At 37.1% G+C, this 53,614-nt stretch overlaps 2 protein-coding genes across 2 annotated transcripts; both read right to left on the reverse strand.

Annotated features, from left to right (window-relative positions):
• Window positions 1-13,332: 13,332 nt before the first annotated feature.
• On the reverse strand, window positions 13,333-14,085 carry LOC131958115 (relaxin receptor 2-like). The gene has a single exon (XM_059322990.1). The coding sequence runs from the start codon at window positions 14,083-14,085 to the stop codon at window positions 13,333-13,335; it is 753 nt and encodes a 250-aa protein (XP_059178973.1).
• Window positions 14,086-36,804: 22,719 nt separating this feature from the next.
• LOC131958116 (muscarinic acetylcholine receptor M5-like) lies at window positions 36,805-38,385 on the reverse strand. Its single transcript, XM_059322991.1, has one exon. The coding sequence runs from the start codon at window positions 38,326-38,328 to the stop codon at window positions 36,805-36,807; it is 1,524 nt and encodes a 507-aa protein (XP_059178974.1). The 5' UTR covers window positions 38,329-38,385.
• Between the last annotated feature and the right edge of the window lie 15,229 nt (window positions 38,386-53,614).

The following is a 53,614-nucleotide window of genomic DNA, read 5'->3' on the forward strand; positions in this document are numbered from 1 at the left end:
GCTAGAGCTTATTAGCTAATTATTTCTAGAATTATGGCGCTGTATGGCCAAATAAAAGAATTTGATGCGAATGATGAAATCATTCAAGATTATCTAGAGAGGTTAAGCTTTTACCTAGAAGCAAACAACGTGACGATAGAAGCCAAAAAGAGAGCTGTTTTGTTAACAGTCATAGGGCCTCAACAATTTAGGCTACTAAAAGACTTATGCACACCAGCTAGTCTAACTACCAAGAGCTTTAACGAGCTGAGCAAATTGCTAACAGACCACCATGCGCCTACCCCATCAAAGTTTTTATGTCGAGCTAGATTTGACAGTAGGACTCGTCAACCAAACGAGTCAATATCAGAATATGTTGCTGCTTTACGTCATTTAAGTAGATTTTGTGAATTCGGCGATACGCTGTCTGACAGACTATGTGAAAAGTTTGTGACAGGTGTAAACAGCCCTGATATTCAAAGAAAGTTGCTGCTCGAGTCAGATCTAAAATTGGAAAAAGCAATACAACTTGCAAATTCATACCAGCAGTCATCAGATGCGGCGAAATCTCTTACGCCTTCAGGGATCCATGCAGTAAACAGCAGGTTAGTCAATAAACATCAACCCCAACAGAGCATTCCAACTTATGCTAAACACCCTGCTCGTTCAAATCCTAGATCTAAATCTAGTAATAATTATCAAATATGTCATCGATGCAGGGGTCCCCATGCATCTCATCGGTGCAAGTTCAAGTCTGCAACTTGTTATAAGTGCAGTAAGCAAGGTCACATTGCCAAGGCCTGCTTCGCAAAGTCTTCGTCTGTTGCTAAATCTAGCCAGTCAAGACAGTACCGCAACCAAAGGCAGCACTATGTTAACTCTCACCAAGACTACCTAACCCAACCAATGAACCACTCTACCTGTGAAAATGCTCAAATTGATTTGCAGCCGGATTTCAACCTGTTCTCTGTGAAATCAATAAGTCATGCTCCCATCAATGTACAAGTTAATATCAACGGTAAGAGCATCAGCTTCCAACTTGACACTGGAGCATCTCTAACAGTCATAACAAAGAAAGATTTTGACGCTGTCACAGGAGAATCAGTGCCTCTACAGCCATGTCACAAGTGTCTAACAACATACACTGGTGACAATGTTCCGGTAATAGGAGAGTGTATTGTTCATGTAAGTTATAATGGTCAAAGTGTTAAACTTCCTCTTCTTGTGGTTGAAGGAAATGGACCGCCATTACTAGGTAGGAACTGGTTAAGTGATCTTAAGTTAAATTGGGAGAGTATTTGTTCATTGAAGAATGTAAAAGAATCTAGTCTTACTTCACTAGATAAAGTTATATCTGAAAATAAATGTGTTTTTGGTAATTCAGGATTACTAAATGATAGAACAGTGAAGATAAGCATTAAAGACACAAATCCAAGATACTGCAAAGCTAGAGTTCCACCTTATGCAATGAGGAATAAAATTGAAAATGAGCTAAGCAGATTAGAATCTAATGGCATTATAAAGAAGGTAGACTATTCCGATTGGGCGACGCCCATTGTGCCAGTGTTAAAGAAGGATGGTTCTATAAGAATTTGTGGAGACTACAAAACTACACTGAATAAGCAAATAGAGCTAAATAGGTACCCTATACCTAACATTGAGGAAATTTCTTTGAATTTGGCAGGAGGAGACAAATTCACTGAATTAGACTTTAGTCATGCTTACACTCAACTAGAACTGCATCCAGATTCAAAAGTCTATACGACAATAAACACATATAAAGGACTCTACCAATATGAAAGACTATGTTTTGGCATATCATCTAGCCCTGGAATTTTCCAAGCTGTCATGGACAGTATTTTTAAGGACATTCCAAATGTTTGTGTTTACTTTGACAATGTGTACATAACTGGTAAGAATGACACTGAACATCTTAAAACACTTGATAAAGTATTAAAAATTGTTGGTGAAAAAGGTTTAAAGATAAACAAAGATAAATGTCAATTCATGCTGACAGAAATTAGTTTTCTTGGTTATATATTGAGCAAACAAGGCATCAGACCTCAACCTGAGAAAACAAAAGCCATTAAAGAAGCACCCAAACCTGAAAATACCCAACAACTAAGAGCTTTTTTGGGCTTGATAAATTACTATGCAAAGTTCATAGGAAATCTGTCTGGTAAACTATCACCACTGTACAAGCTGCTACAGAAAAATGCAACTTGGCACTGGGGTAAACAACAAGAAGCTGCTTTTAATACAGCAAAAGAGGCTTTGTCTTCTGACACCTTACTAACTCACTATGACCCAGGGAAAAGACTTATATTAACATGTGATGCTTCACCAGATGGTGTAGGAGCAGTCTTGTCCCACATGGATGAGAAGGGTGACAGACCCATTGCTTTTGCCAGTAGATCTTTGAACCAGGCTGAGAAAAATTATTCTCAGTTAGATAGGGAAGGCTTAGGCATCATTTTTGGTGTTAAGAAATTTCATAAGTTTCTGTTTGGTAGGAAGTTCACCATCTTTACAGATCATAAACCATTGCTAGGTTTATTTGGAGAAAACAAAACCCTACCTGAGCATGCCTCACCAAGAATTCAAAGATGGGCTATCACACTAACTGCATACAATTATGAATTGAAATACAAACCTGGATCTGAGAATAGTGCAGATAGTCTTAGTAGATTACCTTTAAAAAAACCAAAGCCTGAGCTATGTACCAGAAGATGTATTTGTTCTCTTCACTATCATGGATAACTCCAATATAAATGTGAATGATATTAAAAGAGAAACACAAAAAGATGAGTGCTTAATAAAAGTATATGAGTACTGTAAGAATGGTTGGCCTAAAGAGTCAGTGAATGATGACTTAAAGCCATATTAAATAAGAAATAAAAACCCTTTGTGAAGATAATATAAAAGATGGAGAAGATGCAGTCCATTATCAGTTAGAGTTGCCTAAACAAAGTACTTGTAACTTAATAAATGATTATGGTGATATGGCAATTTCAAATACATTAGTAAGAAGGAATGTGATCATCAAACAACTTTGCTAACATCATTAGCACTTACAGAAACTAAAAGGGTAACATCAAAAGAAAAGAGCAAAGATTTTTGCCATTGAATACACCCACTTCAAATACTGGATCACAGTTGCAAAGTGATATTGTCCAGGATATTACTTTTAAACAGTATGTTTGATTACGAAAAAGCACTATCAGATTACCTGAGGAAATTGATCAATCAAAGAAATCTATGTCAGTCAAGGATCTGAATAATAGCATAATACTTTCAGATGCCAATTAAAAAAATTAAATCATGACAAACATTCATTGAAAGAGAATTTGGTGTTAATGAGAATGTGGATCTAAGAAATTATGGGAGAAAGGAAAAATGGATACCAGGTCAAATTGTTCAAGGTACAGGACCTGTGTCTTATAAAGTTAAAAATAACTTGTGCAGATAATAAGTGTGAATCTGTCAATCCCACCAAGTCTGATCAGTTCACACCAACTCAGTTTGTTCCACAACCAAGTTCTGTTGATATGAGTGAACCAAGTTGTCTGGAGTCAGAAAATGTAAATTCTGGAGTTAATGATTTAAATCCTAGACCTCCTGAGATAGAGAATCCAGATGGTCAGAATCTTGAGTCACCAAATCAGAAGCCACTGAGAAGGTCAAGCAGGACAATCAAAGTCCCAAATAAGTTAGACCTATGATTCTAAAGGTCAAAAGGACTTTGACATTATTGTTTTGTATTTTGATTATGTTGTGGCATATTGTGCATTGTTTGTAAGGATGTAATCTACCATAGTGTTCATGTTACAATATAATTGGTGATTTTAGGATACTATCAATTGTTCTATTGAGAGATGTGTTATTGTGTTCTAAGGGTAAAGGGATGTAATAGATTGAGTTAATTGTGAGGTCAAGGGAACTCACTCTCTGTATTAGTATTATATTTATATTGTTATCTTGAGTGATGTCCCTTACATGTTGTTATCTATAAATAGTTCTCTCTCGCCACTTCTTCCTCTCTCTCTTTGCATGATGGCGTCTGTACATAATAAAGACTGTTAACAACCAACGCGGCTTCTCGTCAGTCATTACAATCCACTTCAATCAGAATTGGTAAATCTTTGGCAGAATGCTTATCAGGGATCCCAGAGCCTGTAGATTTACCACCTGCTGAAGTATTCATTTCCTCATCCATACTCTTGATCATATATCTAGAGGAAAAGAAATCAACATTAATACTACTGTAAAAGTAGAATTTATTGTTTTAATAGAGGCAAGTGTGTAAGGGATAAGGAAAAATATGCTTAAAATAATTTCTTTTCTTGAGTGGTAATTTATTATTGGTTATTAGCTTGATGTGCAAAAAAAAACCCCACTGGCTTTCTTCAACAGCCTTTAACATATTTATACATCTTTTATTTTTAAAAGACAATCATTAATTTGCAATAAACTCTACGATTAAGGAACAAGTGAACATTTATAAAGGCGACGCCGGCCCCCACGCCCTTATAGGCTTTCCGGTCTCGCCATATTTTTTAATTATAAAATGGCGTTATTGTGGTGAATCAAACACCATTTTTTCGGTCAAAATACCACTAGAAAACGTACCTCAAATTAGATGAAATCATTATTAACTTATAATATACATAATGTAATTTTTGAGAATACAAAGCGATAGCTTGATAAACTCACCTTTCTATCAAAAGTTGTCGTTGAAACACGCACAAAATTAGACCACGTTTCGCAATATTATAACTTTGAGAAGGAAGAGAGAAAAGTAATGCAGTTAGCAGTTTAAAATCACACATTATTTCATTAAATTGGTGAAAAGTTGGCCCGACTACGAAATTGAATCGATTACTTTAAAATCCCTATATTTTCTCACTATGTATTTCAATAAGGAAGATAATCGACGAAATTTTACAATAGCGAAATTCCCCGGTTGCCGTTCTTTAAAGCAAGATGGCGGCGATGCCGACATCGCTACTAAATATGACCAAGAAGTACAAAAGACACTTAGATACGACGGCGCTCACGTGATATTTGAGTTATAATATATATTTTTTTTTCATTTAGGCGTGCGTCTGGCGCCTAGACTAAATTCAAACTAATTAAAGATCTACATCAGTGAGGTCACGGTACATGTAAGTCTAGATATCAGAGCAGGTGAACCAAGGCCAAACTCATGAATTGTCAGTCACTCATGTATACATAGAGGTGCAAAATAGTAGCCTACACAAATCTATATAAATTGGACAGTGACTAAAGCAATTAAACTTTTATTTGTGAGGTTGCCAACACTACCTGTTTTTTACTATTTGTGTAAACCTCACTGCAGCTAACACGTTCATTATCTTTATATTTTAGGCTCCCAATTCATTACTGTTTTTTTTTCTAAGTTGTAATGTTAGCTAACAAAACAAAAGTAATGGGGAAACAAATGACGTCTGTCGGTCTATTTGTCCTTTACAATATTAATTTTAACATACACATTTTTAATGTGGATAATGAATTTCTCCATTTGTTTTTTTTTTTTGCTACAGCTATGCCTCCGAAACGGAAATCTATTGTTCGATCTACATCAGAAACAAGAAAGAAAAGGGCAATACGAGCTTTAGAAACAGACGAACAGCGAGAAACAAGATTGGAATCCAATCGGGTAGGCACTGCTCAAGCCCGCTCAAATGAAACAGAAGAGCAACGTGAATCACGATTAGAATCCAATCGGGTAGGTACTGCTCAAGCCCGCTCAAATGAAACAGGAGATCAACGGAGAGAAAGACTGGGAACGTATCGAGAACGCAATTTTCAAACCAGACGGACACTGCATACAGATCTGAACCTTTCTGCATTCAGTTATGATCCTGATTATGAATACAGTCTTCATCGAGGTGTCGCTATCGGAAAAATGGACAAATTGTGCGAATTTTGCCATGCGTTGAAATTTAAGAATGAAACGCCTGGAATGTGCTGCGCAAGAGGAAACGTGAAACTACCAGAGTTGCATTTACCACCCGAACCGTTATCAACTTTGGTAACAGGTGAAACAAGGCAGTCGAAATATTTCTTGTAAAACAGATGACGTCATTCGTTACAATTAAATGCCAAACTTCAAAATTCAAGGTTAAATATATCATCGGGTTGGATCACTTTTACCACTGGCAGATGCAGATCACAAATTTCTCCAAATTTACTTTATGGGAAGCCCTGCTGAGCAAGTTAAAAAGCGTTGTCAATTCAATACCAGTACTTACCAAGAAATAATAGCTGCTCTACAAGCTATGTTTGATCAACACAACGAACTGGTTCGACTATTCAGGACGGCGCTTGGCCAAATGCCAGCTGATGAATATGCTGTTGTAATTAGAGCTGACAAAACACCAGTCGCCAGCATGAAAGACAATATAATGCACCAACTTTAAATGAAGTCGCGATTGTCATAGCCATCGAAGAGTTCAACTCGCGTGGTATTATTTTTTCATCGCAGAAATGGTAATGATCAGCGAGTATGTGAAACGCATCGGTCTTATGATGCTTTACAATACCCCATAATATTTTGGCAAGGGGAAGATGGGTATCATTTCAATATCAAAATGATAAATCCAGAAACAAATGAGGAGATAAATAAAAAGGTTAGTGCTATGAAGTACTATGTTTATCGACTGATGATTCGTGAAAATCAAGAGAATCACATTTTAAAAAGTCGGCAACTGTTCCATCAGTACATTGTCGACATGTACGCTAAAATTGAGAGCGAACGACTTCTGTTTATTCGACTGAATCAAGCCAAACTGCGCTCAGAAGAGTAAATCCATCGGCGTGACGCAATTACTATCGATGCCAATCCCAATGATATTGGGAAAATGGTCATTTTGCCAGCTACATTCACAGGAAGCCCACGGCACTTACACGAGTACGCGGAGGATGAGATGACCTATGTTTGCAACTACGGCCGTCCAGATCTATTCATCACGTTTACGTGCAATCCCAAGTGGGATGAAATAAAAGAACTTCTTTTATCTGGACAGTCACCTGCGGATCGTCATGACGTCATCGCACGTGTCTTCAAACAAAAATTAAAATCTGTGATGGATTTCATCGTCAAGCATCATGTTTTTGGGGAGACACGCTGCTGGATGTATTCAATTGAATGGCAGAAAACAGGCTTGCCTCATTCGCATATTTTGGTTTGGTTGTGTAACAAAATTACACCCGACAAAATTGACGAAATAATATCAGCAGAGATTCCCGATATCAACATCGATCCCGGTTTGTTTGAAGTTGTTTCAAGCAACATGATCCATGGTCCATGTGGCGCGATCAACAACACTTCTCAGTGCATGAAGGATGGTAAGTGCACAAAACGATATCCAAGAGACTTACACGCCGAGACTATCACCGGAAATGATGGCTATCCAAAATACCGTCGACGAGCAACTGAGGATGGTGGCAACGTCATCGTTCTAAAATTGCACAACAATGACATTGATATTGATAATCGTTGGATTGTTCCATATTCACCGTTACTATCAAAGACGTTCAAAGCTCACATCAATGTAGAGTATTGCAATTCAGTGAAATATATCAAGTATATTTGCAAATATGTAAACAAAGGAAGTGATATGGCCGTTTTCGGAGTGGGAAATCCGTCTGCACCAATCGATGAAATTGAATGATATCAATTGGGACGCTACATTAGTAGCAACGAAGCTGTTTGGCGAATTTTATTATTTCCCATTCATGAACGCCATCCACCTGTTGTTCATTTGGCTGTGCATGTTAAAGATAGACAAAGTGTTTACATTTTCAATAAAAATGTAAATTTAATGGCACCATAACTTTCTTAATATGTTTCTTTAATTTTTTTAAACTTTAAGATCGCAGCAACGCAATCAATAACTTCTGGTTCATTAATAAAAAAAAATAAAACTAGCTCATAATATAAAGATAAAATTGAAAATGTTCAGATGAAAATAAATTAATAGATTTAAATTATTAGTATTTAATTAAACACATGCACAACACATCTCATAAAATTAATTCGTTTTTTCTTTTAGACGGATAAGTAGGGCTGTTGGTCCAAAATAGAAGCGTATGAAAACTGGATGTCTACAATTTATAAAATAAAATACTTAAAAAAAACTTTTTAAAAAAACACGTTTTTCTTGTGGACTAAAAAGTAGAAAATAACTATTTACATACATTTGATGACAAAAAACGTGGGTACGTTCACCATCAAATTTCCCGACCCATCTGCCCGACCCACGTTTTTTGTCATCAAATGTATGTAAATAGTTATTTTCTACTTTTTAGTCCACAAGAAAAACGTGTTTTTTTAAAAAGTTTTTTTTAAGTATTTTATTTTCTCCTTTTTAGTCCGTTGCTACACATGAAAAACGTGGTTTTTAAAAAAGTGTTTATAAATACACGGACTAAAAATCTTGAGCGACCAGGATTCGAACCTGGGTTGTCGCGGCCACAACGCGAAATACTAACCACTATACGATCACGGCCAGCGCGCTCACATCGATTGGGGCCGAAGTAACTGTGTCAATAGGCCTCACGTCTTGTCGGTATCTTTAGAAATCATGTCCTCATTTTTATGGTCCTTGGGGCGTAATTAAATTAAGCTAATTACGGTCACTAATTGCTAGTTTTTATGATTGCATCTGAAATTGTTAGGCGAAAGTAGAAGGCATGCCAAATTTCAGGTCTCTAGAGCAATCAGAAGTGGGCTAATTTTCGATGTCAATTTTAACAACAAACATCCAAACAAACAAACAAACGCGAAGCTGAGTTAAGAAAAACGTTTTAAAATTCATAGATGTTTTTTTATGTGTGTCATGGAATGTAGACCCCTCATATCATACGTAGCGTTTCTGACAAACCTTACCAGAGGTAGAGATCATTCGCTGCTAATCGATTTACTGTAATAACGTGTACGTGTGCGTGTGCGCGTGCCAAAGTGTTGCATGCTCCGTGACCTTTCAAGCAAAGATATACTGATACAGAATGATAAAGATGATGGTAAATTACAAGACTACGTATACTATATTACAATTCTTTCCAACTGTATGTCGTCTGGTAAATCTCGATCCTCCAGCTGGTGAAGCAAGATCTACTTCATTGTGATTATTCAGTGATCATTTTCATGACTTAGTCCAATACCCAAGTATTGCTTGCAAAAATATTCAAAATATTTTAAGCATTAATAGCTTCAGACATTTTAATTGTTTACATGAAAATAAGTAATTTTGTTTTAATGTTAAGTTTAAAAACAAATGCCATTAAAAAAAATCAAGTTGAATTACTATTTTGTTGCAATGTTTTGCTTATTCGTTTTAGTATATCTCACAATTACTATGTGTAAAATTAATGAAACAAAAAAACCATATACAATCAATTTTTTAAAAAAATGTTCAAATTGACTTAAATCACTCTAATATTTGTCTGACATCAGCAGTCCATATTATCTGGACAGAGAACAAATTGTTTCTTGTGACTGATTGATTATGACGTATTTCCTATAGATCTATTTAAATTAGATAATCTCTTCTATGTTGTGTCAATCCCCCAGTCCCGTACACCTCGCACCACTGGCGTCACAAGGTCGTGTGTCACTCTTCACCCCAACCTCTAACAATATTGTCCATTAGAAACTGATCAAAATTGAGTTACAAGATTTGCCACAAACAAAAACAAACAAACAAAAAAACAAACAAAAAAACAAACAAACAAACAAACAAACAAACAAACAAACAAACAAACAAACAAACAAACAAACAAACAAACAAACAAACAAACAAACAAACAAACAAACAAACAAACAAACAAACAAACAAACAAACAAACAAACAAACAGAAAAACAAATAGACATTGCAAACTAAATAAATGCTTTTAAAAATTGTAATGTTTGTAAAGATTTTAAAAAAATAATTCCAGGGAGGTTAAAATAAAAATTTTAATACATACGTTTTTCAGAATTGTGTCCCTTTAATAAATATTGTAATTTATTTGAATAGTGTTTTACAGTTTTAAATTATTTTGATAATCATTTAGAGATGACTCGTGTGTGTTTGTGCGAGCGAGTGTGTTTTGTTGTTGTTATTTAATTTACTTTGTTTTAATTTTTAAGACAATTTTCGGGATTAAATTTAGTTTTGGATAAAAGTTGAATTTCATGTGTAACGTGGATTGTCTAACTTGTAGGCACGGATAGAGTGTGTGAACGAGGCAGTGTGTGAAGCAATGTGTGTTGTCAACATCGTGTACCTACTGGTCAGATTTTCTTCTTGTCATGTGTTCTTGTGATTGGTAAAAACTATACTTCATTTAAACATTCTAGTTGTTGTGTGTATTTATTTATAATTGTTACACCTGGCCCAAACGAGCCAAAATACATAAGAAGCCGAGTGTAACACATGTTTTAATATTTTAAAACTATATTTTAATTTACCAATATATTTACGTCAATTTTAGAACGATAAACATAAATATTCCACCATTTTGTTCTTTGAAATATACATAAAAACATAAATTTTCCTTATATTTTACAGGACGATATGTTATATTATATTTCTTAGTCGTAATAAATCTTTTGCTACATACGCTACGATAAAGCTAGAGTTCAGTTTTTAACAAACGTTATGTAGACCCCAAAATAAAAACAAAATAGCATTCTTAATACTATTGGAATGTAATCAATGTATTATGTTGCTAAATGCAAATAAAAATATGATACTGCTAATGCATTTGTAGCATTCGATGATTGAAGAACCCTTATTTAAAAAAAATTGTTTCTTCTCATAGTGAAAATGGCCAGTATGATTAATTACCGACATAATTTAAGTTTATCTAAAATGAAATCAAACGCCTTATAGAAGAGATGAAATTTGATAATGCAATTTGATTCGTTTTATGTTGAGGACATGTAATTTACAAAACTCATACACACATGTTTAAACAAGTAAACAATTAACACCTTTTGAAAATAGTTGTTTTATTTAATGCTTAACATTTAACATTTAGCATATTTAACATTTAACACTGTGCTTAAAATACTTATATTTAGGGGCGTAGCGAGGGGTGGGGGCGGGGGGTGCGGATCGAACCGTGTGACACCATTTAGGATGGTGACACCAAGGCAAAAAATAGCAAAATATATAGAGAAAAACTTGAGGGGGAGGGGGTGCAAATCGAAATTTTGAGGGGGTGGGGGAGGGCGGTGCAAATCGAAAACTTGAGGGGGGGGGTGCAAATTGAAAGTTTGAAGGGGGGGGGGTGCAAATCGAAAACTTGAAAGTGACACCATTAAGTGCCGCACCGGGTGACACCCACTGCTTAGATTAAGTTTGATATAGTTACACATATAACATACCATATATTAACTAAAAAAAGAATTAGCTTTTAAGTATTGTAAAAAATTTAAAGAAGAACAAGATGATAAAAAATACTATTAAGCTTCTTGCAACTTTGTGCATACCCAATTGCGGCTTTGTGAATAAGGTATAAGGCGTATTTACTAGTAAGTGTCAAAATAACGTATATTATTCTAGAAACTGTTACAGATACATTCATTATTGTTTGTACTACCTACATTGGCGAAAATGTATGCAATGTTTTATAGGCAAAATCATTTCCGTGGAAACTCTTACAATATAATACGGTTTCTACAGAGTCAAGTTTTCATGAAATAAATTATTTTTAATTGGATGTTTGGACATGGACATTGTCAAAGTATGTTTATTGAGTAGAATAACATATGTTTAAGACAATGTAATAATGCACACATTAATTAATGCATATATAATATAAAATTCATACAAAAGGGAAACTTTTACCAAAAATAAATTGCGTTAGACCAACATGTAATATACATGCCTATTTTTCTGGTTTTTAAAAACAAATACTTCGAGATAGGAATTTAGTTCGTTCTTTCACAATTCTATTTACAACCAGCTGCTCTATATCAAAGCTATTTCTCCCAATGAAATGCCATTAATTTGTTCCAGAGCCCAGAAGACCACCCTGTTCTTTCTGTTACTTGTTTATTAATATCAAATTTGTATTTATAAATGAAAATTTTTGTATAAAAATATAAAAATAGAGAATGTAAAAAGAAAAGACTTTTTTTATCAGCATTATAAACTTTGGAAATTAGCCGACATAAGCTTACGAAATACATTGTCGTATCTGTAGGGGGCGTGGGGAAGGGAGGAGGGTATTCATTGTTAATACGAAACTAGAATGCGTGTGAGTATTTATATATTTTATATAACAATAAAACTTTACATCAAACATTCACAATGTTTATATTGATTTATTGAAGCAATCATTTCTAATATGAAAAAAAATGTTCCCAACATCACCAGACGGTCTTAAATTAGTATTTAACATCGACATTTAGATATTATAAAAAATTAAATAAATTAAACACACCGTTTGAAGTAAATTCATCAGAGACAACTAACACTCTATGCTGATGCAGCTTTAGTTTTTTTAACTGGGAAGGTTCAAAATACACCATTATTTTGAAAAATGTTTAACAACGAAATTTAGATAGTAAAAAGAAGTTCTTGTACACAACGTTTTAAGACCTTTGTTGGTACAGTGTATTTTTAAATATGATAAATCTAAAAATAAATTCATATTTATGGACACTATTTAAAATAAATTAAAACAGACGAGGCGGTAAAAATGCATAATTATCCAACTTAAAACAGACCACACCAGGATAAAGAACAGTTATTTAGAAAACTAAAACTTGGTCGATTCAACCTTGACATTGTGGCTTGGCCCTAGAAAACACAGAACGTTCTACAAGACTAAAGGACATACGAACAAACGCTGTCTAATTTCTAGCCTTAAAACTCCAAATTAAAGATAAATTGTATAGGGAGCCTAAAAATCTGGGGAGACCGAGCAATTCGTCCATAATTCTTTATCTATTTTTTTTTTCAGTCTCCAGACATATAACTTAAATTGTCATTCAGCCATGATAAATTCACTTCAGCATTACAAGAAGAGCAAGAGAGGCGCAAAATACTGAGTCATCGTTTTAATATATTATTAGAAAACTTTTTTCTAGGGTTTGATAAATGTTTTTAAATTGATGCCGTCGGTCAACCAAAGTGAAGAGACCCACTGCAAAGCATAAGAAGTGGCCAGTGGATGCGAGATTCAACTACAGACTCGTCCTCAGAACATCTCACAAGGGCAGTAGCTGGACCCCAGGGTATTATAGTAAAAAAAAATAACAATAAATAAAACCGTGCAACGTGGACTTAAAGTTTTCTTCAATCAACGTCATAGCCTGAGGTCATCAATCATGCTTATGGTATAGAAGAACGTGCACCTTTTACTGCTTGTCCATTCTTAAACTTCTCCCACCGCTTGTGGACAACAGGAAGTGTGTAGAGAACAGGATTAATGGCCGAATTTAGTGGCAATACAAATACTACCAGCCAGCTATAAAGTTCATGGCTTAGATCGTAACCGTTGGTGGCCATTAATCCAAACACGAACAGGGGAAGCCAGCAAAGTAGGTTTGACATGACGACCAAAGATAAATTTTTGGCAACCGTGATCTCACGTTTTCGTTTAATGGCACTGTGGGTGTTCATTTTATCTTCGGAAATGTTACAAAATATGGCAAGCTGACCAATGGTCATAAGAACCAATAAAATACCAGGAAGAACTAAGAAAGCGCCAAATGAGTACGTTAGTCCTTTTTCTGGGTGGTTTGACATCGGTAAACCAAGACACATTCCATTAGAAGAATAGATGCCCCAGTCTTGGTAGACTAGAGGCACTAGAGACAGGACCAAACCTTCTGTCCAGGATAAAATAAGTAAGAAATATTTCAGGTTACGTGGTATCCTATATGTCCCAAATGGAAACCTTACGGCCAAATACCTTTCTATTGTGATGAGAAGCACAAACATTGCTGACGTTTCACTAGACCATGTTGCTAGGAAACCAGCAACTGAGCAAAGTTTGCTGTGTCGCCATTCTGACTCGAACATGACGTAATTGTCACGGTAATGGAGGTCATTTCCAGCTATGATAAGCAGATACACACCCATAATAAGGTCGGATAGGCCGAGGTTTGTAACAAACAGTCGATAGCTTTTGGTTATGACAGCTCTTTCAAACACGAAACGAAACAACAGAACCGTTACATTTCCCACAACTGACAACACTGCGACAACCCACAACAATGTCCGCTTTACCGGGTCATCCACTAAATTTTCGCACGTTGACATGTAATCTACGGGTGCTCTACAAAATGGGATCCATGAACCACGGATACTAGGACAACACATTTGATACTGGTCACAGTGAAAATCTGAATTGATCTTTAGTTTAGCCAGAGAATTAGCTGTCTGTTGGTTTACTTTTAAGTCAGTAGATCTTACATCTAGATATTCAAGAGTTATGGATTCAATGGTGGTAGGAAAATAAAATACATGAACCCTGGTGTGACTAAGATTTAAATTTTCCAAAGCTTCCATTGCAAAGTTAAATGTTGAAATGTTCGTAAAAGATAAATCTAGTGTTTTTAAGTATTCGAGATTTAGCACTAGTGAATGCAATGCCCTGTTATAAGACATATTTAAAAAAACTAAATATTTAGTAGCATCGAATATTTCTATATTAATTATTTCACTGATGTTGTTGTGACTGAAATCGATATATTCAACACTTGACCCGTAGACAGGGTCAAAAAAAATATTATCAAGAGCACGTAAGTTACAGTTTGACGCGTGAAGGTGAGCAAATGAACGTGAGCTTCCACGTGATGAGGCGTGTACATTAGACAAATCTATGCCAGACAAGTTTAAAATGTATGTCCACGTTTTAAAGTCGTTAAAGTTCTCTAAGTGAATCATAGCTGGTGGTATTGCTGGCCTTATAAAATTCCAACCACATTGAAACCCCGTTGGACAAGTCATTTGACAATCCTTTTCATCGTCACGGTGAGGACAATGTGTCTTTTTGTCACACACGTGAACAGGTAGGATATAAACATTTTTAGAATAACCATCGCATTTAAACAGGTTGTTACCCTGTAGCGTAAAATTTTCATCCTCTCCATAAGGACAATCTTGAACACCGTTATTTATCATATACAATGGAATACAGTAAGAAAAAGGACATTTGTATAAACCCTCGGAGCATTTAAAATGCTTGCAATCATTTAGATGTGACAAGTCAGGACAGCCTGTTTCTTTTTTAGCGCTACTTTTCAGATAAACACAACGTGGTGCTAATTTTCTTTTTCCTTCAAAGTCGCTGCAATTTGTAACTCTCTGTCTCATTTCATCACAGTACACGATTGTATGGTTCAACAACTCTATGCAATTCTCGAAACAGTTATTGTGTGTGGCTGATTTTTCTGTAGATGACTTTGATTTTAAGAACCACTGACTTGGGAGGCACGCGATGTTACCGCACATTGTTTCCAAACAGTCTTCGGCACAAGTTTGTTGGACAAGGTTATCGTCATCCTCGACTTCAGCATCGTCTAATTCTGTGAACTCGTTTGTTTGTAACTTATTACAATGATTCTCACAATTTGTTGTATTCAATGGACATTGCAGTAGTCCAGATAGTTCGACTGATCTCGCAAAATATTCTTTGCATTTGTTTTTAATATCGCAGTCGTTTTGTTTTTCACAAGCTACATTTATGTGAATAGAGTTATTCAGATTGCATTCATAATTAGTTGTTACACTTATCTTTTCTCTTCTGTGAAGGTGGTACCGTAATAAAATCAGAGAATTCCCTTTATCAAAACTATAGCTTGGATGACACAATACCTTGAGAAAGCTGTCATCTTCTGGTTGATGTATGGCGATTGTCGTATTTGAAGAAAATGGTAAAGAGCGGAACACTTCGTATTCACAAATCAACACATTTTTCTTTTGTTCTGTCCATTCAACTCGAGCATCAGCCAAAACACTCACGCTATCATTATCGCCCGTTAAATGTGACGATCTTTCAATGTTCCACGTTAAATATCCAGTACTGCAGCTACTGTTACCCTTAAAGAATTCCCATGAAAACTCAAATGTCAAAGGTCGTCCATTGTTCCACATACCCATAACGGTAGTTGAATCTTTGTTTTGAGTAAAACCGACATGAACATAATAAACAGCAGATTGTTTGGGATTATACATTCCCAAAGCAGAAAGATGTTGTTCTAAGAATTGCAATTCTTCTCTTGTTTCCAAAGTTACTAAATCAGCTTTCATTTTCTTACAATCAGATAACGCTTGTCGATGACTTCTCTTGTAGCTAGTGCTGCCAATACAGAAACACGACAGTGGAGATCTCGTCCCAGTTTTCATTAGTGGAATCCAGCCATGTTTACATTGCCCACATACAGTTTCATTAAACAATTCAATGTCTTCTCCTGAAACTGTTAAGAAATTGCCACCAGACAGAGTATTGAGATACTGAGAAACCGATTTGTCTATGATGTAATAGACATCAAATGGGAAATCGTTTTTACGTAAAAATTGTGGAACAGAAAATTGACCGTGAGATGATTTAAGTTTCTGCTGCTCTGGTTGAATTAGCATAATTGCAATCCGCTTAGCTTCGATACGACTTGATCTTTTGAATATTTCCTCAGCATCAATCTTCAAACCTGTATAGTAGGAAAAGTGTTTATATGTTCCTGTATCATTCAACTGATCCAGTCCTTTAATCAACCCTGTTGTAGTGTTGTAGTCGTTAAAGTCAATCAGATGTTGTGAGTGAGTACTGTTCACTATGTCCAGCAAATGGACGCGAAGTCTCAAAGTCTCGTTATTCCCTTCTGGAAGAAAGTGCCCGACGATATTCTTTAACCTCTGTATTTGGAATGTGGAGTTTCCCAGTGTGTAGGTCACCAGCAGCAGGTCGATGTCAGTTCCGCGGCAGCTGTCCAATGGTTGGCTGTAGTTTGTCGTGTTCACTGCAGCTGGTGAGAAAAAAAGTGTAAACATTTTTTAAACTTTCAAGTTACTAAAATTTTATCAATAACTAAAGAATTGGCGGGTAAAGAGAAGTAAAACAGGAACTAGGCGGATAATATAAAACTAGCTGTATACCCGAGGCTCTCCACAGTGTGAAACTCCGATATATACTTTTTTTGGATGATATAAGATAATTGTACTAAACATAAACAATTATACCTTTGAAATTCTCGTGAAATAATGGTGTTTTCTTAATTTTAGGTATTTAAAAGCTTTAAGGTAAAATTTAAAAAAAAAAACGGACACTAACCCACAGGACACCATGATCCCTAAACCAAACACCACCCATCGCACCACGGCCTCAATTCCACTTCTCCCCTTACCAACACGACACAACCCACAGGTTCCATGACAAATGATCTCAGACAAAATATCTCAGACAAAAAATCTCAGACAAAATATATCACGGACAAATGATCTCAAGACAAATGATCTCAGGACAAATGATCTCAAGGACAAATGATCTCACGGAAAAAATATACTAGGACAAAATATATCAGGACAAATGATATCATGTTCAAATGACCTCATGGACAAAGAGACACCAGGACAAAATATTTTAGGACAAATGATACCATGGACAAATGATCTGAGACAAAATATCTTAGACAAAATATCTCACAGCGAAATTTTAATAGTATATATGATGATTTTAGTTAAACTGAATATTTTTAAATTGATTGTCTTATTGTTTTGTTTACTTTTTAAAATATTGTTTATATGCTTATATAATAACTAGGCATACTGCCTAGCTTCGCTTAGGTTTTTAAAAAACATTTGAGAATTTGAATAGCATTACTTAATTATTTAGCGATGGATTGGGTGTTGAGTGCTTAAATTTAAACAGTTTTTTTTTTTTTTTTTTTTTTTAAATATCTTTATTTTCAAATACAAATCATTACATCAATATATACAAATGTGTGTGTGCTTGATATAGTGTGTATTTAACATAGTTCAAACATTAATAAAAATTGTCATTACATGAACAAAATGGTGAACATTATTAAAAAAAAAGGATCAACAATTCAAATGAAGATAACCAGAATTAAAGAAATACAAACATGGTTTTTTTTTAACCATAATAGTCTTAAGTGTTTTTACAGTTTTGTTGAGAATTTTTTGCAATATAAACAGCGTGAGGAATTAATAGAAAATATTAACAATATGTAAATAAAAGGTAGAAAGCGATAAACAGATGCATAGTAGATTCTAATTGGATACCAAATGGGTTGAGGGTGGTGTTATCTTTTTACCACGTTTTCTTTAACTTGCTTTCTCTGTGTGTTTATTTATTTATTTGTTTGTCTTTCCAATCCAATCTTGCGATCGAAATTTCTGGCACTTCCCAGTTAGCTAGCGCGCTGAAATTTTCAGGGAAGCTTTCTTTTGGATGACCATTGAATATTCAATTGTTATTATTACTAAATTGATCAATGGAAACATTTTATTGAGCATTTTAGACCGCTATATAATCTATATATATAATTCTCCTCTGCTAGCCATTACAAAAAAAAACCAGCGACGCGTACCTCGCGCGCAGTGAAGCGAACGATCACATGTCGCCACAGGCTTAGGGGCAGAGAATTTAGCTTGAACCGAGTTTAAACTTACAGGAGGTAGGCCAGTTTGGGGGAGACGATATGGTCGAGTGGTAGGGCACACGATTGCTATCCCACTCGACACGGGTTCAAATCTATGTGTTCTAGTCAGTAACGTATTCAAACAACGTGTTTTTTACGAGTTGTCTTTTTACGAGTTGTCTTTTTACGAGTTGTCTTTTTACGAGTTGTCTTCGTTTACCCAAAAAAAGTGAAAAGATAAAATCGATAGCAAGATTTTAATGCAAACAAACAGACAAAGACTAAAAAGTAGAAAATAATAATCATTAAAAAAGTTTTTAAAAACCCACGTTTTCTGATTGAACTAAAAAGTAGAAAATAAATGCTATAGGCCCTACATCACAATAATGCAAGCGATCACTCTACTATAAGCGAGCAAAAACGTGGGGCGCCGTGATTTTCTTACAGTTTCTAATACTGTTGACTCTCTACAAGCTCCCTAATAAAAGTCAATAGTATTATCTAATCAATAGTAATATAACTTTTACTTCGGCGCCCCACGTTTTTGATCGCTTATAGTAGAGTGATCGCTTGCATTATTGTGATGTAGGGCCTATAGCATTTATTTTCTACTTTTTAGTTCAATCAGAAAACGTGGGTTTTTAAAAACTTTTTTAATGATTATTATTTTCTTTTTTGGAAAGAAGATTATTCCCCTTTAGGCCAAACTTAGCGGAGGCGGCAAGCCGTGTTTTACTTACTACGTCATGAAAAGACATGTGACACTGCAGTGGGGAGAGAAGTGTAACTGTTGTTCGAGGCTGTATTTTGACACGTTCTATTTTGAAGCAAAGTATAAGAGGAACAGTTCAAGGCCAGTTTTGACACGTCTTAGATATGGCGCTATACGTGGGTCTGCTATAGAACTAGCAGAAACAAAATTGCAGATCAAGGTCAAATTTGACATACTTTAGGCCTAGTAGGGCAGTGGTCTCAAACCAAGGCCATATTTGACACTTTTTGATGAATTTTAAATGAGGGCAAAGACTATACCGTTGCTGTGGGAAAAAGAAGACCTGAAAATATCTGTCCATAATGTCACCTAAACATAATTATTTTAATAGTGCATTTTATATTGTCTGCTGTCCGTCGAAATTGTCTGTGTATTGACTGAGTCTTGATCTAAGTCTCGATTTAAAGATTTCATTGATACCTTTGTCTGTATATTTAAATCCGTCATACTTAATCTTATTTCGTAAATACCAGACTAGCGATCTAAAGACGGCCGTCGCAATCAGTTTGTCGTCGTCATATGTTGCGTCTCCAGTCTTACGCCTCACTGATACGGAAAAATATAATTTTGCAATCTTGTCCGTATGTCTGTGTGTGTGTCTGTCTGTCTGTCTGTCTGTCTGTGTGTAAACACGATTACTTGAGTACCGTTACAGCTAGGTTGATGAAATTTCATATATAGGTATTTTATCAAAATCGTAGATTCGTATTAACTTTCGAGCGATTTCCGACAACCAGAAGTGGTACTTTTTCTACTTTGAATTTTCCAAAAGCCTATAACTTGAGTACTATTTCAGATAGATAAATGAAATTTCAAATGTAAGTAAAAGATCTAATTCTCTACCTTCTGTCAAATTTTGAGTAATTTCCGTTGAACGGAAGTACTAATTTACGCTATTACCGATTTCTCTAAAAACGCATGTAAATTTATAAAGAACTAATAATATTGCGCAATATTATGCTTTTTTTGCTTTGGCGTTCACTTGGTGCGCAATTCTTTTTTCTACTAGATTTTATTCTATTTTTAAAAGTTTAAGTAAACAAAAATCATGTCTATATTCCGAGTTGCCATCTCACGTAGTGTTATATTAGAATATTTGAGAAAGTTTAGGGGAGATCACTCCCGGTTTATTTAGATACGTCTTTCTTTTTCCATGTTTCATAAGGTGCATAAATAGCTGAGATGATAGTGTACTTAATACCACGCAGGTATTTTATGTGAATCTTCCGATTTTAGACTATACAGATAGGAACTACTTCATTCAAATTTGATTTAGATCTGGATCTATAGATCTACTCATCAAGACTTACGCTATGAAATATATACAATTTTATCGGTCAAACTAATACAAATTACTTAAAAACAACGTTATGACTATTGAATAGCCAGATTTCTAAGTCACTTAATCAGTGTGTGCCTGTGGTATGTTAAATGTGTCGGATTTTTAGCTAATTAGTTATTATTTTTGCTTTGTCACTAATATCGTTCAGCGTGTAGTGAAGCACATTGCGTTTTGACCAATAACTAGATCTATTTCATAAATTATTTTTCACAAACAAGTACATTTTAAAATATATAGGCCTATAATTCACGTGAAACGGGTACCGATGGCTAGTGTAAAATAATACTGTATAGGGTTTACATTGTGAATTAGTTCTCACTCGAAATCATTCAGACAATCAGATTTATAGGCCAACCCTAGCTATAAGTGGAAACATTCCTGACCATTCTTTAAATTGTGTTAAAATGAAAAGCCATTTTATTTACCAAACAAAGGCCACAAAAATGAGTTTTTCCCATGAAAAAAAATCTTCAAAACGCCCCACCCGTCATCAGCTGTCGTCGCTTTCTGCTGGCGAAATGTTTACATAAAGCAATTCTCTCTAACATATTACACTTTTTTTTTCTGGCACACAATGTGGTTGATCAACTAATTTCAGGAAATAAAATAATAAATCTTAACAAAGGGGTCATACATAAATGACGTCACGCGTGTTTTGACGATTTTTACCTCCCCCTCCCCTCCGTCACACATCGTCACAAAAAGCCAGACCCCTCCCCCCTAAAATGACGTCACACCTCGGCCTACAACCCCCCTCAAAATTGCAGCTGAATTTTTCTGAAAACATCGATATTTTCCCAAAATCTTGTCTGAACTCTGTCAAAATAGAGTATTTGAATAAATTCCTATTAAAACAGTTTTCTAAAACGCGAAATAGCGTCTAAAATTCGTTTTCTAACATTGCTTTTTTATAATGTAAAAGTGTGACGTCGCACGATCTGAAACCCCCCCCCCCCACTCCCCCTCATCACACACCGTCACAAAATTACGGACCCTCCCTCCCCACTACGAGTGTGACGTCATTTATGGACGACCCCAAAACAGACCAGAAAATGTTTTACCTGAAAATGTGATTGTATGAGTGATTCGTCTAATGGCTTACAAATGGCGCTTAAATCCAAACGTTTTTAAAAGGCAGTAACCCATTTCAGTAACCCGTTGTGGTCAAAGCCCACCTGTGGTCAAACCCCCTATGATCAAACCCCCTATGGTCAAAGCCCATCTGTGGTCAAAGTCCCGCTGTGGTCAAGCCCCCTATGGTCAAACCCCCTATGGTAAAAGCAACTGTGGTCAAAGCACCTAGGACACACACACACACACACACACATGCACACACACATACACACACACAAATATATATATATATATATATATATATATATATATATATATGGGGCCCCTAAATATTTCAGCCGGGGGCCCCACTTAGCGTTAATCCGCCTGTGGTTATATAGAATTAGAAGCCTACCATTGTGATTAAACTCATTTTTAATTAATTATTTTTATGTTTGACTTAGTAGAGTCCGCGCGTATGTTCCTCTTTTTAGGCATTACTGATCCTACTTTAGGCTAACAGGGGCAGGCATGTCTGAGTGTTCCATTTCGCTTTAATTTAATATTTTAAGCAAACTGGTTACGAGTCTTATTCAACCGTTACGATTGTTACAAGTTCTGTGTTATAGCCCCCTCCTTTTGTTTAATTGGTTTGGTGTCACTTATTTTCCCCAATAATTTTTTTCAACTAGATAATACATTGTTTTGGTAGAAAATTTTATAATTTTTGTGTGGATATGTTAATCCGTAAAAGGTGTCATCCTGTGTAGACCTCACCCCTCGTCCACGCCTTGTGAAGCTGTTGTGAGTAAATTTATGCTTTTCCTTGTATAAAAACTGTATTTCTTCAATTAAGTGACGTTCACATTATTAAGTACGGATTAATTAACACCGTACTTCTAAAGTAATGCTCATATTATTAAATACGGATTTAATGCAACAAAACATCGATCTAAAAAATTCAAATGTGCTGTTGGCTTGCTATCCGGGAAAATAATGTGTAGTCAATCACCAAGCGTTTTTTTTTAAACTTGAATAATTTCACTAAATCTAAGTTTTCATACTTTATAAACACATTTAAACATTGATAGATTATGTGGAGACAGACAAACGGCAGCTTGGGGCTCTGACGTGAGAAGTTGGCGGAGGGTGAAATTTTTTTGTTAAGAAGGCTGTAGAGTCACAGGAAAAGATGGCTGGCTGGATTTTAAAATTACTTAAATTGTGATCTTTTTTTCTTCTTCGTTTTTAATACTATGTAATACGTGCACTTGTAGATAGCTTAGTTTCCTCTGTAAGTTTAAGTACGTTTTTGTTGCTTGATAATCACACAAAAAAACGACAACTAAAATTAATTAAATATGCCGTTTAGCTATTAAAAGACGAAATTTGTACTTATTCCACAGAGAAGAACTCAAGCAAAGCAAAAGTAGCTTCATCATTGTGTTAGTTCATCAGTTGTTCCAAGTATGCATCAAAGACCATTAAAATGTGTTAGTCGCAGTCATGGACCAAATAGCAGCACTTATACACACAGAGACATGCACAAACTGCACCTGATGAAGCGGTCTGTGATAATGAGCTACGGGTGCTGCGTCGCTTAATGTAAAATATCATTCAGAAACCAGATATGGGTGTTGTCGTGTTTGAAAGTTGCAGTGGCGTTGCCAACATTAGACAAACGAACATAAAAATAGTGTGGTAAATAGTAGGACACGCAACTTAATTTAGTAAATTTTTATTAATTCATTAAAAATTAATTCGGCATCCAATTAAGCTAAATTTGATATCAGATTGTATTGTCATCGATTCTTGATCCACGTGTTAAGTTTGAAACGAATCGGTCTGTTAGAAGTGATCTAAATTTTGCTGGGAGGGTCGATCTATTACGACAGACAGGCAGACAGACAGAAAGACAGACAGAATGCTTGTAAAATGCATGACAAGTACAGATACAAATGGGAACACGATTAAATGAAATGTTAAAAATAGTCAAACTGCCAATCTTAAAAGTACAGCTAACACATCACAAAATATTTTCACAAATAATGGCAGGCAGAACCAAAATTAAATCACGTAATTATTTCGTGCTTCAACTTGTAATATGAGAGTTGGTTGGCCCGCCCCTGAAAATAAAAAAAAATGACAGTGATGTATCACCATGTGATTATTTGATTCACTACCAGTGTGACGCCCGAAATTTTAGTAAGGTTACTCAGGTGTTTCAGTAAATAATTCAAACATAAAAATATCTAAAACCCTTTGTAACATGCGTTCAATTTTAGTCTTGACGTTCGGTAAATTATTCAAACACCTGAATTCTGTTGTAACATGCGTTTGGTTTTTTTTTTCTCTCCGTAGCTTGTTTCCATTGGAATTACCTCGTTGAAAAACCACCGCTGCTTGTCTCGATTGGAAGTTACCTCGTTGAAAAACCACCGCTGCTTGTCTCGATTGGAAGTTACCTCGTTGAAAAACCACCGCTGGTTTTCTCGATTGGAAGTTATCTGTTGGAAACCACCACTAAAATACTTTAAGTCTGTTAAATTCAAAATTGTAGGAAGTTGTAACAGCAGTGGTTTTGCGAGCTTACCCCCCACCCCATCCTAGTGTTACAGGAGATTAACTCCCTTGGTGATAATTTTACACAATTAATTCCCCTTGTGGTTATTTTGCAAGATAATTATTGTTTTAATGGCTGCCAACGTATTTCCCACTGTTATGGTTGCATGAGGTTAGTTATCCTGGTATGGTTTAATAAGATTAACTGCCTATGTAGTAGGTTAACAAGATTCACTCCCATTCTAACCATATCTCTAGATTTATTCCCCATCGTGGTTGTTTCATTAGATTAACTCCCCTTGAAATACGCAACATCACTAAGAACGGCGTCCGTCCCCTATCCACAAAATATCCACCACGGTCTCGGATTTAGCTAATCCACTGTCTAGTCTGCCGCTGATGTCTAAAGGTCACCGACATCATCTTGTTGGTCCGTTTTGTCGTGCGGACATTTCAGCAGCCGTCTCCACGTGAGTACCATCAGCGCACATACCTCACCGGTCTATTTTTGGCCATGTGATATTTTCTTTTCCTCTCTAGTAATTTATCCTTCACATCTTTGCACTAGCTCCAAATTGAAACGGAAATTTTAGAATTATTACGTCAGGTCCGGCGACCTTTAAAAAATTCTGCTTTTGTTAAAAAAAATTCTATTTTGTCAAATATTGTCTCTACAGTCTACAATCTTCCGGGTGTTTATATATATATATATATATATATATATATATATATATATATATATATATATATATATATATATATATATATATATATATATATATATATATATATATACATCATCATCGACACCGCCCATCATCCCTCCAGAGTCCTCTGCCTTGTGCTCATCTTCTCACCTAACTCCGTGTGCAACCCATCTGTTCGGTGTCCCCCTAAGTGTCTGCCTTTTGATACCGGTTTGTAGTTCGTGTAGGGTGTCCTCTAACCAACCTCATCTGTTTCTGATTACTTCATCAGCACACATGTTTTATGTTTCTGTCCTATGCTGGTGGTTTCGGTTGAACGGATCAAGATTTCTCAGTTCTGAGTCACAGTAATGAGTTTTATTTTTAACACGTTTTTATTAACTCAGCTTCGCGTTTGTGTGTTTGTTGTTAAAATTGAGATCGAAAATTAGCCCACTTCTGATTGTTCTATAGTTCTGAAATTTGGCATGCAGGCTACTTTCGCCTAACAATTTCAGATGCAATCATAAAAACTAGCAATTAGACACCGTAATTAGCTTAATTTAATTACGCCCAAAGGACCATAAAATTGAGGACATGATTTCTAAAGATACCGACAAGACTGGAGGCTTATTGACACAGTTACTTCGGCCCCAATCGATGTGAGCGCGCTGGCCGTGATCGTATAGTGGTTAGTACTTCGCGTTGTGGCCGCGACAACCCAGGTTCGAATCCTGGTCGCTCAAGATTTTTTTAGTCCGTGTATTTATAAACACTTAGTCAATTCATACTTAATCAAGTCATTAGATAAAGTAGAAAATAAACTATATAAAAAACTTTTTTAAAAACCACGTTTTTCATGTGTAGCAACGGACTAAAAAGGAGAAAATAAAATACTTAAAAAAAACTTTTTAAAAAACCACGTTTTTCTTGTGGACTAAAAAGTAGAAAATAACTATTTACATACATTTGATGACAAAAAACGTGGGTCGGGCAGATGGGTCGGGAAATTTGATGGTGAACGTACCCACGTTTTTTGTCATCAAATGTATGTAAATAGTTATTTTCTACTTTTTAGTCCACAAGAAAAACGTGGTTTTTTAAAAAGTTTTTTTTAAGTATTTTATTATAGTCGGGTTGTTAGCCCAGTTTTAATTATACTTGGATCACCTTTCAGATTACATTAACAAAGCACAATTTAAAAAAAAATGAAACAGTGATTTAAAATAAAAAAATAATAATTACATTTAAGTCGTATCTTATCCTCAACGAAGCAACATCGAGGACTAGTTCCAAAAGCAAATATGTTAAGCAAGTTTCGAGGATGATTGTGGGCCAAAAAAAATTCCTGGAATTCCTTCCTGGATTTCCAGGAAAAGCCAAAAAACCTCGAAAAAATGCAGTTTTTGGCCCATATCTCGGCAACCAGACCACTTAGCGACTTGAAACATTTACCAATCGATTCCTGCCATAATTTAGAACAATATTACTTAAGAAAGTTTTCAAAAATATCCTTTCGTTCGGTCACAAATTTTTTTTAAAATTACATTATACATAATACACTACAGTACTATAGGCCTGCCCCCTACACGTCCGCACATTTTTTTAAAATCTCGTTAATAAATATTTTTTCTATTTTGTTTTGAATTATTAAAACTACTTGTGTTGCATTTTTTATTTGCTGAATATATGATTTATCACGATTTAAAATTGTTATGGATAACATAAGGAAATTGCGCTTAAATTGTCACTAGACTTTTTATTAACTTGTTTTAATTGTAACTCCACGGTAAAACTTTTGAAATAATTAGCTTCTTACTCTTTGGATATTTTAGAAAAGAAAAACGTACTTTAGAGATTGTATGTAAACAAACATGATTTCTTCGTTGTGTCAAACATAAAAGCAACTGGGAAACCGATATACATTTACATCATATAACATACAAATATAAGTGACCATACATTAAAATACAATCAATTATTTAAACTACAAATGCAATGTCGAAACAGGTTAAAGCATACACGAAAATCCACAGTAAACAAAACAAAGGAAGTTATTTACCAGAAAGATTGGGACAAAATCAATGAAATTTTAAGGTGAAAGATCAAGCCCCCCCCCGCCCCCACCTTCTTCTAAAAAAAATATATATATAAAAAAACACACGCCTCCCTTTTAATTTAAAAACATTCTAAAGGCCATTCTGCTTGGGTTAATTGCCCCGAGACACGGTCGAACGTCGCAACAAGTCAAATTGGTACCGCGCGACCCAGGGCTAGTGATTAGGGTCATTACGGTGTCTGACCGGCTCACTTCTGCCACGCGTGTGACGTCACGGCAGCGGGATTTCTCCCCCCACCCACCCCCCCCCCCCCTTCCAACACGTTCACTACTTGTATAAGCAGGCTCGCGCCGATGGAAAAATAAAATTCAGGAAATCAATTAGATGCGTAAAAATAGAATTATGCGGGGAGGAAAAAAAAGGATGGGAGGGGGAGGAGTTTTAGCGTTAGAGAATTTAAGTGTAGCTAATCGAAGAGAGGGATACAAGAGGAGTTAATGGGTAATAATGACGTCATATCCTTGGCCGGTGTTTATTTAAATAAAAAGACATTAAAAGTGAGTTTTAAAATTAAATGTAATGCTGGTTAATGAAATTGTTTCTTTAAAATTTTCTAAAAAAAAGTTTAGCTGAGTTTGTAACTTTTTTAAAAAGATGGTTTGTTTCTTGCTTGTTTTTTTTATGATTCCGTTGTTTTTTTAAAATATATTTTTGAAGCCGTTGCTGACGTGTGAGATACTAATGACGTCAGTCGTGTAAAGTGATGGTCACGTGTTCAAACATAGCTCAACAAAGCACAAGAGATCCAAGTACGCCTGTTTATACACACATTCTCGACACTAGCGTTTTAAGCGCGTATCTTCCGCTAATGATGACCTCCCTTTTTCGTCCAGACTGATCCAATGTTAAAATAGACGTCATGGATGTTAACTCACTCTGCATTCCCGGGGATTAAACTCTTGCGGTGGTCAGCCTTAGCGAGGCTTTTGTCAGGTTGTCCTCAATTACTTCTGTGTGATGGATGAACGGCGATGAACGATGGGGTGGTTAATTTAACCGGCTCCTGGTTAAATTTTAACCACTTAACCCACCAGTAGATCCTCCCCCCTCCACACACACTACAAATAAAATTTACAATTTGACCACCAGTTCACTATAGGGCTGGTAAGTAGGTCACCAACCAGTTCTACGGCTCTCTAAAACATGCATGAGCCATAGAACTGTTTGGTGACCTACTTACCAGCCCTATTTTGTGAATGTCATTGCTGTTGCGGAACTTTAAATCTCTAAGACAGATATCCTGCTAGCCTTCTCTCTATTAAGTTTCTCTCAAACAATTTCTATTTCTACCAATTTTATTTCTCTTGATGCGCGGCTTCACTTGTCAACGAATCACATCCGACAAGCTTCTTCATCCGACATCCACCATACTTCATCTGTCAAACGGTCAGACAACCAAAACATTCAAGCTGACATATTCAGAGTCTTATCTCTCTGTTGAATAGCCTATCTCATTGTCTGTCTAAAGCTTCAGAGTCTTGCATCGGATTTAAATGTCTGTTTACATTTTTTTTATACTATAGTATCTTTGGGGACGGCTTGGCCTTAGCGGCAGAGAGCTAGACTGCTAACCAGAGAGTCTCGAGTTTGAATCCTGAGTCCCCCCAGCTATGATGTTTCACTAACTCACGAAGGCTAAGCATAGTGCTGACCATGCTATCCCTTCATATGCAGATGAACTCTACTTCATCTGGCCCATGCGTCTTTCACACGATGATGATGAGGAATGAGTATGTTATATAGGTGTTTCATTTATGAATAAGATAAGATCCTTTGTATCTTTAATGTCTGCTTTCTGACTATAAAGTCCGTTTCCTGATTGCAAAGTCTTCCTCCTGTGGACAATATTCGTCTCCTTGATAAAAATGTATGTCTATTGACAACAATGTCTGACTATTTACTAACTCATTTTCCTTCTATCGACACTGTCAAATTCGTCTATAGCCTATAACATTTTCTTTTTGCTACATGACTGTCTCTCTGCTGACGCTGTTGTCTCTCTGCTGACGCTGTTGTCTGTTTTCTGACGCTGTTGTCTGCCTACTGACGCTGTTGTCTACCTACTAACGCTGTTGTCTGTCTGCTGACGCTGTTGTCTGTTTGCTGACGCTGTTGTCTGTTTGCTAACGCTGTTGTCTGCCTAATGACGCTGTTGTCTGTTTTCTGACGCTGTTGTCTGCCTACTGACGCTGTTATCTGTCTGCTGACGCTGTTGTCTGTTTGCTGACGCTGTTGCTGTAGCGTGTCTACTGTCACAGTGTGTCTACCTACGTGGTTATCTGTCTCGTAACGCAGCTGTCTATCTACAGACTCCACCTTCTTCCACACGACTCCTCTTATCTCATACCGTCTTTGGATTCGGCTTGCGTCACTCCACCTATATCTTGAACCACCAACATACAATACAATCTTCGATAAACCTTCTCTCCTGTTTCAAACATTGAACCAATACACCGCACAAGCCTCGTTGCCTTGCTTCATTTTCTAACATAAAAAATCTTTTCATAATTTTTTTTTTTAAATTTCAAACTACAGAAACTTTCAAATTATTACAGCTAATGGATTTGGTCGGAAAGTTCCAGAATATGGAAATTGAAAAACAATTTGTTTCTCTTCTCCTCCCTCCCCCCACTTCCCAGTACCTAAACAATGACGCAGGAAGCGTTTAAGAAAAAAAAAACATCTTGCAAGCTAAAAACTAAAATAAAAATGATTTTCTTTTTTTATTTCACAGACTTTTTTTTATCGGTATCTTGTTAGTTGACACAGGGACTAGAGGGCGGGAGGGGGGGGGGGGGGCGGCAGAGAGAATAGTGAGGAATAGACGGAAAATAAAGGAGAGGCAAAAAAAAAACGCTTTTAAACTGGGGTAAAGGGTGGTAAGGCTAGTTAAGGAAGTTTTATTTTGGTATAGCATTAGTTGGATCAGTACAAAGCAGTTGTCGCTGGAAACAGGAGCGATAATTCTGTTTTACTGAAGAGACTTGTAGCTTTTATTAATTTATGTACGTTTGTATATCTCTCTGTCTATGTATCGCGTACCTAGAACCAAAGTGTTAAAACTAGTTTTGCAACAAATCTTCACAACAAGACTTTAAAGTTTTGTTTTCCTCAACATTTTTATAGTTGACACACGAATTATTATGTACAAATCGAATTAAAATAGTTGTGTCATGACGTTGGTGGATTTAAAAAACATAATTGTGCTTACAAATTAGAGAAAACTAAGATCTGGAGTTAGAGCAGTCTGGATCTGGGGTGCGATATATATATATATATATATATATATATATATATATATATATATATATATATATATATATATATATATATATATATATACTAACCATTATGGAAGAAGCATTGACTTTATTTTACCTTATTAATTTGTGGATATGTGTGTAAGTGAGGGTGTTTGTGTTGAAGAGTAAAATATGTTTACACAAGCACATGCCATTTTAATGTTTATTCCTCAGAGGCACTGGGATGTTTTTTTCCATGATCTGCCACAACTGTTTATGGTGTTTGTGATTACCTCCATGCAGGGCTTAGGTATTCTTTAAGACTTTCTTTCCTAGACTGTGTGAAAAGTAAAGTTCAGTTTTGAAAACTGAAGGTCCATTTGGGAAATTGAAGTAGAATTCACCTTTTTTCTGTGACCTCGGCATATGAGATGATAGCGTGGTCAGCATTGTGCGAAACCGCCAGTACTTTCGCTAATGTGAGACGGATGAGTGGACGTTCTACAGAATTAAACCCGGATTCGAAGTCGAGAATTCAGGTTAGTAATCGTATGCTCGATCATTCGACAACGCTTTTCATGACTTGGCAGAAATTGGTAAACTATTGGTACAGTTTGATGTCTGTAAAGTTATGTATTACTTTGTATTTTGTGTTGACACACATCAGGACAAGTAAATTGCTACAATGACAATGGTCAGGCTAGGTATCACATTGTGACTTTTAGTCACTTTTTAGATGTTACTCTTTGTGATAAATGAAGTGATGTTTATGCTGGACCATGAGCTGTAGTAGGCGGCCCATACTCCAGCAGGACAGAGAACTCTAGAGAGCTGTAGTTGGTGGCCCAAATTCCAGCAGGACAGAGAACTCTAGAGAGCTGTAGTTGGTGGCCCAAATTCCAGCAGGACAGAGAACTCTGGAGAGCTGTAGTTGGCGGCCCATACTCCAGCAAGACAGAGAACTCTGGAGAGCTGTAGTTGGTGGCCCATACTCCAGCAGGACAGAGAACTCTGGAGAGCTGGAGTTGGCAGCTCACAAAACTTGATATCTGTTAGGTTTCCAGTTTTATGCAGATGATAATAATGGGAAATAATTAATTTTTTTAAAAAGTATAAGTAAGCAGAAAAATAAATCAAAAACAAGTAAGTTAACAAAATAATGTTTCTTTACTTGAGATATGTTTTCATGTTATAATATTATACTTTTTCACCGGCATACATATGTTACACATATCTTGCCGAGTTTAACACATGTTTTATAATGGCATTTATTCTTCATATACATATAACTTAAATTAAAATACAACGTCCCGAAATGTTTTGTGATTCAAGTATTTAAAAAAAAAATGTATTCAGTTAAGAAAAAAATTGGAGTATAAATAATTTATTAATTCTCTTTCGACAGCTCTGCTCAAACAAAACATGAGTATCGAATTATTTAATTCTGCCAACAATAAAATAAAATTGTACCCAAAATTAATAAATCCTAATTAGGTTTCTTGACAGAACATCCATATATTTTTCAGGTGTGTCTCTACCTGTTGTATACCATACACCTATAACATCATCAACTTGCTGTTTATCATACACCTATAACATCATCGACCTGTTGTATACCATACACCTATAACATCATCGACCTGTTGTATACCATACACCTATACCATTATCGACCTGTAGTATACCATACACCTATAACATCATCGACCTGTTGTATACCATACACCTATAACATCATCGACCTGTTGTATACCATACACCTATACCATTATCGACCTGTTGTATACCATACACCTATAACATCATTGACCTGGTGTATACCATACACCTACACCATTATCGACCTGTTGTATACCATACACCTATAACATCATCAACCTGTAGTATACCATACACCTATAACATCATCAACCTGCAGTATACCATACACCTATAACATCATTGACCTGTTGTATACCATACACCTACACCATTATCGACCTGCTGTATACCATACACCTATAACATCATCGACCTGTTGTATACTATACACCTATAACATCATTGACCTGCTGTATACCATACACCTATAACATCATTGACCTGTAGTATACCATACACCTATAACATCATTGAACTGTTGTATACCATACACCTACACCATTATCGACCTGTTGTAATCAACACACCTTCTACATCACCTATTTACGTTATCACATGATGTTTATCCCCACTGTAACACAAAATCACCCACTCACACAGTGTATCAAATAAATATAAAACAACAGAACGTATGTGACAATATCAAAAGTTAAGGAGGGTGTCATGACATACGTCGGAAACAACAGGTAACATCAAATAATAAATACATTTACATCACGTAATTAAAGAAACATTATGGTCTTACACACTAGCACTGTTCCAATTAATTTCCTTCCCTATAATGTTTACACTATTCATCTCATTCATGTAATTTCGCTCTTTAGCAATGTTAAGCTTAATATCTCTTAGCAGACCTTTCTGTGTATTAAAAATTAATACTTCTAAACTCATTATTTTCAGTTTGTCCCATACATTTTAGACCAATTACATGATATATACCCCATTTACCAAAAAGACCATATTCAACTCATTTATTTTATATTGGTCAATTATGTTTTTAGCTAAATTTGATTATTTAGCAAAAACAGAGTATTTAGCAATCTTAAATTATTTAAATATATTATACAATTTAGCTAAAGTACAGTATTTAAATACTGAAAAAAAAATTAAACATCACGTACTGCATTCAATAAAGAAAGGTTTTCCCTTTTCCGACGTATAAATCGTAAAAAAAGTGTTTTTAAACCAATAAAACTTCGCGTAACATGCCAGTCAAAGAACTGTGCTGCAAATCAGCCAATGAAAGACGTCAAGACTTAGAAGAACAAATTCAATACTCAGCCAGTAAAAGGAAACCATCAAATAGCGAATGTGAGATCACAATGAAGAATACGATATGTCTCAAAACAAGTAATTAACCGTGTTTCGTAACAGCAACATAAATTTAAAAAAAAAAGCGTAACTAGATTTTTTAAGGAACTTACTTTTAAACTGTATCTTTTTTTTAAATTGACGACAATAGGTAAAGACAATACAATAATGTAGCTTACACTTTTATGGTTTTTTTTCATCGATTACTTAGCATTGTAGGTACATTTTAATTGAAATAGATTAGTTTTATGCCAGTTATTTTAAATATTATATATATATATATATATATATAAATATATATATATATATATATATATATATATATATATATATATATATATATATATATATATATATATATATATATATAAGCCTTTATGATTATATCGTTGATAATTCCTATTAAAATGTTAAAATATTTTAGGGTTTGTAGATGTATATATTTCACACACAATATTTCAAAACATTTCATTTATGATGAAATTAATAACTGAAAAACTTAAATTAATTTATTTAATAATTTTTCTAAAGGCTGTGTGATTAGGTAAGGATGTGATAAGCACCATAATATACAAAAATCAGCAAAGCATAACGTTTGAAAGTATAGACAGATTATTTATTTTCGACTGTCCCCTTATTTACACGGTTGAAAATGCATTGTTGGTCTTTACAGTCACACATAAATAAATTACATCTTCTCCTAAATATTTATATTGAAGTTACAAAAAAAAATGTTTACGATTGAATACGTGGTGGATTGTTAACAAAAGAAAAAATGTTGATAGCGCGTATTTTACAAAAAGGTTTTCAAAATATGCGTGTTGATAAAAGAATATATTTTAAATGATATATATATATATATATATATATATATATGTACTAAACATATGGCTGCTTCCAAAAATTACGCCACACGTTGAGAGATTTCCATTCACCTGGCAATCGTAAAATGTCAGACCACACCCCTAAAACTGACATCGTATTTCAGCCCACTCCCATCCGAACCGCCCACGTTTATTAAAATTGCATTGTCTGTCTAAAATATTTGCAGAGCTGGGTCAATATTAGGTGTAGGGCCTACTGATTTAAAAAAATAATAAACATAAAATACTAAAAGATTTTTAATTTAATTTAAAATAATATATATTATTTTGCAAAAAAAGAGGTAAACTTACTTACAGTAAGACGAATTTGCAAAAAAAGAGGTAAACTTACTTACAGTAAGACGAATTTATTAAAATTAAGATTTAAACGGTCTCAAATAATGTATTGAAATCTAACCATGGGTCCAATCCAATGGTTGGTACTAGCACCAGTGGCGTAGCGAGGTCGGGTGTCACCCGGTGCGGCACTTAATGGTGTCACCCCCCAGAGGCGTAGCGACCCTTCCCGGGGACAAACTTTCAATTTTCGATTGGCACCCCCCTACAAACGTTCGATTTGCACCCCCCCCCCCCTCAAACTTTCGATTTGCACCCCCCTCCCTCTCAAACTTTCGATTTGCACTCCCTCCCTCTCAACTTTTTCTCTATATATTTTGCTATTTTTTGCCTTGGTGTCACCCCCCTAAATGGTGTCACCCGGTGCGGTCCGCACCCCCCGCCCCCCCCCCCTCGCTACGCCTCTGACTAGCACCATTCTGTAATTAGTATGGGCTGGGGGGGGGTTAAACAAACAAATTAGTGTGATTAGCCTTCGAGCATTTAAAACGTACCATTGAAAAAACACAATATTTTCCCGTATTATTTCTTTAAGTGGGTTGATACACATCGTGCTAAAATTTAACACACACCGACACTAGCTTTAGACACATTTAGTAGACTCATACCATATCAGTCAACAAGTACTTTTTCATGCTGTTGTTTTGTGCACATACTATTGTCGTTGTGTGACTGCACTGTTACTGAGATCGTCTAGAGCGGTATTATACATCACGTCGTTTTGTCGTTGTGGTTTAGAGTTAGTTTTCGGTCTTGAGATAATTGATCACAGATTGTAGTGTCTTTTTTCTTCTGGTTAGCCCCACCGTTTTCTTTGTCGTACTTCACCGATACATTTGATACTGGTTTTAATGTATGGTGCTTTACATTGAAAAACAAATATTTTTAAAGTTTTGCACGTAACGTAAACACAAAAGTTCTCCGAGAAAACGTTTTAAATCATTCATGTAAATATTGACAGAAAAAACCTTTTTTTCATTTTCGAGTTTTGTGTTTTAGCACAAGTGATTCTTATTAAATTAAATGGCTAATCTTCAACTTCCGTTAATCGTTATAGCATTTAACTGGAAATTTTCTTTCCTAAAGATAAACTTTTGTCAGCGTTGCTTTTGTGTTACTCTTCGGGAATTAGTGCAGGTCGGAGTTATTCAGGGTCGTTGTTGCTACATACGATATCCAGAGTGGTCGTCCATAGTTTGGTTATTGAGTGTCCTCGCTTGTGACGACTAGACATAGACATCCACTGTGATAAATATTTGTAGGTTTGTGTTTATGCTGTTTGTATGGAGAGTCAACGTCCATGGCTAGACATAGGCATCTACTGTGTTAAATATATGTAGGCTTATGTGTATACTGTTTGTATGGAGTGTCAACGTCCATGGTAAATAAAAACAAGTCGGTATTATACGCTGTCATGGAGGGGACGGTGTGGTCGGATCACAGAGCATACTACTGCTAACCCGAAGGTCTCGCGTTTAATTCTGGTTAACCTAATGCTAGGGAAAGTAAAGGCGGCTGAGCATAATAAAAGCACATTAACTACTTCTCTTGCCACAGTGGCAGTCAGGTTCGAAAGGGTCGTTTACTTTCTTTTACTGCTATGAAGGACTGAGTATGCTAGCAAACCTCTCGCTGGATACATACGAGCGTCTGTTTATAGCTGAGGTTTGAAACCTAACTCTCTGGCTTAACAACTGTTTGCTCTAGTGTTCAGCGTCAATGTGCTTTATAGTCGCGTAAGCTGTCATGTTTATTTTAAATATTGTTGTAAAAGTACTTCCAGTATGTCAGTCATATTTGATGTTTCTCTATTTTTCTTATTTTGATTGAAAAACAATAAATTTACTTTTAATACATTGTATGATATGATTGTTGAATAGCTGGGTGAAGATGTATAAGAAATGAGAATATGTGGTAGGAATGTCATACAATGGCGTACATATAAAAGGTAACATACGATAAGTAATGGCTTACATGTCATAGGTAACTTTGTCAACCGGAGAAAAACAATTAGGATGGAATAATCGAAGGGAGTTAACTCGGGCATCAACAACATTGAAAATACAAAAGATTTGTATAAATATTTAAAAGGATTTCAACATTGTCAGATTTAAATAAAAAAAAAATACTTAAAAAAAATGTTCCAAATTTTGAAGCGCCCTCGATGGATATTTTATTTCAGTTTTCTTGACATTTCTTTCATTTTTTAGACACCATTTTTTTCGTTTTAGCAATTTAATTGTTTTTGTTTTAGCATTCTTCGCCTTCTTTACATGGCGTAAGGCTAGATCGTGCTTCCGGAGTTCTCTCCCCTTCCGCGAGATCGATAGTCCCCCATGCCATTTGCCAGCTTAACATTCGCAGCGCCGTTTTCAGGCGCTTTTTCTTACTTCCCCTTAACTGAAGCCATGATGAGACGACTTTTCTAAAATCTTTGTTCAGCAGCCCGTACAAGAACGGGTTGGCGGTGGAGTTGGTGAGCAGGATCCAGAGCGCCACGTCATGGAGCCAGTCGGGGAATATGAAAAACTGGTAACACACGCTGAGCACGGTCCAGGGCGTCCAACACGACATGGAGATAGCGAGCAGAAGAGAGAGGAACCAGGCGGCTTTGGAGTCTTGTTTGTCCAGCAGGTTCTTCGCCAGGTCGCCGATGGTGGCCCTGCGGTTGTCGATGTGGTTCTCGTTGCCGAATCCGTTGGGGAAATACCGGCTGCGGCTGTTGCGTTTGTTATGCGAGAGGAGACAGTCCTGTAAGGACATTCGCCGGACGAGCGTCGGGGGTCCGGGGAAGCTGAGACGCTGGTCGGGGGAGCCGGACCAGCTCCGGCTGCCGACGGATCGCGAGGGTCCGGAATTATTCGCCGGAGGGAGGAGATCCATGGTATTTCTTCTCTCGATGGGGGGCGGGCACATGATGCGGACACGCGGACCGCTGTTGATGTTCTCCGCGGCTTCGGCCAACGCGTTCATGGCCGTCTCCGACATGGAGGCCCGTATCAGGCAAAATGCCGCCGTGTCCACGCTGCTGATAGACCGGCGTACGTTGACGTTTTTCCTCTGTTTGATCTTCCGGTACAGGCTGCATTTCAGCAGGAGCATGGTCACGTGGGGGACGATGTATTTTAATCCGGTAAGGATAAACACGGCAGCCGGATGTTGCCGGCGCGATGCTAAACACAAACCGTTGTCCATCTCTTCCCATTTTTCATGAAGTATCAAATCCCAGACTCCGACGAATGGGATATGGAGCATGAATGAGAAAATCCAAGAAGCGACGACGGCGTACAGAGCTATTCTACCGGTGGGTTTGACTCTATAGGTGAAGGGGTAGCATATAGAATACCATCTGTCTACGCTGACTAGTAGCACGGCTAACAGAGATGCAAAGACCAGGGAGTGAAGCGCAATCAGGTGGAACCTGCAGGCGACGTTAGGCAGGTTCCAGTTCCGGTTGAGGACGCTCAGCATGCAGATGGGCATGATGCTCAGGCCAATGATCAAGTCGATCAAAGATAGGTTGGCCAGATAAATATTCTTGCTCCGCTTCCGGTTCTCGCGCGTGACGAACACGACCACGACGATGAAGTTGGTGACGATGGTGGTGACGATGATGGTGACGATGACGACGGCGATGCAGAGCGTGACGTAGTAGCCGCGCCTGGCCTCGCGGCTTTCCTCCTGGCACCTGTTCAGGAAGTGGGCGGCGGCCTGGGCCGAGGTGTTGGCAGGGGTCAAGGACGTGGTCATCGCGACCTCGCGCGTGGTTGTCATGGCGGTGTGGTTGGATGTCAACCTTCACACGAGCAACCATCTGTCAGCTTTGTGAAACTCTTCCATGACACTCGCACGCTTAGCACTTCAACCACAACAGTAGAAATATTTAAATATTAATCCATACAGTGCCTAGTTGTCATTTAGAAAACTAGACGTATTACTAAATCGATGCCATGAACTATAAACATCCCGATGTAAACAACATTACCATTAAAACAGCCTTCAAGTGGAATTCACAAGTTGTAGTCAACATGTTTGAAAATCACATGCAACGTTATATATTCGTACCTTTTATAACTGTCTTGAATTTCTTCGCGCATACGTAGAGAGTATAGTGATCGAAGGACTAGATTGAAGTGTTGTTACGTAGAGTGTACTGTGACTCGTGTACACAGTTAGTGGAGTGTCTTGTAGTTTCGTCAGTACAGATATTCTGGAGTGTACATAGTGTGGTGTTTACAGCTGCAAGCGGTTGACATTCGTGTAGGCCAGCTGCTGAAATCCAGCTTCGAATTCCAGCTCTCAAAGTCAGGTTACTCATACATCCAGATGGCAATAGATCCAAACTGTTATACAATTTCTGTTCATTTGTTCCACACACTTCAGAGACTGTTCATCTGTTTAAAAGAAAAACAAGAATTTAATAAAGCAATTTTTTTGTCAGATTTAACATGCAAAATGTCCGCCCTAAGGCAGGAGAAGGAAAATGATTGCACAGTTCAACAGGTTTTATTTAATTTAAAATAAAATAAATTCTCTCGTCTGATTAAAAAAAATATCTTGAATGAAAAAAATAAAATAATTTGCATTTCCTTCACATAGTTTGGAATTGAATCGCCGAATCAATTCTGTAGACAACAAGAGGATATTTTAAGATAAAAAAATATTATTGTCAATTTAATGTATTAAAAGTGCAGAATGTGTTGGTGATTTATTTTTGTTTGAAATAATCCAAGTCGTGCTCAACGTGCAGTTTTTGCTATCAGAAAAGTTTTAAACCTTTCTGATTGAAAATTATTCTGAACGGTTTTCTAGATAAATGAACATTAAGTTGACCACTACCCCCTTTCTGATCGAGTGCTATCTGGTCTATTGGCACGTAGAGTTCATCAGTTGTAGTAGTCACTATATTAAAGAACGATTTATAAGTCTAGGTTTACTTTTGTGGGCATGTACCTGACATGCGCAGAGGACTCCAAAGAAGTTTGAAACTACTACAAGCGGTGAACACTAAGTTATCTCTCAACCACCAGAAAGCTAGTACTCACACACAATAAAAACTGGTTCCAGTAACAATCCCAGAAAAAAAAATGATAGTAAGTTTACAAAGTCATATTTATAACAAACATGTGAAATAACGGATCAGAAATTATTGATTTTAGTATAACAGTCAATATGGAAACATCTTGATGTGTTCGTTGGAGATATTCTAATACTTTGTAACGCTGAAACTTTCAAAAATGTAACGTGTTTTTTTTTTTTTGAAGATGTTGGCAATCTTAATATTTTTTCGAAGTACTGTTATTGTTTGATTTTGAACATGATGTTTTTCAGTAATGTAATAATTAAATGAGTATTGATTTTACGGTCAATTTAGTAATAGCCTATCTAGCGGTGTTTACAAACCAGCTTAACTAGGTTATGTATTTAATGTCACCACATAACGAAATAGGGACACCCTCACAATGGTGATACATTATTATTTCACCCAGGTACGTAGCGAGGGGGGGGGGGGTGCGGACCGCACCGGGTGACACCATTTAGGGGGGTGACACCAAAGCAAAAAATAGCAAAATATATAGAGAAAAACTCGAGGGGGGGTGCAAATCGAAAGTTCGAGGGGGGGGGGGGGTGCAAATCGAAAACTTGAGGGGGGTGCAAATTGAAAGTTTGAAAGTTTGTCCCTGGGAAGGGTCTCTATGCCTCTGGGGGGTGACACCATTAAGTGCCGCACCAGGTGACACCCGACCTCGCTACGCCACTGATTTCACCACATAACAAACTAAGGACAACCTCTACTCCTGACACAACCTCACAGAAGTCATACATTTTTATTCCCTCCACTTTCACTGACACCAAGGGAAGCAACCGACAAATAATTTACCCAACACTGCAGATGGCTGGATGGACATATTGCCAAGATGGCTGACGGTTAAAAAGTGCTTGTTCAGACATGCAGCGGCTGCGGTCTTTCAGTTAGAGGCGGAGAGCAGACGACACAAGAGCTTGTCGTTTTAGTCCGGGTCTATACTTAAAACAAATTGTAGTGAATTATTTCCCCTTATTTCACAAACAAAAGTTACTTCCCCTTGTGCAAGACAATGGAGAAAAGATGCGCTTGTGTTGTCTACAGTAAAAGATACGGTTTAACAGCAAATTAAACAATTTTCAGCGCGGTTTTTTTTGTAAATCAATCTTCAAGAGACGGATATAAGAGACGAAAAAACAGAAAGCAAGATGGAGGAGGGAGGGGGGGGGGGGGAAGAAATATCAGAACACACTTGCAGTATTCCGAAATAGACATTGTTAACCCGTTGCCATGGCGACGAGGCTGGCGGAATCGAGGGCAGAAATAGCCTCGAGTTGGAATCACCAGGGCCCCGTTGTTTGTGGCGCTGGGCCGCCGGATGTACCGCTCTACAGGTTCTAATTCAATTAAAGACTGAAGCGTATGTGTCTTGGGGTGGCAGTCCTGGGGGTGGCGGTAGGGGGTGAGAGGCGAGGCAGCCAGAATAGTGTCTGCTGTAACAGGTAGATAACAATAGGAATGCATACATACAATAGGAAAATATATGTATATATATATATATATATATATATATATATATATATATATATATATATATATATATATACCACCCCTAAGTCTTTCAGTAATAGCATCTTTTTCTACAAATGAAAAGCGCACTGTACTGCTTGCAATTTACTATCCCATGGTTTTTTTTTAAATTCATATTTATTCATTTATTTTCACACATTCAGACACATACGTATATATATATATATATATATATATATATATATATATATATATATATATATATATATATATTCTATTGCTTTGATTTATATCTAATTTAAATTTTATAGCGTGTACAGCCTCCATGCCGGCATCACACAATCTCTATCTTGGTAAAATATTAACTGTGCCGGCACGCCACATACACTATTCCGGTACAAAAACGGAACGGTGTAGCCTAGGCGGTAGAGCGCTAGGCTGCTAACCCGATCCTAGTCAGTAGAACCTCCCTGAGTCCACCCAGCTCTGATGGGTACCTAACTCATGTTAGGGAAATTAAAGGCGGCTGGGCAAAGTGCTGACTACACATTCCCTTCACATGCCGACGTAAAATAACATATGAACTCTACTTCATCTGCCCAATGGATCGCTAGGTCTATAGAGGATTCTTTACACATCCTAAACTGTTTACACCGCGTTTGAGAATAAACCGTAGAACCTTGAGTATAATAGTTTAGCGGACGCTTATCGGAGAGCATTTTCCAATCGATTAACCAGAAAAATTCTTGACCATAATAGAAGATAGAAAGGGGAAATTCTGAGGGAAAAAACATATGGTTAGCGTAAAAAAAAACCCACATTTTTGTAGGGGAGATAATGATATTTTTTTTTTTACACGAAGGAGACAGGAGTTAGAGACCATGACAATAGGGGAGAGAATGTTTTGTGAAAATAATAAGGGCAGGAAATGTATTTTGTGGGGGGTAGTGAGACTCACGTCGAAAGAGTTGAATTGTGTGGTACTGGTTACCATGGTAACTGGTGGTTGAGTTTTGGTTGACAAAGAAGATTTTCGGGGTAGTTACGATCGTTAAATAGGCATGGTAGAGGAGATGTTGCGTAATTGAAATGTTGATGCCGTGGTTGCCAAAGATAAATGTCGGCGGAGTTGTGGTTGTTAAAATAAAATGTTGGTGTGGCTGTGGTTGTCAAATTAAAATGTTGGTGTAGCTGTGGTTGTCACATTAAAATGTTGTTGTTGTTACGCGATGGAGAATGCTAGGGGGAAAAAAATGAAGGTTAAATAAAAGCGAAGATAATTTCTTCAGTGGCAAAAGTAATGTGATGTTCATAACAGATTCAGGTCGCTAAATACTGGTTAACCCTTAAACACACATACATACTAGCTTATAGATGTTCGTATTTTCACACATATAAACACAGTCACTAATTTATTTCCTATTAGTATTGCAAAAACGGTAATTAAAACCTCATTCTTTTTTTTTAACATCTCAATAACTCTGCATCGAAAGTGCACAACCCTAATTAAGAATTTCTTCTCAAATTTAAAATCTTATGTCAGTTTGTCATTTGTTTTTGAGATTTCCTTCTCAAAATTTGAAACCTGATAAAAATGTAAACCTTATGTCACTTTAATAACCTGATTTTATAATTAGACTTGTCATACACTGACATTACAAAATACTTCTGATAAAAAAACGAAGCGGATATTTTTTTTCTTCCTTGATGTTTTTCAACATCTTCGAGATGGTATAAAATGTCAGCAGGCCAATTAAAGGAGGTCATATTGGCGGCCATCTTGGGTTGTCGTTTTTTTTATCCATCCAAATATGACTAGGTCCCAAATTAGTGAGTAAAAAGTGGATAGGGGTGGGGTCAGGTTGTCGAGAATTTTTTTTTTTGGCGTTGAAAATGATGTTTGTGTGGCACTGAAATGTGTGCAGTTGTAATTTCTAGCAGGCAATGTGGTCTTTCATGCCGGCACTGTATGGCCTACATGCCAGCAGAGTTTCTTCCAGGCATCTCTTCGGGGGGGGGGGGTCAGTTACCCCCCGAACGAAATGAAATTTATATAGAAAACTTCCGTTGCCAGTGTCCGCCCCCCCCCCTCTGAAAACTGCAGTCCGCCCCCCGAAAATATCAAGTCACCCCCCCCCCCCCCCGGAGAGAAAAAAAAAAAGAAACACTGCATGCCGGCACTGTACAGTATCAATGCCGGCACTGTAGAGCTTAAAAGTTCTAGAAAAGAATCTGTATTTTTATAAACAACGTAACTTTAAAAAAACATCTTTTTGTGATTATATATATTTTTTTAAATTATATATTTTTTTGTTATTGAAAATAATCTGCTTTTCTTGCTAATTCTCCAGAATCAACAAATTACACGAGATTATCAATAAACACCCCAAGATGCTTGTTCTCATCCATTAAGAAATTAGCTCTCGGCTTCAACCCACCAACATCAAACCCGGCTGTCAGATGTTTACTTGTAATCTGATTTTTTGTTACGTAAATATATGTTTATATGTTTATATATATATATATATATATATATATATATATATATATATATATATATATATATATATATATATATATATATATATATATATATATATATAACCTTACCAGTGCAACAAGATTTTCAAGGCCAACTGTTGCATTTAAAAAAAAACGTACAGCTTATCAACTTGTATATTAAAGTCTATATCAATAAACATATATATATATATATATATATATTAATATATATATATATATATATATATAATCTGTGAGATCCTTAACACCTTGACTAATGACGGACGAATGCAATATTGACACATCTGTAAATAGTTGTATTAAGTATTTCGAAATATTAATTACTAATTAAAACTGCATTGCGCTACTACCCGACCACGCACTCACACCAGTTTAATATACTGTGCAAAAAAAAATCGTATTAAAAAAACACGCACTTTTGTTCAACTAATATCCCCACCCCCATCCCCAAATTACTATCGTCCGCTGTCCAGGAACAAAGCATGATGCGATCAGGTTAACGCGGGATGTCATTAGTTCAACCCAGGGCCAAATGGGCTTGAAACTCTCCCTCAAACAAAATTTGAAAGATGATGGCATCCAAATTGACATTTGAAACCGTATTGATTCCTCCGGCACGCGCAACCCATGTGTCGAGATGCAGGACGGGATTGGAGGGTGGGGGGAGGGGGTGGGGGAGAGGAAAGATCCAGAAGAAAAATCTAGCTCAGGGAAATCCACCTCCCCCCCCCCTCCCCCTCTTTCCTCCTTCTCTTGTCGTCAACATATCACATTTAACACAAGCAAACAGCCCGGAAAATTAATGTGGACTTGATTTTATCTAAAAGGAAGACACTTTATCTTTAACTAAAATAAAGAATAAAGTATCTAGTTTTAAATGTGAAAACATAATATTCATTCGTTAGCAATAATCTTACACAAGTATACATTTTAAAAATGTCACATCGTTAAAAATAATATATAAGATTGTAATCAATAATTAAAAACGTTTTTAAATATAAAAAATATTTTTAAATATTTTAAATATAAATTTGAAATATTCATTTTCCCCCGTATATATTGTTGTTCTTAAATTTAGAATAATATAGATTAGATAGAATAGCTAGGGGGCGTCGGCTGTTAAGTTAGGTTTTTCGTGTATCTAACTTGATGGAACAGAATGTAACAACTTGGACTGGATGTGAGGTGTGTCTAAATTGTTCCTATCCGACTTTTGCAGATAAAGGGTAAAAGACAACTTCAACGCCTGCTGGGCCAGCTACAAATCTCGCTCCACCCTTTTGAACAAAATGTTGGCCTTCGAGCTCATCTCTGCAAGTCTTTGGCCACCCAAACACGAAATAAAAATATTTGTCCAGCCAACATCACGAAACAAATCTCTGGCCACCCAACCCCTTCCTTCAAATCTCTGGCCACCTAGCCCTTTCCTAGAAATCTCTGGCCACCTAGCCCCTCCTTTCAAATCTCTTGCCATCCAGCCCCTTCCTTCAAATCTCTGGCCACCTAGCCGCTTCCTTCAAATCTCTGGCCACCTAGCCGCTTCCTTCAAATCTCTGGCCACCTAGCCCCTTCCAACACATCTCTGGCCACCCAACCCATTTAAACACACATTTGGCCACCCAACTCCTTTAAACACACATTTGGCCACCAAACCCCACTAAACTAACTCTTGGCCACATAACCTAACAAATCTCTGGCCACTATATATCGCATACTTCTTGCCTAACCCACCAACTAGACAAAAAAAAAACCTTTAAAATTCCCGCACGTGAAAAACGAAACCCCAGCATCGCAGGACGGGAACCACGTGACCCAGCGAAGCAACAAGTCAATACCAGACCCCCAGAATAGTCGTGACGTCAGGCGGGCACGTCTTGGAGCCGGAGTCAAATTCCCTGACAACTGGTTTGCACTGGCGTCCAGCGCGACAGGACAGCAGAGACTGATGGCACCGGGGAATGACGCAAGCACAACTCCCACCCTGCCTCCACCCCCCCCCCCCCCACTACTGCCGTTACTAGCTGTGAATTCTACACATTTTTCCAGGCACTCAAATCCTCCGGCTTTCGTAACTCTTCGAGTGTCGTTCCAATCTTTTTGATAACCCGTCGTCACTTGATTTCTTTTTTCTGAATTCGACATCTTTTCTTTATAAACTGGCTTAAACTTGCCGCTACTTTTATTTTATTTGCGTGTGTTTGTGCGCGCGTGCCTTTGTGTGTGAGCAAGTTTCAAATTTAACTCGCAAATATGTTATACTAGACAGTACTGGAGCAACGCATGCATACATTATTGTGAGTTAAATGTAAACATAAAATGGGGGGGGGGGCAGTGTTCTACCAGACTTTTTTCTCCAGGGGGGCACTTGATATTTTCGAAGGGGGGTCTACATTTTCCAGTGGGGCGGACACTAGTAAAAGTATATAAATTCCATCTCGTTCGGGGGGGGGGCGGTAGACTTCGGGGGGCAGAGTCACCCCCCCCCCCCCCCACCCATAAGAGATGACTGGAAGAAATTCTGGTGGTGGGGGAGGGAGGGGTACAGCTGACCCCTTGACCCCTCGGTTATTTCCGACTGTACTCATAGTCCAAAAACATGTACTAATCACGAAATCGATACACCACAATGTGAACTTAACAACCTACATCATATTTTATTCATAAGCTACACCATTTTATTGTGAGCTCTTTACTATTTAATGACGACCATTACCTGAGTCATTATTCTGCGATTTTCCGAGTTATCTCCCTGTAAAAAAATTCTTTCTGTAGCACGCTGATTCACGAACACAACAATCTAGCCCTTAACTTATCGTGTTCATTTAATATATTTTATGAGTGCAGATATAGACTGAAAATACAAAACACAATAATCTCACCCATAACTTATCGTGTTCATTAAATATATTCTATGAGTGTAGATATAGACTGAAAATACAAAACACAATAATCTCACTCTTAACTTATCGTGTTCATTAAATATATTTTATGAGTGCAGATATAGACTGAAAATACAAAACACAATAATCTCACCCATAACTTATCGTGCTCATTTAATATATTGTATGAGTGCAGATATAGACTGAAAATACAAAGCACCAACAAACCTGTAAAGCCCTTCTATATTTAATTGAATCAAATACCACCACCCCCCTTTGCCCCAACCATGTACGAAATTCGAACTCTTTTCCCGAGCTTTTAATGCCCACGTGATCAATCAGCATTCTCCAAGCTTCTTCTTTCCTCTGCCATTAAATAATTCACGTCAATCCGCCATCTTGGTGTCCTTTGAGCCGGGCAAAGAGCGAGATTATAACCTAAAGCCCTCTGTACTCGGCTAAATCCACGAGTGAGGAAAAGTATTTTTTTTTCTAGTGGGTGAAGATGTGAAGGCTTCATAGAAATATCGATCTTTTGACTTGTACTTACACACATGCAAGTTGTGACAGGAATATCGAACTTCTAACTAGTACCTAGGGGTCGGAGTGGTCTAGATGTAGAGTGCTAGACTGCTAACCCGTTAGTCAGTAGAACGTCCCTGAGTCTACCAAGCTATGATGGTTAGCTAACTCAAGTGAGGGAAATTAAAGAAAGCTGGGTATAGTGTTGACCACAATATTTCTTCAGAAACATGTGAACTCTACTTTATTTGCCCCATAGACCGTCAGGTTTGGAAGGGGAATATTACTTAATTTTAACTAGTACCCACACACCTAAAGGTCGTGACAGGAATATCAGGAATAGCAAATACACCTAAAAAGAGTAGTGACAGGAATATCGAACTACCAACTAGACTAGTATTTAGACACATAAACACACTTGTATAAATTAAAAAAAGAGCATTGAGTATGCACTTTTGCAGCCGCACACAAGGCAGATTATAAACCTCTGAAATTACTTCCCTATATATATATATATATATATATATATATATATATATATATATATATATATATATATATATATAAATATATATATATATATTGAACTGTGTTACAATCTTATTAAAATAATGGGTCGGGCTACAACACTGACCCATAATTCCTTTGATCTTATGTGGCTGAACGTTTCGGTTGTTCCAAAAAAAAAAAAAACACACAAAAAAAACGGATATGTTGAAAGTAAAGTTGTTTTTTTTTTAAATATTAATTTTATACAGAGTTGGTGATAGATAGGAACTTGAACTGTTGGTTGCGAGTCAGGTGTGAATGTCAGACTTATAAATGACAGGTAAACTTAAATCGCATCTGTAACAGATAAATAATAAAGTGAAAACATTTGCCTAAAAAGTGTGCAATATCTTTCAAACGACAACGCAGGCAAAGTAGGGCCTACGTCGGATGAATTTTAGTTAAGTTCTTAACTATCTATTTAATTTATCTAGCCGGTACACATGTCTTCAAAATGTATGTCTTCAGTTTCAAAATAGTACAAACGTTTTCAAACTAATACCTTCTCATAATAATTCATAGGATGATAATATATGTCAATAGGAAAATGCGTATATCCGAAGGATGTCTTTATAATAATGCGTATGCTCTCCCAACATAGTCTATGTACTTATAACAATGCGTTTACCCTTGTTTAATTATCGTTTAAGTCATTACAGTGTGTAAATCCTTAGAAAGAATACGTTTGCCCTTTTAACTACATGTATGTCCCCCATCAAAATGCGAACGTCCTGAAAGTATCCCTCTATGAAGTTTGAGTCCTTAAAATCGATAAGTCTTAACAACCCAAATATCTTTCAACTCTAAAAGACTTGTCAGTTTAAAAGCATATTCCTGTCATGAAGAAAAGGTCCGCCATTTTTAAAAAAAAAGACAGACACTTTATCCCTGGCCCTAATTACCGTCCAGCCTGACAAATCTGTCGGTCGGTCACGTGACTCCCGTCTGCCCGCCCCGCCACACTCCCGGCTAATCCCCTCTTCGATTCTAATGAAAATCTAATCGGGCTCACGGTGTCAACATTTTTTTGTGGATGACTTCTCTGCCCCGATGTGACTTAAGTCAGTCGCAGACACGCTGAAGTCATTTCTTGGTAGTTAGGGTTGGGTTGGGTTGGGTTGGGCGTCTCACGGCAGGGTTTACAATTTAAAACCGGGTAAATTAACTTGAACAAAAGTCCAAGCTTGAAAAATAGGAAACTTAATCTAGCTGAAATTATACGTTATATTTGAAACGTCAAATCATGTTTTTACATCATGTTTTCGGTCATAAACTTATATATACTTCTGGTTTTGTCAGTGTTTGTTCACTGGCTAAGCAGTTCAACAGTTGCTGTTTTTTCCGTATACACATTGAACTCTTCTTCTTCTTCGTACATAGTGTTAAATTGCTCGGTTGTTTTCGCTTTTTTCCGTTTTATGTATTTCAACTAGTGTTTAATTCACACTTTTATATGCCTTTATTTTGTTTACATAGTTTTTTGTGTAAGTATATTTGTGTCTGTGATTCTAAGACACTTTTTGGTTAAGATGGTAGGTTTGGTGGAGTGGGGATGGGTATGGGGGTGGGGTGGTCGACTGTTGGTGGTAAAGAGTGAAGGGGGAGGGAGTGTTTCAAGGCTAAGACAGATGTTTTGTTAGTATGTCGATATCGAGCTATTATGGGATGTGTGTTGTTGAAGAGATTTGTACCCACACAATTTCTTGCTATAGCGCTGTTACATATTCTAGTCCCACCCCTCATGTTATATTCTATAACATTAGGAACCAGCAGTGCCGTAGCGAGGTCGGGTGTCACCCAGTGCGGCACTTAATGGTGTCACCCCCCCCCCCACCCCCCCCCAGAGGCGTAGCGACCCTTCCCGGGGACAAACTTTCAAACTTTCGATTTGCACCTACCCCCCTCAAGTTTTCGATTTGCACCCCCCCCCCTCAAACTTTCGATTTGCACCCCCCCCCCTCAAGTTTTCGATTTGCACCCCCCTCAAGTTTTTCTCTATATATTTTGCTATTTTTTGCCTTGGTGTCACCCCCCCCCCCCTAAATGGTGTCACCCTGTGCGGTCCGCACCCCCCCGCCCCCCCCCCCCCCCTCGCTACGCCTCTGGAACCAGCCAACCTTCCCCCCAATGTTTTATATTCCTCTTGCACCATACAAACAAAACTACAGAATAAATTCTGACTTGCAAAAAAAAACACGACGAATTCATGCAACTAATCTAAATTTCTTTAATTAAAAACAAAAAATAAAAGCCAATGCTGTATTAAAGATAGCCGCTCTATTTCAGCGCCTACGCCAAGTATAACACAATTTAACATAATAATTAAACACCTACAATTCTACACAGTTTTATAGAACCTCCACAATCCTTAATATACAATCAGGCAGTGTTCTACTGTCTTAACAACTATTTATGCCACGGTTTCCCAATCTATGGGTCTATGGGTCGTGAAGGGTTTTCTCTGGGGTAGCCAGCTTATATCGTAAAATAAAAAACAACATTAACTATACTTGAATTTTTATTTTAATCTTGTAAAAATGGCTATTTAAATTAATATTGCGGTTGTGAAATACTTGGCTTTTATAGAAACAATGAGTGACCACCAGTAACAAGTTGGGAACCTGTGATCTAAGCTATCAGTCCCAGTGTTTCTTCCAGACTTTTTTTCTCCAGCCGGGGGGCACTTGAAATTTTGTTTGTGGGGAGGGGAGGACTAAAATTCCTGGGGGGGTGGGGGGGGGCGGACACTGTTAAAAGTATATATTTTCTATATAAATTCCATTTCGTTGTGGTGGGGGGGGGGGGTCGAAGAGATGCCTGGAAGAAACACTGATCAGTCCTACAACGCGTGACTGCTGTATCTGTATTCTATCAGAGTTGCGCAGTAAATCTACCTCATCTGTTACACCAACTCCGTGTTGCTTGAATGTTGCATTAAGATTAATACACGTGAGATGAAGAAATTTTTTTTTTACCGTGTTGAAATAAAATCTTCCTGATTTAACAGCAAATTCAGATTTTTTTTTCTTTTATTATCGACCAGGTCTGCCCGCCTACGAGAAAAATGATGTAAAGGGGAAAGCACTCACTCGCTAACGTTAATACACAATGTTAAGAGAATCTACATGCTTATGTCCCATGTTGACCGAGATCATACAGAAGCTGCCCGTATAATATTTTATTGGGCTGACATATTTTCTATTGTGGTTGGAGAATTCTGGTTAAAAAATGGCAAGTAAAATTAAATCACCTTTTCCAGCTGACACGTCTTATGACCGATGAAGTAGAGTGTATCTGTGTTGTTAACGTAGGCTTGTGTAAGGGATACTACGGTCTTAAGATACATCGCTTCCCGCTTCTCGATTTAAGTCAGAAACCCATTAGAGCTGAGTAAACTCAGAGACGTACTACGTACTCGAGCCAAGAGATCGTAACTCAACACACATGGGTCAGCAATGAAACACAGCGGACTGTTTTAAGAAAAAAAATCCCATCTTACTATATAAAACTGCTATGCTGTTAAAAAGAAGGGAAACATTGAGTATGTACTGGTATTTAAATCAAAAGCAGATCAAAAGAATAATTTTCACCGGAAAATCAGTCAGATACCGTATCGTATGGTCGATTGGTAGAATGCTCCAATGCTAACCTTAAAATCCTGAGTTCGAATCTCTGACACGAGTCTGTAGGGCGTCCCCTGAGCCCACCCAGCTCTGATGGATACCTGACTTACGTTGGGGAAAGTAAAGGCAGCTGGCGTAGTACTGACCACACTATTTCTTCATACAACATCTGCCCTATGGAACGTAAAATCTAAAAGGGTAGCTTTAAATTCTATTACATTCGACCGCCTCCCCCACCACCACCACCACGCACCCACCATCACTACTCCACCCCATCCCCATAAATATTTTAACCAACTTATTATTTTGCATTAGCACGTTCACCCTTCTGTATTTGTTTATTAAACCAGTTTTCATTTCGAACAATGTAATTGCGTATTTACCAACAGCTCATCACAACTACCCCCCCCCATCCACCATCCACCATCACAAGTACCCCCCCCCATCCACCATCACAACTACCCCCCTACCCCCATCCACCATCACAACTACCCCCCCCCCCATCCACCATCACAACTACCCTTTACCCCCATCCACCATCACAACTACCCCCCCAACCACCATCACAACTCCACACCCCCCCCCCCCAAACTTCCACCCTCATTATTTAGCTCAAACCTATCCATTCTGCTCTATTTGTTTATTAAATGAGAGTCAAGATCTAACCATATAACTCTATATTTATAAACGACTCCTCACAATGACTCCCCCCCCCCCCCCACCGACCCCCCCCCCCCCCCTCAATACACCAAAACACTTCCTGCACTAGTTGTCCTCGTTTCTATGTCGATTCACCAACAAACGATTAAAGTCTTCGCGACAGGTACGATCAATCAATACATTTTCACAACGATCAAATCGATAAACAATATCAGTGTGGCCGGCGGACCGTGTCATGCGTGTGTGACGAAATCATAATCACGCGTGCTTATGACGTACAAGAAACAGGAACCAATCACCCGGAACTGACGTATAGTTACATACAAAAACTGGAGCATTGTTTCATTCTTTATAAAGTACCGAATCTAATCTTAGGTCATGGCTAAAAAGGAGTTCCATAAACCGTTATCTCGCAATGCTATATAATATATATATATATATATATATATATATATATATATATATATATATATATATATATATATATGTAGCCTATATTTAACAGTAATTATCAGTATTCTAAAATGTAGTTGTGTGGCATGGCTTGGAAGGATGGCAGAACTTACAATTGATAACACAAGGGTCTCGAGATTTTTACTTTTATTTTCATGAGCTTGAACAAAACATTTTCTTTCTCTCCTAGCTATTGTCTTAACAGACTATAAACCCACCGAATACCAGAGCATTAGAGGCTGCCATGCCATGGTAAGGAGGGGACAACCTTGTCGATCTTGGGACAAAAAGAGTTACGGTACTTGACATCGTTTTTTTCTTCTCAGGAAACATCAATCAAACCGGAAATTATAGTCATGTGACACGAACGCTGAGTGTATTTTTAGAACAAGAAAACAACCCGATCGGGGTTAAAAAAAAACAAAGTTGAGGTGGAGCCACTTTCAAGTTACGAAGGTAACGATTGACGGAATGAGAGGGGTTAATATAATAAGCTGTAATGATGGCACTGCGAACATGTATGTTATTATCGGCGGACAATCGAGAAAACTCACATAACAAATTTTATCTTTGAGGTTGAATTGTATCAGCCCGTGAAGTGAGAAGTTAATTAGGTGAACTACAGTGTATGTTGGCTACATTATAAACATATGTTTTATGAGTGTATAATTATGTATGTTAGTTGAAGCTTTGAGGTAAAAAAAACCACGAAATAAATAGGAAACCATCTAAAAGAGAAGAAAAAAATGCCTCACAGCAAACACAACGCAAAACTTGTAAGGATAAAAATAATTTTTTTGGAGAAAAGGAAACACAATATATTTGAAGACAATTGTTGGAACTAAAAGTGTTTCGACATCAGGTCTCCGTCAGAATATAATAATGCTAACAGGCAGGGGCGTAGCGAGGGGGGGGGGGGGGGGGGCGGGGGGTGTGGACCGCACCGGGTGACACCATTTAGGGGGGTGACACCAAGGCGAAAAATAGGAAAATATATAGAGAAAAACTTGAAGGGGGGGGTGCAAATCGAAAGTTTGAGGGGGGGGGGGTGCAAATCGAAAACTTGAGGGGGGGGGGTGCAAATCGAAAGTTCGAGGGGGGGGAGGGGTGCAAATCGAAAATTTGTCCCCGGGAAGGGTCCGCTACGCCTCTGGGGGGTGACACCATTAAGTGCCGCACCGGGTGACACCCGACCTCGCTACGCCACTGCTAACAGGTGTGTATTAAAAAAGAAACGTGAATATCTGAAGATTGGATTTTGATTTTGTTGGTTTTTAATTTTGTATTAAATGGCT

The sequence above is a fragment of the Physella acuta genome, unplaced genomic scaffold (assembly GCF_028476545.2).
Source record: "Physella acuta isolate Inbredline_101_S28 unplaced genomic scaffold, ASM2847654v3 ptg001291l, whole genome shotgun sequence".
NCBI lineage: Eukaryota > Metazoa > Mollusca > Gastropoda > Physidae > Physella > Physella acuta.

Excerpts from the sequence above, each read along its gene's own strand:
- LOC131958115 (XM_059322990.1), bottom strand. The coding sequence starts at position 14,085 with ATGGGTGTGTATCTGCTTATCATAGCTGGAAATGACCTCCATTACCGT.
- LOC131958116 (XM_059322991.1), bottom strand. The coding sequence starts at position 38,328 with ATGACAACCACGCGCGAGGTCGCGATGACCACGTCCTTGACCCCTGCC.